We start from the raw sequence: 72,089 nt of genomic DNA on the forward strand, positions 1-72,089 counted from the left end.
TCTGAGATTTGATGGCCCAAACCGGCGTTCCAAGTCAGCATAGAAATTCTGGCGTCAAAACGCCAGAACTGGCACAAAAGCTGGAGTTAAACGCCCAAACTGGCACAAAAGCTGGCGTTTAACTCCAAGAAATGCCTCTACACGAAAATGCTTCAATGCTCAGCCCAAGCACACACCAAGTGGGCCCGGAAGTAGATTTATATGTCATTTACTCATTTCTGTAAACCCTAGGCTACTAGTTTTCTATAAATAGGACCTTATGCTATTTTATTTTCATCTTCGATTAGTCTTATGCTATCTTAGATCTATATGGGCGCTGGCCTCACGGCCATGCCTAGACCTTGTTCTTTTGTATTTTCAACGATGGAGTTTCTACACACCATAGATTAAGGTGTGGAGCTCTGATGTTCTTCATGAATTAATGCAATTACTACTGTTTTTATATTCAATTCATGCCTACTTCTTCTCTAAGATATACACTTGTTCTTCAACTTGATGAATGTGATGATCCGTGACACTCATCATCATTCTCACCTATGAACGCGTGCCTGACAACTACCTCCGTTCTACCTTCGATTGAGTGTGTATCTCTTGGGTTTATAATCTAAGATTGGAACCTTCGTGGTATAGGCTAGAACTATTGGCGGCCATTCTTGAGATCCAAAAAGTCTAAACCTTGTCTGTGGTATTTTGAGTAGGATCTGAGAAGGGATGGCTGTGACGAGCTTCACACTCGCGAGTGTTGGGCGTAGTGACAGACGCAAAAGGATCAATGGATCCTATTCCAGCATGATTGAGAACCGACAGATGATTAGCCGTGCGGTGACAGCGTGCGTTGAACATTTTCACTGAGAGGACGGGAAGTAGCCATTGACAACGGTGATGCCCAACATAAAGCTTGCCATTGAAGGGAGTATGAATGATTGGAAGAAGGCAATGGGAAAGCAGAGGTTCAGGAGGAACAAAGCATCTTCATACGCTTATCTGAAATTCTCACCAATGAATTACATAAGTATTTCTATCTTTATTTTATGTTTTATTCATATTTTAATTATCAATCCTCCATAACCATTTGAATCCGCCTGACTAATATTTACAAGATGGCCATAGCTTGCTTCAAGCCGACAATCTCCGTGGGATCGACCCTTACTCGCGTAAGGTTTATTACTTGGACGACCCAGTGCACTTGCTGGTTAGTTGTGCGGAGTTGTGATAAAGAGTTGAGATTACAATTGTGCGTACCATGTTGATGGCGCCATTGATGATCATGTGAAGTCACAAAAATAATTAAAAAAGCAAAAATAGAATGAAAAATAGAGTGAAAAATAGCACACCCTGGAGGAAAAACTTGCTGGCGTTTAAATGCCAGTAAGGGTAGCAGAATGGGCGTTAAACGCCCAGTCTGGCACCATTCTGGGCATTTAACGCCAGAAATGGGCACCAGACTGGCGTTTAATGCCAGAAAAGGGCAAGAAGCTGGCGTTAAACGCCAGAAAAGGGCAGCAGCCTGGCGTTTAACGCCAAGATTGGCCGCAAGGGGCGTTTTGCACGCAACATGGTGTAGAGATGCAAAATCCTTGTCACCTCAGGATCTGTGGACCCCACAGGATCCCCACCTACCTCATCTCTCTCTCTCTTCTTCACCCATTCACCAATCACCTCAACACCTCTTCCCAAAAAAAAAAAAAAAACCCTCACCTATCAAATCCTACCCTCTTCTCCATAAACCCTTCACCAATCCATAACCCTCCATCATAAATCCCACCTACCTCACCATCCAAATTCAAACCACTTTCCCTCCCAAACCCACCCATACATGACCGAACCTTACCCCTCTCCCCACCCCTATATAAACCCATCTTCACCCTCTCATTTTCACACATCATACACACTACTTCTCCCCCTTGGCCGAATCACTCCCACTTCTCCATCTCCTCCATTTTCTTCTTCTTCTCCGTCCTTCTTTCTTCTTTTGCTCGAGGACGAGCAAAATTTCTAAGTTTGGTGTGGTAAAAGCGTCGCTTTTTGTTTTTCCATAACCATTTATGGCACCTAAGGCCGGAGAAACCTCTAGAAAGAGGAAAGGGAAGGCAAAAGCTTCCACCTCCGAGTCATAGGAGATGGAGAGATTCATCTCAAGGGTGCATCAAGACCACTTCTATGAAGTTGTGGCCAAGAAGAAGGTGATCCCCGAAGTCCCTTTCAAGCTCAAAAAGGGTGAATATCCGGAGATCTGACATGAAATCCGAAGAAGAGGTTGGGAAGTTCTCACCAACCCCATTCAACAAGTCGGAATCTTAATGGTTCAAGAGTTCTATGCCAATGCATGGATCACCAAGAACCATGATCAAAGTGTAAACCCGGACCCAAAGAATTGGCTTACAATGGTTCGGGGGAAATACTTAGATTTTAGTCCGGAAAATGTAAGGTTGGGATTCAACTTGCCTATGATGCAAGGAGATGCACACCCCTACACTAGAAGGGTCAACTTTGATCAAAGGTTAGACCAAGTCCTCATAGACATTTGTGAAGAGGGCGCTCAATGGAAGAGAGATTCAAGAGGGAAGCCGGTTCAACTAAAAAGGCATGACCTCAAGCCCGGGACTAGGGGATGGTTGGAGTTTATCCAACGATCAATCATTCCAACTAGTAACCGGTCTGAAGTTACCATAGACTGGGCTATCATGATCCATAGCATCATGATTGGAGAGGAAGTAGAAGTTCATGAGGTTATATCCCAAGAACTCTACAAGGTGGCGGACAAGTCCTCTACTTTGGCAAGGTTAGCCTTTCCTCATCTCATTTGTCACCTTTGCAATTCAGCTGGAATTGACATAGGGGAAGACATCCTCATTGATGAGGACAAGCCAATCACTAAGAAAAGGATGGAGCAAACAAGAGATCCCACTCATGGACATGAGCATGAGGAAATTCCTCATCATGAAATTCCTGAGATACCTCAAGGGATGCATTTACCTCCACAAAATTATTGGGAGCAAATCAACACCTCCCTAGGAGAATTAAGTTAAAATATGGGACAACTAAGGGTGGATCACCAAGAGCATTCCATCCTCCTCCATGAAATTAGAGAAGACCAAAGAGTCATGAGGGAGGAGCAACAAAGGCAAGGAAGAGACATTGAGGAGCTCAAGCACTCCATAAGATCTTCAAGAGGAAGAACTAGCCGCCATCACTAAGGTGGACCCGTTCTTTAATCTCCTTGTTCTTGTTTTTCTGTTTTTATGCTTTATGTTTTATTTATGTTTTTGTCTTATTATATGATCACTAGTGTCTAAGTGTCTATGCCTTGAAGCTATGAATGTCCTATGAATCCATCACCTTTCTTAAATAAAAAATATTTTAATTACAAAAGAACAAAAAGTACATGATTTCAAATTCATCCCTAAAATTAGTTTAATTATTCTGATGTGGTGGTAAAACTTTTTGTTTTCTGAATGTATGCTTGAACAGTGCATATGTCTTTTGAATTTGTTGTTTATGAATGTTAAAATTGTTGGCTCTTGAAAGAATGATGGAAAAAGGAGAAATGTTATTGAGGATCTGAAAAATCATAAAAATAATTCTTTAAGCAAGAAAAAGCAGTGAATACAAAAAAAAAAGAGAGAGAGAAGGCGAAAAAGAAAAAAAGAGAGAGAAAGAAAAAGCAAGCAGAAAAAGCCAATAGCCCTTTAAACCAAAAGGCAAGGGTAATAAAAAGGATCCAAGGCTTTGAGCATCAGTGGATAGGAGAGCCCACAGGAATAAAATCCTGGCCTAAGCGGCTAAACCAAGCTGTCCCTAACCATGTGCTTGTGGCGTGAAGGTGTCAAGTGAAAACTTGAGACTGAGCGGTTAAAGTCGTGGTCCAAAGTAAAAAGAGTGTGCTTAAGAGCTCTAGACACCTTTGATTGGGGACTCTAGCAAAGCTGAGTCACAATCTGAAAAGGTTCACCCAGTTATGTGTCTGTGGCATTTATGTATCCGGTGGTAATACTGGAAAACAAAATGCTTAGGGTCACGGCCAAGACTCATAAAGTAACTGTGTTCAAGAATCAACATACTATACTAGGAGAATCAATAACACTATCTGAATTATGAGTTCCTATAGATGCCAATCATTCTAAACTTCAAAGGATAAAGTGAGATGCCAAAACTGTTCAGAGGCAAAAAGCTACTAGTCCCGCTCATCTAATTAGAGCTAAGTTTCACTGATAATTTAGAATTTATAGTATATTCTCTTCTTTTTATCCTATTTGATTTTCAGTTGCTTGGGGACAAGCAACAATTTAAGTTTGGTGTTGTGATGAGCGGATAATTTATACGCTTTTTGGCATTGTTTTTAGTATGTTTTAGTATGATTTAGTTAGTTTTTATTATATTTTTATTAGTTTTTAATTAAAAATCATATTTCTGGACTTTACTATGAGTTTGTGTATTTTTCTATGATTTCAGGTATTTTCTGGCTGAAATTGATGTACCTGAGCAAAAATCTTATTCAGAGGCTGAAAAAGGACTGCAGATGCTATTGGATTCTGACCTCTCTGCATTCGAAGTGGATTTTCTGGAGCTACAGAAGCCCAATTGGCACGCTCTCAATTGCGTTGGAAAGTAGACATCCTGGACTTTTCAGCAATATATAATAGTCCATACTTTGCCCGAGATTTGATGGCCCAAACCGGCGTTCCAAATCAGCACAAAAATTCTGGCGTCAAAACGCCAGAACTGGTACAAAAGCTGGAGTTAAACGCCCAAACTAGCACAAAAGCTGGCGTCTAACTCCAAGAGAAGCCTCTACACGAAAATGCTTCAATGCTCAGCACAAGCACACACCAAGTGGGCCCGGAAGTGGATTTATACGTCATTTACTCATTTCTGTAAACCATAGGCTACTAGTTTTCTATAAATAGGACCTTATGCTATTGTATTTTCATCTTCGATTAGTCTTATGCTATCTTAGATCTATATGGGGGCTGGCCTCATGGCCATACCTAGACCTTGTTCTTATGTATTTTCAATGGTGGAGTTTTTACACACCATAGATTAAGGTGTGGAGCTCTGCTGTTCCTCATGAATTAATGTAATTACTACTGTTTTTCTATTCAACTCAAGCGTATTTCTTCTCCAAAATATTCATTCGCACTCAAGAACATGATGAATGTGATGATTATGTGACACTCATCACCATTCTCACCTATGAACGCGTGCCTGAAAACCACCTCCCTTCTACATGCAAACAAGCTTGAATGTGTATCTCTTGGGTTTCTAGTCTAAGATTGGAACCTTCGTGGTATAGGCTAGAATTATTGGCAGCCATTCTTGAGATCCGGAAAGTCTAAACCTTGTCTGTGGTATTCCAAGTAGGATCTGGGAAAGGATGGCTGTGATGAGCTTCAAACTCGCGAGTGTTGGGCGTAGTGACAGACGCAAAAGGATCAATGGATCCTATTCCAGCATGATCGAGAACCGACAAATGATTAGCCGTGCGGTGACAGCGTGCGTTGAACATTTTCACTGAGAGGACGGGAAGTAGCCATTGACAACGGTGATGCCCAACATAAAGCTTGCCATGGAAGGGAGTATGAATGATTGGAAGAAGACAATGGGAAAGCATTTAAGAAAGGTGAAGGATTCATAGGACATTCATAACTTTAAGGCATAGACATTTAGACACTAGTGATCATGTAATAAGACACAAACATAAATAAAACATAAAGCATAATTTTCGAAAAAAAAACAGAAAAATAAGAACAAGGAAGTTAAAGAACGGGTCCACCTTAGTGATGGCGACTTGTTCTTCCTCTTGAAGATCTTATGGAGTGCTTGAGCTCCTCAATGTCTCTTCCTTACCTTTGTTGCCATAAATGGTTATGGAAAAATAAAAAAGCAACGCTTTTATCACACCAAACTTAGAAGGTTTGCTCGTCCTCGAGCAAAAGAAGAAATAAAAGAGGAGGAGAAGAGGAAATAGAGGAGATGGAAGGGGCTTATTGGTTCGGCCAAGGTGGAGAAGTAGTGTGTATGTTGACTGAAAATGAAGGTGTGAAGAGGGGTTTATATGATGGATGGATGTGGATTGGTGAAGAGATTATGGAGAAGCGGGTAGGATTTGATAGGTGAAGGGTATTTGGGGAAGGGTGTTATGGAAAGGTGGGAAGAAGAAAGAGAGAGGTGGGGTAGGAGGGGATCCTATGGGGTCCACAGATCCTGAGGTGTCAAGGATTTCTCATCCCTACACCAATTAGGCGTGCAAAACGCCCCTTGCTGCCAATCCTGGCATTAAACGCCAGGTTGCTACCCTTTTCTGGCGTTTAACGCTAGCTTCTTGCCCTTTTCTGGCATTAAACGCCAGCTCTGTGCCCATTTCTGGCGTTAAACGCCCAGAATGGTGCCAAACTGGGTGTTTAACGCCCATTCTGCTGCCCTTACTGGCATTTAAACGCCAGCAAGTTTCTCCTCCAGGGTGTGCTATTTTTCATTCTGTTTTTGCTTTTTCAGTTGTTTTTGTGACTTCACATGATCATCAACCTACTGAAAACATAAAATAACAATAGAAACTAAATAGATATAATAGAATTGGGTTGCCTCCCAACAAGCGCTTCTTTAATGTCATTAGCTGGACCTTGACTGAGCTTTATTCAAGCCTCAATTTTGAGCATTCTTGCTCAAAATTGCTTTCAAGATAATGTTTGATTCTCTGTCCATTAACAATGAACTTTTTATCAGAGTCAAAGTCCTGAAGCTCAACATATCCATATGGTGATACACTTGTAATCACATATGGTCCCCTCTACCGGGATTTCAATTTCCCGGGAAATAGTCTGAGCCTAGAGTTAAATAGCAGAACCTTCTGTCCTGGTTCAAATACTCTAGATGACAGTTTCTTGTCATGCCACCTTTTTGCTTTCTCCTTGTAAATTTTTGCATTTTCAAAAGCATTGAGTCTGAATTCCTCTAGCTCATTCAGCTGGAGCAATCTTTTCTCTCCAGCTAACTTAGCATCCAGATTTAGGAATCTGGTTGCCCAGTAGGCTTCATGTTCCAGTTCCACGGGCAAATGACAGGCCTTGCCATACACAAGCTGGTATGGAGAGGTTCCTATAGAAGTCTTGAATGCTGTTCTGTATGCCCAGAGAGCATCATCCAAGCTTTTTGCCCAATCCTTTCTACGGGCAATTACAGTCCATTCCAGGATTCTTTTTAGTTCTCTGTTAGAGACTTCAGCCTGCCCATTTGTCTGTGGATGATATGGAGTTGCTACTTTGTGGCTAATTCCATATCGAACCATAGCAGAGTAAAGCTGTTTATTGCATAAATGAGTGCTCCCGTCACTGATTAATACTCTGAGAACTCCAAATCTGCTGAAGATGTGTTTCTGGAGGAACTTTATCACTGTTTTAGTATCATTAATGGGTGTGGCAATTGCTTCTACCCATTTAGATACGTAGTCTACTGCCACCAGAATGTAAGTGTTTGAGTATGATAGTGGGAAAGGACCCATGAAGTCAATACCCCATACATCAAACAACTCAATCTCTAAGATCCCTTGTTGAGGCATGGCATAAACATGGGGCAAGTTGCCAGCTCTTTGGCAGCTGTCATAGTTACGCACAAACTCTCGGGCATCTCTATAGAGAGTAGGCCAATAGAAGCCACATTGGAGGACCTTAGTGGCTGTTCGCTCACCTCCGAAATGTCCCCCATATTGTGATCCATGGCAATGCCATAGGATCTTCTGTGCTTCCTCTCTAGGTACGCATCTGCGGATCATTCCGTCTGCACATCTCTTAAAGAGGTATGGCTCATCCCATAGGTAGTACTTTGCATCAGAAATTAATTTTTTTTCTTTGCACCCTGCTGTACTCATTGGGTATAAACCTCACAGCTTTATAATTTACAATGTCTACAAACCATGGTGCTTCCTGAATGGCAAAAAGTTGCTCATCCAGAAAAGTCTCAGAGATCTCAGTAGGAGGGAGGGACGCCCCTGCTACTGGTTCTATCCGGGACAGGTGATCAGCTACCTGGTTCTCTGTCCCTTTTCTGTCTCTTATTTCTATATCAAACTCTTGCAGAAGCAATAGCCATCTTATGAGCCTAGGTTTTGAATCCTGCTTTGTGAGTAGGTATTTAAGAGCAGCATGGTCAGTATACACAATCACTTTTGAACCTACTAAATAGGATCTAAACTTGTCAATGGCATAAACCACTGCAAGTAACTCTTTTTCTGTGGTTGTGTAATTCTTCTGTGCATCATTTGAAACACGGCTAGCATAATAAATGACGTGCAGAAGCTTGTTATGCCTCTGTCCCAACACTGCACCAATGGCATGGTCACTGGCATCACACATTAGTTCGAATGGTAATGTCCAGTCTGGTACAGAGATGACTGGTGCTGTGACCAGCTTAGCTTTCAGGGTCTCAAACACCTACAGACACTCTGTGTTAAACACAAATGGCGTGTCAGCAGCTAGCAGGTTGCTCAGAGGTTTTGTAATTTTTGAAAAATCCTTTATAAACCTCCTGTAGAATCCTGCATGTCCCAGAAAGCTTCTGATTGCCTTTACATTGGCAGGTGGTGGTAATTTTTCAATTACCTCTACTTTGGCTTGATCCACCTCTATTCCCTTGCTTGAAATTTTGTGCCCAAGGACAATGCCTTCAGTCACCATAAAGTGACATTTTTCCCAGTTTAAGACCAGGTTAGTCTCTTGGCACCTTTTCATGACAAGTGCTAAATGATCAAGACAGGAGCTAAATGAGTCTCCAAATATTAAGAAGTCACCAATGAAGACTTCCAGGAACTTCTCTACCATATTAGAGAAGATAGAGAGCATGCACCTCTGAAAGGTTGCAGGTGCATTGCATAGACCAAAAGGCATTCTTTAGTAGGCAAATACTCCAGATGGACATGTGAATGACGTTTTCTCTTGGTCTTGAGGATCCACTGCAATTTGGTTGTACCCTGAATAGCCATCCAAAAAGTAGTAGTATTCATGACCTGCTAGTCGCTCTAGCATTTGGTCTATGAATGGTAAAGGAAAATGATCCTTCCTGGTGGCTGTATTGAGTCTTCTGTAGTCAATACACATATGCCACCCTGTAACTACTCTTGTAGGAACCAGTTCATTCTTTTTCATTATGAACCACTGTCATGCCTCCCTTCTTGGGGACAACGTGTACAGGGCTCACCTAGGGGCTATCAGAAATAGGATAAATAATCCCAGCCTCTAGTAACTTAGTGACCTCTTTCTGCACCACCTCCTTCATGGCTGTATTTAGCCGCCTCTGTGGCTGAACCACTGGCTTAGCATCATCCTCCAATAGGATCTTGTGCATGCATCTTGCTGGGCTAATGCCTTTAAGATCACTTATGGACCACCCAAGAGCTGTCTTGTGTGTCCTTAGCACTTGGATTAGTGCTTTCTCTTCCTGTGGATTTAAAGCAGAGCTTATGATCACTGAAAAAGTGTCACCTTCTCCCAGAAATGCATATTTCAGGGATGGTGGTAGTGGTTTGAGCTCGGGTTTAGGAGGCTTATCCTCTTCCTGAGAAATTTTCAGAGGTTCTTTTATTTCCTCTGATTCCTCCAGATCAGGCTGAACATCTTTAAAGATGTCCTCTAGCTCTGATTCGAGACTCTCAGTCATATTGATCTCTTCCACCAAAGATTCAATAATATCAGTGCTCATGCAGTCATTTGATGTGTCTGGATGCTGCATAGCTTTGACAGCATTTAACTTGAACTCATCCTCATTGACTCTTAGGGTCACTTCCCCTTTTTGTACATCAATAAGAGTTCGTCCAGTTGCTAGGAAAGGTCTTCCTAGAATGAGAGTTGCACTCTTGTGCTCCTCTATTTCCAGCACTACAAAGTCAGTGGGAAAGGTGAATGGCCCAACCTTGATAATCATGTCCTCAATTATGCCTGATGGATATTTAATGGAGCCATCAGCAAGTTGGAGACATATCCGGGTTGGTTTGACTTCTTCAGTCAAACCAAGCTTTCTAATAGTGGATGCAGGTATTAGGTTGATACTTGCTCCAAGGTCACATAGGGCTGTCTTTGTACAAGCACCCTCTAATGTGCATGGTATCATAAAGCTTCTTGGATCTTGAAGCTTTTCTGGTAAGCTTTTCAGAATGACTGCACTGCATTCTTCAGTGAGAAACACCTTTTCGGTTTCTCTCCAATCCTTCTTATGACTTAAGATCTCTTTCATGAACTTAGCATAAGAGGGTATTTGCTCAAGTGCCTTTGCAAATGGGATCTTTATCTCAAGAGTCCTGAGATAGTCTGCAAAGCGGGCAAATTGTTTATCCTGTTTTGCTTGGCGGAGTTTCTGAGGATAAGGCATCTTGGCTTTATATTCTTCAACCTTAGTTGCTGCAGCTTTATTTCCTACAGAGGTGGTTGGAGCAGCCTGCTTAAGGGGGTTATTATCAGCACTTGCAAGTGTCTGACCCCTCTTTGGCGTTTGAACGCCAGGAATGGGTGCTGGATGGGCGTTTAACGCTAGCTTCCCACCCTTTTCTGGCGTTTGAACGCTAGATTTGGGCATCCACTGGGCGTTTAACGCCAGTTTTTCACCCTCTTCTGGCGTTTGAACGCCAGAACTATTCCTCTCTGGGCTCTTACTTTCCTCAGAGGGATTTTGGACAGTGGTCTGGTCATCCTCTGTCAGTTGTTCCTTTCTTGGTTTTCTGCTACCTTCAACTGAATTATTCAATGTCTTCCCACTCCTTAGTTGATCTGCTTGGCATTCTTCTGTTATCTGTTTAGATAGCTGTTGTTTCATCTGATTCAATTGTGCTTCCATATTTTGGTTGGCATTTTTAGTGTCTTAGAGTATCTCTTTGAATTCTTCAAACTATTTTGTTATGATAAGCAATTGCTGATTGAGTTCAGCAACTTGTTCTTGTGGACTAGGTTCAGAGGATACTGCTTTAGCCTCTTCTTTCATGGAGGACTCACTTCTTAGGTACAGATGCTGATTTCTAGCAACTGTATCAATGAGTTCTTGAGCCTCTTCAATCGTTTTCCTCATGTGTATAGATCCACCAGCTGAGTAGTCTAGAGACATTTGAGCTCTTTCTGTAAGTCCATAGTAGAAGATGTCTAACTATACCCACTCTGAAAACATTTCAGAGGGGCATTTCCTTAGCATCCCTCTGTACCTCTCCCAGGCATTATAAAGGGATTCATGATCCTCTTGTTTAAAGCCTTGGATGTCCAGTCTTAGCTGTGTCATTCTTTTTGGAGGGTAAAATTGATTCAGGAATTTGTCTGATAACTGTCTCCATATTTTTATGCTTGCTGTGGGTTGGTTATTTAACCACCTCTTAGCTTAATCTTTATCACGTACTGTGTCAGCAATTTGTAAGAACTGTGCCAGAAACTCAGTAGGTTCTTCCTGTGGAAGACCGGAATACTGGCAATTTTACTGTATCATGATAATGAGCTGAAGATTTAGCTCAAAACTGCTTGCTTTGATGGGAGGTATACAGATGCTACTCCCATATGCAGCTGTAATGGGGTTAGCATATGACCCCAGAGTCCTTCTGGACTGTTCACTTCCACTTATGTCCATGATGGAGAAAAGGAAATTGATATGAATTTTTTTTATTTAATTAAAATTAACCGAAAAAAATAAAACAAAATAAATGAAAAATAAAATAAAAGTTTCGAAAATTAAGAGAAAAAGTAAAAAGATAACTAAATAATTCGAATGCTAAAATGGCTAATTAATTAAAAAGATTTGAAAAATTCTGGAAATGATTTTCGAAAATTAGAAGAAAATGGAATAAAAGCAAATTGAAAACTAAATTAATTAATTAATTAAAAAGATTTTGGAATTAGCAATTAAAAAGATATGATTGAAAATTATTTTGAAAAAGATATGATTGAGAAGATATGATTGCAATTTATAAAAAAAAGATATGATTGAAGAAATTAAAAAGATTTGATTTTTGAAAAAGATTTGAAAAGATCAATTTTTGAAATTAGAATTTTGACTTGACTAAAAAAGGATATGATTTTGAAAATCTTTGACTAATTTAATGCAAAATTTCGAAATTTATGAGTAAAATAACGAAAAGATATTTTTTTTTGAATTTTAATGAGGAATGAGAAAAACAACAAAATGACACTAAACTTAGAAATTTTAGATCAAAACAAAGAGAACAAACAAGAAAACTTTGAATGTCAAGATGAACACCAAGAACACTTTGAAGATCAAGATGAACACCAAGAACACATTTTTGAAAAATTTTTAAGTAAATAAAAGCACAAAAACACCAAACTTAAAATTTTTAGAAAATCAAACATAAATTTTCGAAAATTTAAAGGAAAACACAAAGAAGACACCAAATTTAGAATTTTTAAAGATCAAGAAAGAACTAAAAACATGCAAATTCGAAAAATTAAAAGAAAATAAAAGCATGCAAAAGACACCAAACTTAAAATATGAAAATAAACACAAATAAAAGACTCTAAACCAACAAAAATAAATTATTCCTAATCTAAGCAACAAGATAAACCGTCAGTTGTCCAAACTCGAACAATCCTCGGCAACGGCGCCAAAAACTTGGTGCACGAAATCACAATCACACTTTTGCAATTCCGCACAACTAACCAGCAAGTGCACTGGATCGTCCAAGTAATACCTTACGTGAGTAAGGGTCGATCCCACAGAGATTGTCGGCTTGAAGCAAGCTATGGTTATCTTGTAACTCTTAGTCAGGATATCAATAATTCTCATATTTAATTGTAAAAAGTAAAAGAACATGAAATAAATACTTGTTTTGCAGTAATGGAGAACAGGTTGAGGTTTTGGAGATGCTATATCTTCTGAATCTCTGCTTTCCCACTGTCTTCTTCTTCATGCACGCAAGGCTCCTTCCATGGCAAGCTTTATGTTGGGTTTCATCGTTGTCAATGGCTACCTCCCATCCTCTCAGTGAAAATGGTCCAAATGCACTGTCACCGCACGGCTAATCAGATGTTGGTTCTCGATCATGCTGGAAGTCACTACGCCCAACACTCGCGAGTTTGAAGCTCGTCACAGCCATCCCTTCCCAGATCCTACTCAGAATACCACAGACAAGGTTTAGACTTTCCGGATCTCAGGAATGGCTGCCAATAGTTCTAGCCTATACCACGAAGGTTCCAATCTTAGATCAGAAACCCAAGAGATACACATTCAAGCTTGATTCATGTAGAACAGAGGTGGTTGTCAGGCACGTTTTCATAGGTGAGAATGATGATGAGTGTCATGGATCATCACATTCATCAGGTTGAAGTGCGAATGAATATCTTAGAATAGAAACAAGCGTGGTTGAATGGAAAACAGTAGTAATTGCATTAATTCATCAAAACACAGCAGAGCTCCTCACCCCCAACCATGGGGTTTAGAGACTCATGCCGTCAAAGATACAATATGAATGTGTAAAGTGTCATGAGATGAAAATACAATAGCAAAAGGTCCTATTTATAATGAACTAGTGACCTAGGGTTTACAGAAATGAGTAAATGATGCAGAAATTCACTTCTGGGGCCCACTTGGTGTGTGCTTGGGCTGAGCATTGAAGCATTTTCGAGTAGAGGCTTTTCTTGGAGTTAAACGCCAGCTTTTGTGCCAGTTTGGGCGTTTAACTCCAGCTTTTATGCCAGTTTTGGCGTTTTGACGCCAGAATTTTTATGCTGACTTGGAATGCCTGTTTGGGCCATCAAATATCAGACAAAGTATAAACTATTATATATTGCTGGAAAGCCCAGGATGTCTACTTTCCAACGCAATTAAGAGCGCGCCAATTAGGCTTCTGTAGCTCCAGAAAATCTACTTCGAGTGCAGGGAGGTCAGAATCCAACAGCATCTACAGTCCTTTTTCAGCCTCTGAATCAGATTTTTGCTCAGGTCCCTCAATTTCAGCCAGAAAATACCTAAAATCACAGAAAAACACACAAACTCATAGTAAAGTCCATTAATGTGATTTTTAATTAAAAACTAATAAAAATATAATAAAAACTAACTAAAACATACTAAAAACATACTAAAAACAATGCCAAAAAGCGTATAAATTATCCGCTCATCAATTGGCTGAAGACACGGCATTGAGACACAAGAAGAGCTATGTCATGACCTACAGGGAAGTGATGTGTCTCAGAGAGGAGTTGGAGTCTGCCCGGGCTGATTATGCCGAGCTCCAGGGTCACCTTGTAGGCAGCGTAAATGCTGCTTATGAAAACCTGAAGGAGCAGGTTCGGGTTCTTGCCCCCGAGCTTGACCTTACTCTCTTCAGCCTGGACAACGTTGTAAAAGACGGCAAGATTGTCCCTGACGACCCGGATGACGATGATGTTGAACCTCCTTCTGTGCCTGCCGCCAAAGCTTCTGTTGTGCCGACTTCTTCAGCTCCTTCATCTGAAGTTGGTCATCCCGAATTAGAACCTGATTGCCAAATCTTGAATTGGGATGATGGGACAGTGGATGCAGTGCCTCTTCAGACTCGCCCTCCTTCGCCCCGTGTTGATGCTGCTGAGAAGTCTTCGGATCCTCAATGATTTTTCTGGATATTTATGTAAATAGCCCAGTTTGTGGGCTTTTGAACTTTTTTATATTTTGTAATTTGGTGGTTCTGACTTTGGATACTCTTTTAGTTGCTTGTTTAGCAACTTCATTTTGTAAAACAAAATAGTTTCCAAGCTCTTGGGGCTAATTTTGGTGGCCTCTTGAGTTTGTTATTATTATAACTTATGTTTTTCATAACATGTCTGTTTGCATCTGTCTTGGTACCTTTTTTAGGTTTTTTGGAGTGTTGGAGCTTTGTTGACCTCTTTGGATTGCCTTTGTATTTCATGTTTATGGCTTGATTCCTTTGAGGTTGTGGATGTTTGGATCCAAATTGTATGTCGACTTTCTTATGTTGGCCTGAAGTTATTTCTAGTAATCCGTTTTGTTTGGACCTTTGTGAGGTCTCTGTTAGGAATTACTTTTATAATGTTAAGGTTTTTGGGAGGCCGACTTCGTCGCCTTAGTTTTACTTCTAGTAATCCTCTTTTTTTGACCTTTGTTAGGTCTCTTTTAGGGATTACTTTTGTAATTTGTTGGTGGGACGCCGACTTCATCATGTCGATCTCTTCTAAGTTATTTCTAGTAATCCTCTTTTTTGGACCTTTGTCAGGTCTCTTTCAGGGATTACTTTTTATAACTTGTTCGTGGGAGGCCGACTTCACCATGTCGGTCTCTTCTAAGTTATTTCTAGTAATCCTCTTTCTTGGACCCTCGTCAGGTCTCTTTCAGGGATTACTTTTTATAACTTGTTGATTTTGGGACCGACTTTTTTGCGTCGGTCCCTTCTAAGTTATTTTTAGTAATCCTCTTTTTTAGGGCTGGCCAGGCCTCTTTCCAGGGATTGACTTTTTATAACTTTGATTATTGTGGTCGACTGGTCCGACTTCTTTACGTCGGCCTGTCTTTTAAGTTATTCTTAGCAACCCATTTTATTAAGACCTCGTCAAGTCCTGTCTATGGATCACTTTCGATAACTTCTTGCATTATTCTGTTCTGTCGCTTTTTCATCTTTGTCGATTTTGTCAAAGTTAGGTTTGATCCTTGTTTGGTCGACCTTTTGATGAATTTGGTTTTCACCTTCTTTGGTCTTTATTGTGGTCGGACAGTGAATTTGATCTTCACTTTCTGCCGATCTCGTAGTTTTGTAATCGGGCGATGAATTTTTAGCGTTTCAGACTTAATGCGTCTTGAGAATTTGTAGAAATCTAAAAAACTTTATTCAAAAGAAAATGCGGATATATACATGTGGGGGTTTTATCCCTCCAAGTCCGGCAATTTATAGATCTTGGCTTGGCACCTCATTAAAAAACCTTTTCAGGAAAAAGAGTGCGCCTTATCCTAATATCTTTATTACCTCTAACTATAGTACCTTCTTAGGTTGCAGGCGTACCATGACCTAGGAAGCTATCGCCCTTCGAGTTCGGACAGTCTGTAGTAGCCCTTCCCAAGTACTTCAATGACTCGGTAGGGTCCTTTCCAATTTGCTGCCAGCTTTCCTTCTCTAGGTCGAGTTGTTCCGATATCATTTCAGATGAGGATGAGGTCGTTCTCGACAAAACTTTGTGGCACTACCTTTTGATTGTATCTTTAAGTCATTTGTCGTTTTAATGCTTCTTCCCTGATCCGAGCTCTTTCCCGGATTTCTGGAAGTAGGTTGAGTTCTTCCCTTTGAAGTTGGGAGTTGGCTTCTTCACTATAGTGGATCACTCTGGGCAACCCTTCTTCGACCTCTACTGGGATCATTGCCTCTGTTCCATAGGCTAGCTGGAAGGGTGATTCTTTTGTGGTGGAATATGGCATTGTTCAATATGCCCATAGGACTTGTGGGAGCTCTTCGGCCCAGGCTCCCTTTGCCTCCTGTAATCTCCGTTTTAACCCGGCCAATATGACTTTGTTAGCAGCTTCTGCTTGTCCGTTGGCCTGGGGGTATTCTACGGATGTAAACTGGTGTTTTATGTTCAGATCAGCCACCAATTTTCTGAAGCCTGTATCTGTAAATTGAGTGCCATTGTCCGTGGTGATGGAGTATGGAACCCCAAACCTTGTGACAATATTTCTATATAGAAATTTTTGACTTCTTTAATCTACTCCTACTATGAGGAATTTGACTTGTCCCGGTCCCTGAGGGAAAGGTCCGAGAAGGTCGAGTCCTCACTTTGCGAATGGCCAAGGTGAGGTTACGCTGATGAGTTTCTCTGGTGGGGCGATGTGAAAGTTGGCATGTTTTTGACATGGTGGACATGTCTTTACGAATTCTATGGCTTCCTTTTGTAGAGTTGGCCAATAAAATCCTGCCCGGAGTACCTTTTTGGTAAGTGCCTGTGCTCCGAGATGATTGCCACAGATGCCGTTGTGTACTTCTTCTAAAACTTTCTTTGTGTTGGAAGTCGGTACACATTTTAATAATGGTATTGAAATCCCTCTTTTGTATAGAGTATTGTTTATGATGGTGTAGTGTTGTGCCTCCCGTTTTAACCTCTTTGCCTCCTTTTTCTCTGTGGGGAGTGTTTCTGTTTTGAGGTAGTTAATTATGGGAGTCATCCATCCTTGATCCTGACCTGTTATGGCTAGGACTTTTTCTTCTTCCGAGATTGACGGGTTCTGCAGCATTTCTTGGATTAACCTAAAAGGCAATATAAATCTTCTCTAATAATTCAAGGAAAACCACTTTAACAACATCAATCAACTAATCCAAATATCCAACTTTCTCAATCGATCAGTTTATCAATCAAACTAATAATCTCATTCAACCAAAACAACTCAATTCAATTCATAAGACTTACAAAATCACAAAAATAATGTATTTTACGCGTTAATATCGATTTATAATAACCTTGTAATGTAAAATAGATTTAAGGAAAAACCCTACCTCGACACGCGAAACCATAACCCAAACGCGTCAATTGAACTCGTTTCTCTCAGCCCAAATTCAGTGGCAACTGAAGCCTCTGCTCCGCTTGCTTTCCCAAAAGCAAAAATAGCCTCAATCACTACATGTAAGCTCGGCTTTTGATCTCTAACACATCAATATCGCAAAGATTTTAATACACGTAACAGGACACTAACGCGGAGGTTTTTCGAAACGTAAATACTTACTACAAAAGAACACAGAGCAGCAGCGATTTCAGCACCGGTTGGGTGGCTCCAATGGTGGCGCAGGACAGAAAAACTTGCAGTGACCATGTGATCATACATCCTGACACAGATAATCTCAGCAACCACCCTCACGGCAAAAACCAACTTAATAGACAAAGAAGCAAAAGCAAGCTTAGCGCTTACCACATAGATACAGACTTCAATGGGGGTTCCAGGCGGTAGCGGTGTTCTCCAGCGACAGAGGCACGGCCAGAAGCTTCGGTGGTTCAATGGCAACCTTAATTTTGACATGAAATCATCGGAACTCAACCCTACAATACCAACAACTCAGAACCTGTGACAACTTATATAAGAATACTGATTTCAAACCTTTAGGAAACAAAAAAAATGCTTACCCAGAAGACAGAACGGCGACGATGCATGGCGGAACAACGTTCTTCACCTCTATCGCGTCCTTCTCTTCCTCGAGCTCTCTTTCTTTCTCTGGCACACAAAGACGATGGCGACCGTGGCTTCAACGGCGGCAGGAACGGCGGCGGTCGAAGTTCAGCGACAATGGAGACCAGGTGTGGCGGATGTAGCTCTTCCCTTTCCCTATCATCGCGTCTCCCTTTTCCCCTAACAACAACGCGGTGGCAAGGTGCGGGCTCGGGATCCATGGATGGGACTGCAACGACAATGACGGCACAGCTTCTCACATGCAGCAGTTCGGTGATTGAGCAGTGGCATGGTGCGAACAGCAAGCGCAGCCGGCAACCAGTGACGCAGTTGGGCGTGGCGTGGCGGTGGCGAGCTACGCGGTGGCGAGCTACGCGGTCTTCCTCTCCCGTCAGTGCTCTCTCTTCTCGGATCTCTTTCTCTCTCAGTGATGTATGTGAACTCAATAAAGAGGGGAAAAGGAAATTGAGTGGCGGTGCTGATGGAACATAGGAGACTGTGGGTGTTTGAAATTAGGGTTAGTGTAGGTTGATTTGGGGATTTAGTATTTTGGTAAAAATTAGGTATAGGGATAGTTTGGTAATTTTAATAAAATTGGAGCATAAAGTATTAATATTTGAAAAATTAATTTAATCTCTAAAATTACTTTAAAATATTATTTGTGGTATAAAAATACTAATTGATTCTCAATAAATTACTCTAATTGAAAATACACGGTAATATGATTAATTTTCTTTATCTTTAACATATAGTATTAAATGATATAAATTAAATTATTTAAAACCAAATCATATAAAATTCTTATTATTTCATAACTACCAATTTTATAATTTAAATATAGAAAATAATTCAATAATTATAAAATTAGGTAAAATTTTAATTAATTATCAAAACCTTATTTAATTTTTTATTTAATTAACTTTAATAAAATAATTTCTAAGAATAAAATTTCTAATGAATAAATGAATTGAAATTAATTCATAATAAATTTTATTTGAAAATTCTGGGTCTTACACTTCTAACTTTCTAAATCTCTGTAAACCCTGTTATGAGTTTAGAGCCGGTGTAATAGAGAGTAGAACTATTAGGAATGAAACCTAATGAGTCAAGATAGCAAATCAAAGAAAGATGGATTATGATATTGAGAGATGATGATGATTGATTTTGATTAAGATATGATGAGGATGATTATGATATTGAGAGATGATGATGATTGATTATAATTATCACTATGAATAAAGTGAAATATGAATGAGAATGAATTTGATAATGAAATTTGAGTCTGATTTGAAATGTGCCTGCCTGGGTAGATGCAGTGGCATTGTTTCACTTGCTCTGGGATGTGGTGAGATGTACCTGCCTAGGTAGATGTAGTAGCGTTGTTCCACTTGCTCTGGGTTAAGGTTTGAGCTTCTGGGATAGATGCAAGGATTGTGGTTTTGTCCCGCTTGCTCCCAGTTGATATTTTGAGCTGCCTGTGTAGACGCAAGGATTGTGGTTTTGTCCCGCTTGCTCCAAGTTGGAATGTTTACCCTCCATCGTAAGATGTGGCCAGACTCTTAGACCTTTCTGGATAATTACTCCAAGAGTTGTGAATTCCTCATGAGAGATGCGCGCACCAAGAGACCGTCCAGGGTTAGCTACCGGACATGTCGGGTTTGGTGGTATAATCTACAGATGAGCTCATTGGCCATAGTGCAGGTATGCATCATTTGCATTTGTTTGGTTTGTTTGGGTTCGCTACTTGTCATGACTTGTTTAATTATTAAGTGATTATGTGTTAATTACTTTACTTGAATTTACTTGTGTATTATTTGTTTGTCTTGCTTGTGTTTGAATATCTGAAAGGTCCCTCATGCTGGTGTCGGTTAACTCTAAGGGCTATTTTATTTGGAGTTTGGAGAGTTGTGAAAACAATGAGAAAGGTGAATTAGATTAGAATTTCCTATGATAGTTGCCTAATCACGGATTAATAAGAACCTAGGATGGAAAGATTGTTGTGTGGGAGCTTAATATTGCTTAGAGAGTTCTTGTTACCTTATATTGTATCTATTTGGAATTTTTACCATACTGAGAACCCATGGAATAGGGGTTCTCATTCCTTATATAGGTTTAATTACTCTGTCGATCCTTATAGTTTTACTAAATTTTCAATTAGGTCCCTAAACTTTTTTTTCTTTTCGCATGAGTCCCTATATCGTATTAGATTTTGTAATTAAGTCCCTGTCGTGACAAAAACGTTAGAATTAACGGAATATTCTATTAAACAAAATGAATATGCCTAACACTTGACTGAATATTCTATATAGTTTAACAGAATATTTCATTAATTATAACGTTTTTGTTACAGTAGGGACTTAGTTACAAAATCTGATATATAGTATAAGGACCTAATTGAAAAGAAAAAAAGTATAGGGACCTAATTGAAATTTTGATAAAACTATAGGGACCGGCAGAGTAATTAAATCCCGTATATATTCCTTGTTTTTCATATGCAAGTCCTGCTGCTCCACGGTGAGCTAGAGTTCGTCTGGAAGACGGCGAAGTTCTTTTGAATCTTGTATTGCATTTTGTTTAGATTTCTCCCCCCTATTTTAGAAAACTTTAATGATGTATAGGTATATATTTCCTTTCGAAATCTTACCTATAGAGGCTTTTATGTATATTTGGGAGAGATAAGAACTGTTATCAACTGTTTTTGTTGTTGTAACCCTAGCCGACCTAAACTTCGCAAGTCGTGACTGGTGGCTGTCATATATATATATATATATATATTCTGTCTTTACTCTATTCCTCCTTTAAGTTTTTATTTTATCCCGCTTTTTCGAACCCGTTATATTTTTGGATACGTGTGTGTTTGTGCTTGCGATTTTTTCTTTAACTCCTTTTCAGGCTTCTCATTTAATAATCTCTTCTAATTATATATATGTATTACAATTCCATCTTGAGTCGTACCACCTTATTATCATTGACTTATGACTCGAGCATAAGAATATGAATGGTAGGGTGTTACAATGGCCTCAACATGGAAGGGCGGAGGCTGCTGGAAAAGAACGACCCTATCCTATATACGCAGTTCTTGTACAGAATTGAGGCCACCTTACACCAAACCACATTGGGATCGACGACCGAAGATGCGGTGCCATTGGTGGCGTCTTTCCCACTTTATTGAGATTTCTAAGTCGCGGTCTCTAGTCTCTGTGTGTAGGACTCCTGTGTAATTAACACAAGTTATTATGATTAGTACGATAGATATACAGTTAATCTATAATAATTTTAGAGCAGAAGATAATCATATGTATGTTTACTCACATAATGGTCCTGAGACCAATGATCAGCAAATCTCACTTTGTTCTCCTTCAGCGTGTGGGTGTACTTGAACGTCTCCGCCGATGTTGCCTCGCGATCCAATGACTTTGACTACACATGTTGCATTGAAACAATATGATTAGGATGCCTAGTAATGATATGCAAAAGAATATAACTAAGTTATTAACAAAATTAAAGTCACTTTACATACCAGCTTAGCCTTTATCTTCATGAAGTTTGCTGAGCCGCTAGTATACCTGGATGACCTGGCCGAGGCCCTTTTAGCTCTGTTGGTGAAATGCCGATGCCAAAACTAGGGGTGTGCAAAAAAACTGGTTTCACTGAACTGAATTGAAACTGAACTAAAACTGTTTAAAATAAACCAGTTTTTTTAAATAAAAAATTGAACTGAAACCATAGTTTTTATGAAAACCAGTTTATTAAAAACCAGTTTTTTATGGTTCAGTTTAGTTTTAAACCAAATTAAAATTGGTTTTAATAAACTTTAAAATTAGTTTCTACATACTCTTTCTCTCTCTCCCTTCACTTTCTCTCTCCCATTCCTCTCTCTCTCTCCTCTTTCTCCCCCTCTCTCCCTTCTCTCTCTTTCCCCTTTCTTCCTTCTCTCCCCTCTCTCTCTCTTTCCCTCCCCTCTCTCTCCCTTCTCTCTCTCTCTCTCTCTCTCTCTCTCTCTCTCTCCTTTCCCTCTCTCTCTCCGTCTCTCTTCCTCTCTCTCCCTCTCTCCCCTTTTCTCTCCTTTCCCTCTCTCTCTCTCCGTCTCTCTTCCTCTCTCTCTCCTCTTTTTCCCTCTCCTCTCTCTCTCTCCTCTCCCTCCTCTCTCTCCCCTCCCATCTCTCTTCGTCTCTCTCTATTCTCTCTCTTTTCCCTCTCTCTCTCTCTCCCTTTCTTTTTCCCTCTCATCTCTCTCTCCTCTCCCTCCTCTCTCCCCCTCCCATCTCTCTTCATCTCTCTCCCCTCCCATCTCTCTTCGTCTCTCTCTCTTTCTCTATCTCTCTCTCTCCCTTCTCTCTCTCTCTCTCCTTCTCCCTTCCCGTCTCTCTCTCTCCTCCTTTTTCTCCCTCTCCTCTCTCTCTTCCTCTCTCTTCCCCTTTCTTTCTCTCTCTCTCTCTCTCTCTCTCTCTCCTCTCCCTCCTCTCTCTCCCCCTCCCATCTCTCTCTCTCTCTCTCTCTCTCTCTCTCTCTCTCTCTCTCTCTCTCTCTCTCTCTCTCTCTCGTCTCCTTCTCTCTCTCCTTCCTTCTCTCTTCTTCTCTCACTCTCTCCTTCTTTTTCCTCGCTCTCCCCTTTTCTTTATCTCTCTCTCCTCTCCCTCCTCTCTCTCTCTCCCCCCTCTTTCTTCCTCTCTCTCTCTCTCTCATTCTTCTCTTTCTTCCCCTCCTCTCTCTCTCTTTTTCCTCTCGCTCTCTCTCCCTCTCTTTCCTTTTTCTTCCCTCTCCCTCGCTCCCCCTCCTTTCCCCCTTCTCTCTCTCTCTTTCTCCCTTCCCCCTTCTCTCTCTCTTTCTCTCCCTCCCTTCCCCCTTCTCTCTCTCTCTCTCTCTCCCTCTTTTCCCTCTCTCTCCCCTTTTGTTTCTCTCTCTCTCCTTTTTTCCTTTTCTCTCTTTCTCTCTCCTATTTCGCTCTCTCCCCCTTCCCTTCTTTCTCTCTCCTCTTCTCTCTCTTTCTTCGCCCTCCTCTCTCTCTTTCTCCTCTTTCTTCCCTTCCTTTCTCTCTTTTCTCTCTTTTCTCTTTCTCTCTCACCTTCTCTCACTCTATATCCATTTTCTCTCTTTCCCCTCTTTTCTCCAAAATAAGAGAGAGAAGGAGAGAAGAGAGAAAAAGGAAAAAATAGGGAGAAGAGAGATAGAAAAAGAGAAAGAGAGGAGAAAGAGAGAGAGAAAGAGAGAGAAGGGAGGAGAAAGAACGCAAGAGAGAGAGGAAGAGAGAGAGAGGGAGAAAGTGAGAGAGACAGAGAGAAAGGGAGAGAGAGGGGGAGGGGGAGGGAAGGAGGAAAGTGAGAGAGAAGAGAGAGGGGGAGAGAGAGAGGGGAGGGGAAGAGGAAGGAGAGAGGGAGAGAGAGATAGAGAGAAAGAGGGATAGGGGAGAGAGAATGAGAGAAAGGGATAGAGGGAGAAAAGGGAGAGAAAAAGAAAGGGGAGGGGGAGAAAGAGGGGCAGGGGAGAGAGAGAGAGAGAGAGGAGGGGAAGAGAGAGGAAGATAAGAAATGAGAGGGGAGAGAGAGAAAAGGAAAGGGGGAGAGAGAGGAAGACAAAGAGAGGAAAAGGGGAGAAAGAGGGGGAGAGAGAGAAGAGGAAGAGTGAGAGGGAAGGAGAGAGAGAAAGGGAGAGAAGGAGAGAGAGGGAAAGAAGAGGAGAAAGAGAGGAAGAGGGAGAGTGAGAGAGAGAGAGAGAGATAAAGGGAGAGAAAGGGAGAGAGAGAGAGAGAGAGAGAGAGAAAGAGAGAGAGGGAGAGAAGGAGAGAGAGAAAGAGAGAGAGAGAGAGGAGGGAGAGAGAAGGAGAGAGAGGGAGGGAGAGAGAGAGAAAAAAAGAGAATGTAAAATCTAATTTTATATATGTTTAGAGAGAGAGAGAGAGAGGAGGGGATAGGAAAGGAGAAGAGGGAGAGAGAGAAAGGAAGAGGGATAGGGGAGAGAGAGAATGAGAGAGAGGGAGAGAGAGAGAGAAAGAGAGGGGAGGGGAGAAAAGGGGAGAGAGAGAGAGAGAGAGAGAGAGAAAGGGAAAAGAGAGAGAAGAGGGAGATAGAGAAAGGAAGGGGAGAGAAGGAGAGAGGGAGAGAAAAAGAGAGAGAGGAAGAGGGGAAGGAGAGAGAGGGAGAGAAGGAGATAGAGAGAGTGGGAGAGAGAGAAAGGAGGGGGAGAGAGGGAGAGAAGAAGAGAGAGAGAGAGAGAGAGAGGGAGAGAGATAGAGGGGGGGAGGGAGAGAGGGAGAGAAGAAGAGAGTGTGGGAGAGAGAAAATATAAAAACTAATTTTATATATGTTAAAAGTTAAAACTAGTTTTAGCCTATAAACCAGTTTAAACTGGTTTTTTCAATTAAAACTGGTTTTATTTTTATGAACTGGTTTAAACTGGTGCACTGTATTGTAAACTGGTTTAAAACCAGTTTCTTATTTGACAAAGTAGTTTAGTTCAGTTTCTAAACCATTTAAAATGGTTTAGTGCAGTTTCAGTTCAGTTTATGAAAAAATTGAACCATGAACACCCCTAGCCAAAACCCCTCATCCGTCTCCCAATGAACAAACAGAGCCTTCTTTATTTTTGGTCGGAGCCAAGTTGTCCGGTGGTCCCACCCTTGACGAACATCATCCAGCATCTGCTAGAACTGCTGACCCATTCTATGCTCAAATATCTTCCTGATGATAAGGTCGTACCCAGTGTCCCACCTAAAGTGCAGCTGCAATAAAGAAACTTTAAAATTAGTTAAGAAAGATAGAAGATAAAAGCTAAGAAGGTTTGAAACTAAAAAAAAAGTAATTACCGCCTATTTTTGAAATCATTGCTCCCTGGTCTCAGCAGAGATCTTCGTGTAGCTGGGCCAGGGATGGTCGTACAAAAACTAGGCAACCAAATCAACGTAAATTCACTAAACAGGAATCAATTTTCCGGAACTTTAAGCAATAACCATAATCACTGAAACAGGAAACACTAACTAGGCAACCAAATCAACCTAAATCTACTAAACAGGAATCAATTTTTAAGAACTTTCAGCAATAAAGTTAGTTATGATCATTGAAACTTAACACAATAACCAAGCAACCAAATCAACCTAAATCCACTAAACATGAATCAATTTTCAAGAACTTTCAGCAACAACCATAATCATTGAAACAGGAAACACTAACCAGGCAACCAAATCAACCTAAATCCACTAGACAGGAATCAATTTTCAGAAACTTCCAGCAATAAAGTTAATCATAATTATTGAAACTTAAAAACACTAACTAGCCAACCAAATCAACATAAATCCATTAAACAGGAATCAATTTTCAAGAACTTTCAGCAACAACCATAATCATTAAAATAGGAAACACTAACCAGGCAACCAAATCAACCTAAATCCACTAGACAAGAATCGATTTTTAGGAACTTTCAGCAATAAAGTTAATCATAATCATTGAAACTGAAAAATACTAAGCAACATTCAAACCTAAATCCACTAAACTAGAATCAATTTTCAGGCACTTTCAGCGATAACCATAAATAGAAAATACATAAGACTGAACGTGATACTTACCCTGTGCCGCCATCAGGCCAAATGGCCAACCGTACGATGGGAGGTGGTGGAGGGGCATTAGTTGCTGCCTCACTTCCATGGATGGACTCTGGGGCCGAGGCATTCATCACTGGAGGCAGCGTCGACGTAGATGTGGGTTGCTGAGCAGTAGGAGGCGGCATTGTCGCCGTAGACAGAGGCACATAGTTAGGGTTAGGGACCATGATGAACGGCTGGTCTGCTAAACCCGCAACCTGTGGCGTCACCGGGGTAGTTGGAGTAGAGAGACAGGATCCAGAACCGGGGGTATCAGAAGAAACCCTCCTTTTACCCTGGCCACAACTATGACCACAACCAACAGCCTGATCTGCAGTACCTCTACCTGTCGTCATGTCTGCAAATATCAAATTATCAAACAATCTCAGCAATAATTTCTCAGAAAAATAGTCATCAACGGAAAAATTAACACAATTAGACAATTCCAAACACTTCAACAATTCAAATCCTAATATATTGAATCTAACCTAAATTAATCAACCTAAATTCACTATGATTAGAAAACTAAACTGAACTAACTTTGAAACTGATTCAAAATTAAAATTGAAATTCTAATCAAACTTAAATTAAATCAAACTAAAATTAAGCAATTATCAAACAATCTCAGCAATAATTTCTCAGCAAAATAGTTATCAACGCATCAATTAACACAATTAGACAATTCCAAATACTTCAACAATTCAAAACCTAATGTATTGAATCTAACTTAACTTAATCAACCTAAATCTAGTAAGATTAGAAAACTAAACTGAACTAACTTTGAAACTGATTCAAAAGTAAAATTAAAATTCTAATCAAACCTAAACTAAATTAAACTAAAATTAAACAATTATCAAATAATTTCAGCAATAATTTCTCAACAAAACAATCATTAACGTAGTAATGAACACAATTAGATAATTCTAAACACTTCAACAACTCAAAACCTAATGTATTGAATCTAACCTAAATTAATCAACCTAAATCCACTAAGAATAGAAAACTAAACTGAACTAACTTTGAAACTGATTCAAAATTAAAATTGAAATTCTATTCGAACCAAAACTAAATTAAACTAAAATTAAAGGAATTGAAAAAGAATTGCTCAAGAACCTGTAATGAAGAACAAAGCAAGAAATAAGGGAAGAGTTGGATGTTGCAGTGGTGGTCACCAAAGTTGCGGTGGCGGCAGATGATGGTGATGACAGATGGTGGTGACGGCGAAGGGGAGAGAGAGGGGAGGGGAAGAAGGAGAAGAAGCAGGGGCCGGCGTAAAAGGTTGACAATGACAAAGATGGGGTGGCAACAGCGGTGGTCTCAGCGGCGGCGGCAGATGGCAAGAGTGACGGTCATAGTTATCAAAATCGATCCGGCAATCGACCCGGTGAAGCTACTGGGTTACAGGGTTAGTGGTTCAACCAATAGGTCAGTGGTCGAACCATTTGACCCGGTAATAATTAAATAAATATATAAAACTACAATACAATATTTATTAAAAAATAAAAATTAGTGTTTAATATTAAATATTATTTAAATTTAAATAAATTATATATAAATTTCATTAGCTCATTGCTTTAATGTGATATATATAATTTATATAAATTATTAGCCTTTAATTTAACAGGTCTAATCTGAAAATAATTTTAAAAAAGTTACATATAGATAAAATTAACAGTAAAAATAATTTGTTGATAAAAAATAAGAAAAATCAAAATTTTAAAAGAGAAATAAACATATATAAGTTGAATTACATGAATAAACATGTGAGGTTAAAATTATTATTCTAATAAAATATGAACTAATGTAAGGTTGTAAGCTTCGAGCATTACTCATGTGAACTTGGTTATTATATATTCTAATATTAGCCTACAATTGAGTAAAGAGTGTGTCTGGCTTAATGGCAAAAGAGCTGCATTTTTTGTGATTCAACATCCCCGTGGAAGCGCGCGGATTATGCGCTTGAACTGCACCGGTTCGCGTCAAACTATCCGGTTTTCAACGGATTTGACCACTGTTGACCGGGTTAATTGCAGAAGCGGTCTAATTGTTAAATTGAACCAGCTAGACTATTGGTTTATCGGTTAAACCGGCTGATCTGGTCTGGTTTTGATAACTATGGTGATGGTGATTGGAAGGAGAGAGAGATGGTTGTGATGGTGGTGAGAGTTCGAATGAGAAGGAAGAGGTTCGTGATTTGAATTTATGCCCCTTTTACAATCGGATACTGTCGGAAAATTCCGACGGAAAACCATTGTGAGTCACCAAAACGTGATAGAAAACCATTGCGAGTCACCAAAATGCATCGTTCACTAATTGGAGTTACCGCTGAATTTTTTCAACGGTAAACCCGACGGTGAAGGATGCACCAATTTAACTTATTTTCCCTCCAAATATTACTGACGGATTTACCATTGAAAAATATAATCCGCCGGTAATTACTTAACCTTACGAATTCGACGTCGTTACCACTGGTAAATCCGACGGTAAATCCGCCACTACTCTGCAACGTTAAATTCAACAATAAATCCGACGGTACTCATCATCTTTCTTGGAGTGAAATAAAGTACCCTCTAATTAATAGGGTAGGTGCTGCCAAAAACTCATCGTAAGGACAGTGCTGGGTGAATTTTCATGTTTGTCCATAAAATCTATAGTTAATTAATCTATGGTTGTTTGGGTAATAAAGAACCAAGATACTTAAGTTCTCATGTGTTTCCTTATAAAGCATAAATCAATTATAAAATTTTCGCAATATAGAAAACAAACCATAAACCAGAATGATACAACTGATTTTGAGCGTCTAGGATTGATTCTTCAACATTCCACTGATATAGTATAAATTAGTATGTAGAATCCAAAAATGGTAAAGAAATGTTACTTTTGCAATTTCCTTATTAATGACTGCTTTCTGTGTAGGAGATGGAAACGACTTACTCTGTTAACGTGGATGATGTAAACTGCGCTTACTTTGATCAAGTTGAGAGACTCGGTGATTTTGGTCGTCGTAACAAGGAAACAATTGCTCAGTTAGTGTAGAAACTTTTCTATTATTGGGCATACTGTCATGATTATGCAAATTTGGTTATATCTGTACGTACAGGAAGCATAATCAAGTAAACGTCTGGATATCTAATTTGTTTGTTATAGACTCATAGTCCCTATCTCAATAGTCCCATTTGTTATCGTTGTCCCTCGTCATTTTGCTAAAAATTGGTTGTTTTCTAAATTTTAAGACAAGTGTTTATGAGTAATGTGTAGTTTTTCTTATGACTCCTGATTTTGATTTCCTCTGCCTGAAGTTGCTCTTTAGCAACAAGATACTAAATTGAAAAAAAAAAGAAAAAAAAAAAACACTGTTTCTTCCTCTTATTTTTCTGACAAGACTTATTGGACGTTGAATTCGAGTTTAAATGACTTAAGTTTTCCACTATCATGCAATCACATATATGCTTGCATTTGTATAAGATTTAAATTAGTTTGTACATTTTTATTGAAGTAGCTATATATGATTGAATATAATCTTAAATGCTTGATGCTTGCTTTTTAGTATGTAGTAAGCGAGAGAAGGATTGGACGAGGAGGATCAGAAATGATTGGCATCTGGTATGCATAGAGGATCCTTTTGAGATATCTCATGATCTGGGCAGAGTGGTGGATAAATGCAGCATCAAGATTCTCAGGAAAGAGTTTGAACGTGCTGCTGATATAATGCAGTATGATCCAAATTCGTGTGTTAAACTTTTTGAGCCCTGTGTTCCTTCTTGATTCGTTGTTTTTTTTTAATATATAGTGATATTAGGTAGATTTATAGCTGGGAACTAGAGTGAGGTAGTAGTGGACACTCAACTTGTAAAGCTTCTGTTTTGTATGTTTTCATATATGACAATGGGTCATGTCATGTTCATATGTGTATTTTTTAAAGTATCTAAATATATATATGTCATCTAAGTGTAAAAAAATTTTGTGCTTTGACCTTACTTAGCTTCCAAGGTATCAATTAGTTATTGGAGATTTGTATAATACTCAGGCATGGTTAGGACTTGGATTAGGATTTGGAAATTTGTAGTTTTTCAAGATATCAATTACTTCTAATAAAATGAGTATAATATAATTAAAAAATGACTTAAGATTTTAATGATAATAACAATGACAACTAAAAGTAAAAAATATCATAATCTTTAAATTATTTTTAGTAGCCATATAAATTATCAAAAAAATGGCCACAAAATATTATAAGTTTTCTATTAGAAAAATTTTTATTGACAATTGTATAATTACCACAAAAAATTATAATTTTTAGTAGTCATTAAAAATTTTTTTACCGATAATTGTATAATTGCCACTAAAATTTTTTAGCGACAAAATATAAGATGACTAATGTCTAATTATCGATAAATATATTAACAGATATTTTTATTATCATTAAAAATAAAATAAATAGCCGTTAAAAATAATTTTTCTTGTAGTGTCAGTAATGGCGGCAATGAGATCTTTTAGGGAGAGGGCATAAACAATACCAGCTAGTGCATCTACAGTACTACGAATTATGAGATATTTTCGAGCAGTAATCCCTTGTTTTTTCATAGATTTCAGTTGAGCTTTGAGCTGGTGAACCTTGATCTTGCTTATCTTTACAATTAAAATATTCAGTGATAAATATAATTTTGAGATAATACCAGCTAGTGCATCTAAGTGGGAATTTTTTTCTCTCTAAAGTTCCGAAATATATAAAGAGAAAAACTTAGGGTTATTCGTAATTTTTATTTATATTGGTTAACCATTTTAGTTAGTACATTACATACACTCCACTAGTGTATTTAGCTTCCCCCCCCCCCCCCCTCTCTAAAAGCAGCTTATAAAAATATGCTCTAGGTTAAAAGTCGGGCAGCAAGAATAAATTGTCCTAGTCTTATAATACTACTGATATATAAAATACCAATTTTATGATATATATTATTTAGTTTGTAATTTAATGAGTTTGGAAAACTCTAAATTAAAAATGTGATGACCAAATATTATTAATATTATTAATTTGATTAATTGCAAAAATATTAATATGTTGATTAAATTAATTTTTGCAATGCAGGTTTTATTTGGGCCGAAACATAAAAGAAATATTGCAAGCCCAAATCAAAACCAACATTCAGCCTAAGTGTATGTTTCTTATAATATGTGGCTGAAGCAATTTGTGATTAATTGGGTCAGAACTCAAACATTGCCATAAGCCCAATCAGTTTGGATGAATCAAAAATTTTATTGGGCCAGATTAAATGTTATTGCTACTAAGCCCAATTTTAATTTTGATGAATGTTCCTTATGCTTGATCCGAAATCAAGTGAAGAAGAAAGCAAAAATTGCTTCCAACGGATCCAAGCATTTTACTATGTGATGGATTCCAAATTTCATTAAATTGTCATTTATTACATGGAAAATATGAGAGAAAAATTTGCAGTTGAGTTGATTGATTGTCATAGTGCTGCACGCTACCAATAGCAAAGAAAGGGAAGTAAATTAATTCACTTTAGTTTATTTGTTCAAAAACACTTGATTGCTTCTCTTTCTACATTTTCTATTCTCTCATCTCTCTCCTCTTTTCGGACAATACCCAGGAAACAATGGAAGCAAAACTTAGCTACCGAATTGAAGGAAGAGCACGCTACAAGACCATCTCAATGATGGCAAGAAAACATAAAAAATGTAGTAGCTAAGATTCTTATCACTTGTAGTAAGATTTTGTGATGAGATCTTAGCTTTTCCATACCAAAAATGGAGAAGGAGATTCGGCCAGCAGGAAAGAAGATCTTGGAGGAGATGGCTTGTCACCACTTTTGAGTTCACTCATCACAGAAGGTAGCTAGGGTGGCTGCGTGAGGAAGGAAGCAAAAGTGGAACAGAAGAAGTCATCATCATCATGAAGCATCAAGGGGCAGAAATCCATCTTGGGGAGCAAGCCAAGGATGGAGAGCTCGGATTGATGAAGAGTGATGACCAAGAAAGGACTAGAGGTAATTGCATGTTGGTTATTGCATGAATTATCTCTTCTCTCTCTCTGGCCGAACCGGTTTTGTAGCTTGGAGAAGAAGAAGTTGGCTTGGTTTTTGGCTTCAAATGTGGAGGCTTCCCTCTTCTATAAAAAGAGAGAACAGCCACTGTTTGGAGCAAGGAGAAAGTTTGAGAGTGTAAGGCACAGTATTTTCAGAGCTACTTGAGCTAACAATTTTCTCTTCTCCTTCAATGTATTATGTTTTGTAATTTTCTGTTTAATTTTGTCATGTCTTGAGTCTCATGAAAAAAGGCAAACAGTGAGATTTGTATGAAAAAGCCATAGAGCGAAAAAAAGCAGAAAGTGCAAAATTAAAAGAAAAAGCCATAGATGTCCTTAGAGTTCCTTTGTTCATCTATGTTGTGTTTCATAATTCTGTGAGAATCCCCTTGTAAGTTGGGTTAGCACTTCACAGATTGTAATAAGGAAGATTATAGTGAAATTCCATCATATTTGTGATGGAGACTGGATGTAGACTGCACTGCACTTAGCAGCTGAATCAGGATATATCTGGGTGTAATTTTCTCTCTTCTCTACTCCATTTCTGTTTCTACTGCACAGGAGCAAAAACCGAAAATATCTCGTGTCAAGTGACAAGACAAAAAGAAAAGTCTCGTGGTTAGGGACGAGATAAAAGAAAAAATCTCGTGGGTAGTCACGAGATAAAAAGACAAAAAGTTTCCAAAGTTGATTTCAAAGGTCAGCAAGTATTATCAAGCAAAAAGGGGGCTAAGATTCAAACCCCCTTCTCTTAGCCACTGATAACCATCATAATTTTTTCTTAACTTATTTTTTATAATAAATTTTAAATATTTAAAATAATTTATTTTTATATTTTATAATAAAATATTAAATTTTATTTTTTATAAATTAGATATCACCTTTTAAATACCATAACAATCATTATATAAAATATCTAAATTATTCTTAAGTATAATTTTAGCTTAGATTTTTTTGACATTTCACACGTACACATCTAACTAATAAATTGTATATTGTACCTAGTGGCGGATTGACAGAAACCTAAGGTGATCATGATCTTCCCCAAATTTTTTGTAAAAAATTAGTAGTAGTAAATAATATTAAGTATTTTTTTATATATAATATTGATTAAAAAAAAGATATATTACAAAATTTTGTAAATTAAAATCTAACTAAAATCTGCAATATGTATTGAACTATTATTTATTGGCTTTTATTAATAAATAGCTCATTCTAATAATTAATAAAAACAATGCTATTATACTAACTCAGTAGCCTATATTATTAATTAAAATAGCCCATCTCCCAACAAAATTTCAATTGATATCTAATGGCTAATTTCTTATTCCATCAAATTCAAATTATGACAGCAACATTGCGAGCGCATACTTTTCTCTCCTAGTGGCTCCCACTTACAACATTATGAACTTGATGAGGTTAAAGCTCCAGATTTAGAATTTGTCTATTCTTGTTAAATTGTGTTGACAGAGACAGAAAAATCAAATATTTATCCTTTAATTAATAGATTAATTCGTCTTATTTTGATTTTCTCTGTGACAACAGCAACAACTGAACGGACTTTCTTTGCTATGAAGATTATTAAAACGAGACTTTAAAATATGATGGAAGATGAATTTTTAGCGGATTATATAATTGTATATATTGAAAAGGAGATTGCTTTAAAATTCACTTCAGAAATAATAATTGATTATTTTAGTTCTATGAAACATCGTCGAACAAATTTAAAAATACCAAAATCTTAAAATATGTAGTTGAATATTAACTTTTATATAATATAATTATTCTTTTGATATATATGCTATGAATCATATTTAATAATTTTTGTTATATTATATTTTAATTTATTTTGTATTTAATTGGTGCCTCTTATGAAATTTCTGATGCGCCACTGATTGTACCAGTACATTGTATTTTTCTTTTTGTAAGGAGGAAGGAAATGGAGATGGGACACAAAGAGTTTCCTATGACAAAAATAGGGTGAGAAAGGAAGAGTTTAAGCTCGAAGACGGGGATCGAGAATCAAAGAGGAATCCCTTGCCCCTGCCCAAGTGACATCCTATAAGGTAAATTGCTCCCAGAGATTGGAGAGAAGTGTTTCACTGAATAATAATACCATCTACTACTGATTAATTAATTAGAAAGGGAGAGACTCTTGAATATAAGAGGAGCTCAAAACAAAAAGAAAGGAGTGACTAAGTTGTTGTTGTAACCGAATAACAACGCTAAAAATAGAAGAATAGATTCGTTACAAATTGGTAATATACCCAGAATATTCTATCTACAAAGCTCACAACAATATACTTACTCTAATAGAGTGGCAAAGATGAATAACTCGGAGGAAACACAGAGATATAGAAAAACTGATTCATTAAACACGACAAATCTGGCAAAAACTTCTAAGAATTTACAATTTTCCTTTCGATAAACAGAAGCATAAGCCATTTGTATTTATGAAGATCACATTTATGTTTATATTTACGTTCTTAGTACTCTGCTATTGATGGGTATAAGGACCTCTCTGTAACTACCTCATGCCAAAAAAAAAAAACATAACAAAAATGCTCTAAGAATTACAGAAGAATTTCTAACCGTGATCACTCTAAAAGGCTGTCAATTGGGAAGATAATTTTGGATGTATATTAATGAATACATGTTCAAATTTGGTGAAGGTACCACACTGATTTGGTAAAGTAAATTGCTCTTAGAGAGAAGAAGGTTTCATTGATTAATACCTCATATTTATTCGTTCAACTAACTACAAATAGAGTCACCTTTAATATAAGAGGTGCTCAAAACAGAAAGAGGGGATCGAGTAACTAGAACAATTGTTGTAACAAAAAAATTACAAGTCTAAAATGAGAACAACAAGCAATTATGCTTCGTTACTTTCTACTACTACAACAAGTACTCCGTTGTTCTGGAGATTGGAATCTCCTTCAAAGATTGTTGTCAAATGTTCTTCTCTCGTTGCATGTTCTGAAATTGGCTCTATTTCATGATCATGCTCTGATATTTGCTCCATCTCAATTTCCTTATCCTCTTCGGGAACCTCTGGCCCTTGGTTAGTTGCCGAATTTTGCTCAACGCCATTTGCTTCTTCAAAGTCTGATTCTAGACCATCATCAACCAATATTTGCTCCATTCTTCTTCTTCTTTTTCTCCTTCTCCTTCTTCTTCTTCTTCTTCTTTCTTCGTCCTCTGGAAATTCATTATCGCGCACAAACATGTAATAATAAAATGAAAAACCGATAAGAGACACAATATTGAGTATTGCTAACATGAGAAAATATTTGTCCAAATGGCGGCCGGCGGTGTTGTTTGATTCATAAAGCCACCTGTCGAAAATCAAGAACCATGGTATGCTCAAGAGTTTTCCTAAACCAATCACCAGATTACTGAATGGCTCAGCAAAGTTCCTCACAGATTCTGATGCGTAGTTCTCGAATAACCTGGATAGACCGTCTTGGCCTTCAACAAGCCCTTCCGCCATTCCCAACAACAGAAATTGTGGAATCAAGGCCTTTGTACTCATAATTCCTGTCGAATACAGTATATGATTTTCCACACTCCATGCGAAGACACAACAAATCGCAGCAAGAAACATTCCAATACCAATGTTTACGGTCGTTGAATCTATTATTTTTCTATTGGCTCCAAATTTGATGATGATCTTGCTGATCTTCTTAGCCACATTAGGTTCTTCCAGTATCAGGAAAAGCATTGGTATTACCATGCCAGTCATGGTGGTCTTGAGGAGGAAGAGATAGGAAATGTCAATAAGCATGAAAATTTTCAAACTGCTCGCTTGTGAAACAAAAAAAGTGTTCCCAGAAGCCGCAACAAAACTGTAAGGGAATAAGCAAAACCCCCAACAGAGCAACAAAACAATGCTCTTGGCTTCTCTAACTTGCTTAACTGTGCAAAGCTCCCCTTTCGTCTCTTGCATATGGGGACTAACATCATCATTTTCAGTTTGTTTCTTGTCAATTATAGCTGCTTTTTCCAACCATCCAAACCCCCGAGGTACTCGCGGTAACAACCTTACAACCCGGTCTTGGCCATGGTTAGCCTCATAGAGATGTCCCTGCTTATAATTCTTCCAGTAATATCCATCTTCTATGGTTAAATATGCCAAAATCCTTTTCCTATAAGCTGCTTTGCACACTCTACAAAACTTGCCAACATTGCTTTCAGGAAGCAAATCTTCATGGTTGTACCATGCATATCCAAAGTAGAACAACATATAGCTCCCTACCATGAATGGTGACACAAATCTAATGCCGTGCCACGGATTATCACCAGCAACTACAGAGCAAATAAAGACTGCGCCAAACGAACAAAAAAATAGAGAGATCGTCCACGCAAAAGAGATACCGTATAGCCTTGCATTGTTGTTTGTGCATTGTTGTCCTAACTCTTCTTTTTTAGCTCTCGCTGTCTCCTCCAAATGAGAGTCGAAAAAATCTTGGGACAAACATTTACCGGCGATGTTTCCCATTGTAAGAAGAGCAATTGCTACAGTGACCATATAATATTCGAAGTACTCGCGATCTGACATTGAAGATATCCAGAACAACATTGAACCCTGCAAAAACAATGTAGATAATACATACTTATCTTTAGGGGAAAAAAAAAACTTGAATTCTACCATATTTGACAAATAACAATGTTATTGTTAAAAAAAAAAAAAAAACATTAATGCACACGCATAACTAATTAAAATATTTTCCTTCGTTCCTTGTGTAAATATCTAAGTGATTTAATCGGTTCATTTAAAGATAATTAAAATCTAAGAGATATCTCCTATAAATCTTTTGTTTTAGAAACTATAAAGTAACCTTCAAAAAACAGTTCTTATTCAGTTATTTCAATTATATAAAAGGAATAAGTTATAAATTACATTTTCAGAATCTGAGGAGGAAAAAAACAGACACTATCTTAATACAACTTATCATATGATATGATCACCAGTTTTGTACAATTATTATATGAAAATTTAATTACTGTTTACATAGTCTAACTTTAAATTAATTTCAATATCCTTAGCTTCTTTAATTTATTTGAGTAATAATTTAAAGAGCTAATTCATAAGGAAAACTCACTAAAAATTAAAGGATATTAAACTATTATATATTTATTTATTTTATAATATACCGTATTTAGTTTGATATACATGGGGAACTAAATTAGCAAATAATGCTAGTATTTTTACTCGTAATAACATTATAGGAATATAAATCTTTTAAAATTATGTCGGTTTTGTCATGACATTATAAATTATGGCACAAAAGATTTATAGAATCAAATTATTTTTACAAAATTGTCGTAGGGGACAAAAGTCCCCGTCAGCTAAGAAGATCAGACTCTCCATAGATAAAAAAATTAAATAATATGATTTTTAGTTATTATTTTCATGTGAAAGAGTTTATCTTTTTACTAATAATTAATTTTAATATTCATTATCTAAAATTTAAAATAATTTAATATGTATACTTTGACATTTGATTAGGTATTAATTCTGTTGTACAAATAAAAATAATTAATTTTTATGCTTGTTATTTAAAAAAATATTTTTTCTCTATGTATATAAAAATATAATTAGATATTAGCATAAAAAAATTATATTGATAGTTATAAATTAACACAAAATTAATTTTTTTTAAATAATTGAATCTTGATTCTAACTTTTAATCACAACATAAGTATTTTCTCTAAATTATATGTAATAAATATTTGAAAGAAGAGAAGTAAAAATATAAATTAGAAACATGAGCAGTAAAAATTTAAAACTAAATAAAAAATATGCATATAATAATATTTTTAATTTAAATTATATTATTTTGTTAATTTTACTTTTTGTAGAACAGAAAGATAGAGAAAAATAGAGAATGAGAGAAAAGAGAGAGAAAGATAAATCAGAAAAATGAGAGAGGGAGTTTGTTAATTTTAAAAAGAAAAATTTATTTTAATTATAATAAAAAAATATCTAGTGACATATTTTGGTTTGTAAAAAATATAAAATATAAATTACAAATTATATTTAGAGTGAAAAGAATAGAGAGAAATAGAAAAAGGAGAGAGGTAGATAAGAGAATGTAAAAAAGGAGTTTATTAATTTTGGAGAAAAATATTTTCTTTTAATTTTAATAAGAGAGTGTCATTTGATATATTTTAGTTATTAAATTAGTTAGTAATATATAATATGTAATATAGTTATATTTTAATTTTAATATTTTAATTTTAATTTTGATTTTATTTAAATACAATTAGAGAATATCATATTACATATTTTTATAGTCAAATTTATAATTAGTCATTGATAATGATATATAAGAAATATATATTAGGTGAAGGAATAAGAGAGATAGAGAGAGAAGGAGAAGAAAGAACTCTTTAATTTTAAAAAGAAAGAGATTTGATTTTAGTTGTAACTAAAAAATAACATATAACACATTTTGGTTGTAAAATTAGTAATATATAAGAAATAATAAATATAAATAATCAATTTATCTTTGTAATAAAAAATTCTAAAAAATTTTTTATTTTTTTTATTTTTAGCTTAAACTTCTAACTTTAATTATTTCTTAAAAAATAAACAATCTTTTTTACACAGAAGGATTTTACGATGTTTCAATGCTCTACAAAATTACTGCTACGACAAACAGGAGCTTCATAATAATAACTAATTAAGTTTATATATTTTTCACAAAATAAATATTTGAGGAATTTGAAATTTTTGGTTTTTTAATATAAATTTTCAGTGTTTAATGTGTTAACTTGTGTTTTCACTTGTTAGCTAAATCTTTAACCAAAAATATTTACGAATTAATATTTTTTATTAATATTTATCAACATTTTAAATTAATACTTTATTTTTATATTATTTAAAATTTACGGTTTAAAATTTAATATAAAAATGTTTTTATTAATTAAATATTGGTTAAAAATATAAATTTTGTTCATCATGTCATATTTAATTAAAAATTAATATTAAAGAGTCAATATTTTTCGGTCAACATCGATTAACTTAGAATTTTTTACTTCAAACAATAAATTCTTTAACTTTAGAATTCTAAATTATAAACCTTAAAAATAATGACTAATATTCGTTTAACTATCAGTTTAGTTGGCCCTATTTTGTCTTAATTGAAATAGTAATACGAATGTAATAGTAATTAACTACCATGGTGGAGGCACTTGCACAAAAACTTATTGCAGTGAAACTGCCGGTGTAGGCTTCTGACATTAGATAAGCAATCACGACAAACAGACATGACAAGCCATCTTGCATATTTCTAACCATAGCACTACCCCTTTCACTATTCAGTGACTCTGTGAGATAGTCCATCATCGTAGAATTTAGCCAATTGTCCATGGAGTTGTAGCTTATCAGCAAACCTGAAACGTAAAATTACCCAATTGATGGGGAGAGAGACAGAGAACAATGAAGTAATTAGATATTTTAAATAAAATTTTAGGAATAAAATCCACTTATATGAGTAATATTTCGAAGATTAATTAAAGACTTATTTAAAAGAAAGTAGAGATGTTAAAAAGAATACCTAACATGAAAAATGGAGCTGGTTGTAGCTTCAGTAACTTGTGAAACTTCATCATCACCGAATCTAAGATGCCGAGTTTCAATTCATGCAATATTAAGAAATTATATAGAGAGATGAAGTGGTGAACCGTGTCGGAATTAATTGCTCCGATATTATATGAAGATTCTCGGTAGCTCTCGCATTCTTACTGGTTACTTTTCCTTCTCAAATACCAATAGAAAAAGATGAATTAATGTGCTCAATAATTCTCATGTTGTTAGGTGGTTTCAGACTTTACAATTTATCACTAGAGTACCTAGGCATTTTCCCCTTATTAGTAATAACTTCCAGGTCGTCCTTTTGACCACAACGAGCAGGGGCATGTGAAATGTGCTATTTTATATTCAAAACATACTAAATGTATACTAAAATCAACGCTAAAATTAACTATTAATATAAAATATATTGATGGTAATCAGTGACTAAGAGAAAGGGTTGAATCTTAGTCCCTTTTTGTTGAGTGTTACTTTCTATCCTTTGAAATAGTTTCAGGAGATTTTTCTTCTGTCCTTTGAAATAGTTTCAGGAGATTTTTCTTCTTTTTGTCTCGTAACTAGTTAAGAGACATTTTCTTTTTGTCTCGTAACCCGTCAAGAGATATTTTTCAATTTTGTCTCCTACATAACAGATCGAAACAGAAATGGAGTAGAAGAGAAAGAGAGAATCACGCCAAAAAGTATCCTGATTTAGCTGATAAGTGCAATACAACCTACATCCAGTCTCCATCACAACAGTGACGGAATTTCACTATAATCATCTGATTATATACACCAATTCTTCCTAGGAACTACCCTTCCTATCCGGGACAAGTCTAGAATCTATCCCCAAAACTGAACTTGACTTGGTCACCTACCAAGCTTTCAACTGCTAAGTGCTAACCCAACTTGCAAGGGGATTTCCACAGAATCATGATACACAACAGATAGATGTACAAAGGACCTCTAAGACATCTATGGTTTTTTCTTTAATTTTGTACACTCTACCTTTTTTCTCTCACTGGCTTTTTCTTACAAACATCACTCTATTTGCCTTTTTCACCATGAGACTCAAACATACAAAACTAAAGAAAAGAAGACAAAATGAAACCCATTGAAGGAGAAGAACTCTGTAAGCTTAGGGTAGCTATGAGAACTCTGTGCTTTCTCTCCTTATCTTAAGTTTTGGCCGTGCACCCTTATTATAGAAGGGGAAGCTTCCAAGGTTGAAACAGTTTAACCGAGCCAACTTCTTCTTCTTCAACACCAAAATCGGTTCGGGCAGAGAGAAGAGAGAGGAAAAACCGAAAGCAAATCAACATGCAATTACCTCTCTCTCGTCCCTTCTCATCAAGTTTCATCAATCTGAGCCTTCTATCTTGACTTTGTCCCCAAGAAAGAATTCTGACCCTTGATGAACTCTTGATCCTTGATAACTCCATCTGTTCTATTTTTGCTTCTTCCTCCATGTAGCTGCAGTAGCTACCTTCTGTGATAGATGAACAAAAAGTAGAAACAAGCTTCACCTCAGAGATCTTCTTTTCTGACCGAAATGGATTACTACTACTTTAGGCATGGAGATCTTGAAGCTTCTTCTCTACATCTTGCCTTTAGTGGAAAAAATTCTAGCCACACCATACTGTAGATCTTCTTTTTGCAAGGGTCATCATCACCTTGGCCCTTGCTTCTTCCTAGCTTCTGCTTTCTTCCTTTGATTACTTGCTTCTACCATCTTCTTCTCTGACACTGAAATGACCGAAATGAAGAGAGAGAAGAGAGAGAATGGAAAAAAGCTTTCAATGGAAGTAAAGAAAGAAATTAAAATGAGTTAAGTTTCAACTTTCCATTCTCCTATGCATAGTAACGTGTGAACTCTTAATTGCCATCAAATCAATTTCAACTTTCTCTTTCCTGTTACCAATGCAATTAATCAAGTTAACTAAATTTGAATTTCATCAAAGAGAGAAGTGGATATCCATGAAAAGCATGCACCCCTTGCTTTCTTTCTTCTTCCAATTTTCGGACCCATGATGATATTGGGTCAAGACAATTATATCTTGGGCTTTGTATCCGTTTTCATAGCCCAATCAACACAAAAAATAATTCAACCATAATGCTTGAATATTGTTTTACCACATGCTGAATATTTTTCTAACCTATTGGGCTTTTTGTTGCTTATGCCCAATGACCATAATTCTGCACACAAAACAGAAATTATTAAACAAATAATTTGAAGCTTAAAACTAAATTAATAATTTTTAATTAATATTTTTAATAATGTTTGATCATCACAATAATTTGAAGTTTTCCAAACTCAACATATATGTTGTAGTATAAAATATATATTAAAGTTAAATTAAATAATATATATATTTATATACAAATTGTTACGGACCCAACACTTCTGGATCCCACAGCCAGAGCGGCCTCCAACCCGGTAACCTGGGTTCAGCCCGCTTTTTCCTTCTGGAAGGCCCAAATCGACCCACTAGACTTTCTAACCGACATTCAAGTACAAATACCTCTCTTATTTTGGCCAAACAAGATAAGATAATATAGCTACCATCACCTATACAAAGGGAGTCCGAGGCCCCTCAGGTACGTCACCCATTCCACTCACCTCATACCTCTTAGATCCATTCTGACTTGAGCGTCGGAGTGTCTTTGCAGGTACCACCCCCCGTTGCTCCAGCTAGACGTTCCGGCGATCGCCTCGACTTGTAAGTCTCTGATCCATCTCACAACCTGCACCAGAGACATGTTGTACACTGGCATCGTCTATGGGGACTTGCAACGTCGCAACGGAATGGCAGATAACCCCGAGGAGTAACCCCCAAGCCCTCACAACTCACGCACACAAACCCCAAATCCCGAACGTCGGGAGGTCACTCCACCCAACCACCGCAGAGTAACAAGCGTCGTTCGCCAACCGACCCCGCCACAACAGCGATCAAAAGAAGACAACTGCCGACAGCATGAATCCCGAGCCCCCAACGGCTTAGGGGAAAAGGCGGTCTAGATTATCCAAGGCCGCTGCCTCCGAATGCAGGATCTCGAAGGCCGAGTCGCAACAAAAGAACGGTATCACCGGAGCACGGAAGCCACACGACTTCCAAAAATCGATCCCATCGCGATACCAGACACAACAGGTCGCCCGAACGGCGACACAGAAAAAGGCACGAACGCAGCATTTTCTGAGACTCAGAACGCCGACACGAAAAAGACGACCGACGGCACCACCGGGAAGCCAAAGATACGAAAAGTGAACACGTAATAATGGGAGCCACCCCTTTCACCGACAAAATCCTGAGAGCCAAGCTTCCAAAGGGTTTTGACAAGCCTACGAACATAAAATACAACGGAACCAAAGATCCCCAGGAACACCTAACAGCCTTCGAGGCCAGGATGAACTTGGAAGGGGCCGCCGACGCAGTCCGATGCAGGGCCTTCCCGGTAACCTTAGCCGGACCCGCGATCAAGTGGTTCAACGCCTTCCCAAACGGGTCTATAGCCAGCTTCCATGATATCTCGAGGAAGTTTATGGTCTAGTTCACCACCAGAATCACCAAAGCCAAACACCACATCAGCCTGTTGGGAGTCACCCTAAGACAAGACGAATCCATGAGAAAGTACCTAGATAGATTTAACAATGAGTTCCTAACCGTCGACGGGCTTACGGACTCAAATCGCAAACCTTTGTCTGACTAATGGACTCATGAATGAAGACTTCCGGAAGCACCTCACACCTAAGCCGGTCTGGACCATACACGAGATTCAAAGGGTCGCCAGAGAATACATAAACGATGAAGAGGTAAGCCAAGTCGTAGCTGCCAACAAACGGCAAAACTGCAACGCAGCACCTCGTCACAATCCTCCACCAAAAGAAACCAAAAGGAACACCCCAGACCAACGAATACGAACTGAACCCCCAGAGTAAGAAAATTCTCTAATTACACTCCCTTGCTAGCTCCCATCACCGAGATCTACCACCAAAGAGCAGAACGGGGCATCCTCCCAAAGGCCCGACAACTTAAAGAGAGAACAGGCAGAAATAAAAGCCTATACTGCGACTACCACCGAGCATATAGGCACAGAACACAAGACTACTTTGACTTAAAAGACGTGCTCGAGAAAGCCATCTGAGACGGCAAGCTCCCCGAATTCACCAAAATCATCAGAGAACCAAAACGCGTAGAAAGGGATAGGTCACTAGAGCGTGAAGGACGCAACCCAATGACACAACGACAAACCCCCCGGGAAAGCCCAGAAACGGACCCCACCATAGTTGTAAACGTCATTACAAGGAAAGATACAGCAGGAAAGTCAAAATCAGCGTTGAGAAAGGACCTCAAAATTATGGCGGTCTGAAATCGAGCCCCAACCCTCACTACCACAGAAGCGATAACGTTCTCCCTCGATGACTGCCAACACGGCACTTCGGCAGAGAACGCCCCATTTGTCATCTTCGCAAGGATAGGAACAGGACTAGTTAGAAGAATACTAGTCGACGCCAGAGCAGACTCCAACATCCTTTTCAGAGGGCTTTCGACAAGCTCGAACTTTGGAATGAAAACCTATAGGCCCACCGCAACGGGGTGACCGAACTCGGAGACAACTTCCTCAAATCAGATAGCTCCATAGTCCTCCCACTCACCATCGGAACCAGAAGCCAAAGGAACACGATCCTATTCGAGTTTGTAGTCCTCAAAGACTCCACGACCTATAACGTCATCCTCGGAAGGAAAACAATCAATGACCTCTCCGCAGTAATCTTCACTAAATTCCTGCTCATGAAATTCATAGCCGACGATGGCACCATTGAAACAATTCACAGAGACCAAGAAACCACAGTAGAATACAACAATACCAGCCTAGCCCTCCGAAAAAGATCCCGTGATGTGGCCGACATCTTTCTCACCGACCTTGACGCCCGACAAGACGGGCAGCCTATACCAGAACCGGAGGTTGACACGAAAAAACTACAGATAGGGCAAACCAAGGAAGAACATACGTTCATCAACAGTAACCTCCCATATATGACCTCAAGGAAGAACTTGTGAGCCTCTTGAAATGGAACAAAGACTTATTCGTGTTCATCCCGGCTGACATGCTGGGCATAGACCCTAATCTAATGTCCCACCGACTAGCCGTGGACCCCAAATCCAAGCCTGTGGCACAAAGGAGACGAAAAAAGTCCCCAGACCAAGCAACCGAGGTCAAGAAACAGGTCAAAGCCCTTTTCGAAGCAGGCTTTATCCGATAGTTAAATTACACGACCTGGTTGGCCAGCGTCGTGTTAGTAAAAAAGTGAACGGAAAATGGCGAATGTGCGTCGATTACACGGATTTGAATAAAGCCTGTCCAAAAGACGCCTTTCCCCTTCCAAATATCGACGGACTCGTCGACGCCACGTCTGGCCACCAATACTTCAGCTTCATGGACGCCTACTCCGAGTATAACCAAATACCCATGCACCGACCGACGAAGATAAAAACGGCTTTTTATCACTTCCGATGGCACGTACTGCTACACAGTCATGCCCTTTGGATTAAAAAAACGCAAAAATCACTTATCTGAGTCTCGTTAACAAAATATTCCAGGACCTATCCGAAACCAAGCTAAAAGTTTACATAGATGACATGCTTGCTAAAACTCAATCGGGTGAACAACTCATCGGCGGCTTATTTTTAATTTTAAATAACAAATCGAACTTTTAAATTTAAAAAATCAGAGGGTCATATTTTCATAGTGCACAAATCGGAGAGTTCGATTAGTATGCTTAAAAAAATTTTCAGTACTACAATACAAATCTTACCATCAGATTTGTATTTTTTTTCAAAAAAAAAAAATAAAACTCAAATTTATGATATAAAAAAAAATTAAAAATCACAAATTTGATTTGATTCTCATATTTGTGATATCCATACAAGTAAAAATTTATTAAATTTTTACATTATTAAAAAACACCGCTACAACTTTAATATTAAAAATAAATAACTCAGTAGGGCTAAAATAAAGTTGACACCAACATGCCAAAAGAATTAACAAAAATGCTCTAAAAGAATTCGAGGAGAATTCCTTACGTGGCTCTAAAAAGTTTTCAATTGGGCAAATAATTTTGATATTTATTAATGAAAATGCATGCTACTGAAAATAGCAAAATTCATGCTATTTAAAAGACTAGATAGCGAGGTGAAGCGCGTCGGTTAATTCACCGCTACAACCTAACTAACTTTACATGAAATTTCTTGGTACTTCTCACGATCTTACTGATTAGTTTCCCTTCCCAAATGCCAATAGAAAGATGAAAATGATAAGCTTATTATTATGATAAGCTTATTATTAATAATAAGCTCGTGGTAGTAGACCATTTTGACTAGCTATGAGGTTCAACCCCCAGCTACTAAAACGATAGGTGCATGCAAATCTCATTAATAAGAAAATATAGAGTTGAACTTCCAAACGAGGTAGAACCGTGTTCATTAAATGACTGTGGGACAAATACTGCGACAAAGAGATTGTGATTGTTAGATTTTCATTATGATAGTGTTCGTACCTTATGTGGAGGTTACAAGCTGAGAAGATTCGGAGTCCTAACTTGAACGATGTTGGAATTAGGCTGAGAACTATCTATAAGACATTCGAAATCTAAATTAGTAATGTTTTAAGTAATAGAAAGAATAGAATGTTACTTGTTTAACGCCAAAAAATCCATGAAAATTTTTCAGTTTCCTTCGAACAGTTGCTTCTCTCTATTTTCGAATGGTCAAAAAAGTAAAAAGTCAAATATATTTAATGATAACTTATCTTTTCTATTTTCGACTTTATTACTTCTTTACTTGTTCTTTTTTTGTTTTCAACTTAATGACTTTCTCACCTTTTTTTTTTTAATTATTCTGTTGGTCTCTATAGTTTCGTAAAATTTTTAATAATTAGATTTTTATATTTTTTTTTTCTTTTAATTGAGTCCTTGTACCAATTTTTGTTTTTAATTTGATCCCTATACTTTATTTTCCTTTTAATTGATCCTTGCACTAATTTTTTTTTTGTTTTAATTAGGTTTCTATACAATTAAACCAATTACTGTCAAGAGGGACCTAATTGAAAAAAAATTGGTACAGCGATACAGGGACCCAATTAAAAGAAAAAAAAGTATAAAAACTTAATTAAAATTTTCACAAAATTATAGGATTAACAGAATAATTAAACCTTTTTTTATATGACATTTGACATGATTAAGGACTTGAAATTCATGATCCATAGAGAGAACTTCTTACTAATTCACTGTAGAAGATGAAGCCAAAAAACAAAAGAAAACACCACATTGAACCATCTGAAGTCGTTCTCCCGACCTCCTTTGGTTACATCCTGGAAAAAGACTTTCACTCTCCTGAGTTCGTAGACTCATATCTTATGACTAAGACCACCAAATGGGACTAGTCAAGATACTCTTTGAAGACACCTTATCCCACTACAAAAAAAGAGGTTTAAAATGGCATTTTTATTACGGCGGTTTTGAAAAACCGTCGTAATATCCGGGCATTAAGGCATTTTTTAATGCCGCCATAATTGATTTATATTTGGTGGCGGTTCTATTAATTATGGCGGTTTTGAACCGCCATTAACACATATGTATAAAATGCAAACATTTGCAATCCCTAGTTTTAGAACATGTAACATTATGCATATGGCGGCCTCTTCCTTCTCTCTTTCGTCCTCCTCTCCGTCGAATCCAATTTTAATCATTTCAGAACCCATTTTTGTCTATGTTGCTTTGTCCACTACACTTTTACCCTCCATCGCTGCTGCATCTTCAACAGAATCGAAGGTTCCAAGCTACACACGCGCCTTCTTCCTCACGCTATAGAACCGCATTTCGCGAACGTTGTTTCCCTATTGTCGATGCTCCTAGCCTGTGCGACGATTTCCGATCCTCTTGCTCTCTAACGACACTCTTCTCCAGTAACATCTCCTATGATGATGTCTCCTCTAACTTCCTCTCCTTGCCGTCCTAGCTCTGTGTCTTTTCCGCCATCAGCACCTCCCTTTCGTTCTGAATATGGAAGGTCAGCTTGCTACTTTTTTACATTTTAGGATTCAAAAGTACAAATTATTTCTCTGCTTTTTGCTTATGTGAAATTGGATATGCTGATAAGGTATTGAAATTGGAATTAATTAATTCCTATCATAGGTAAATTTTTAATTAGTTACGTCTTTCAATTTTTCTATATCCAGATATTTTAGAATTAAAGATATCTATAGCAGAAAATAAAGACATGTATGTAAGGATACTGAATGAACATTTTCTAAATTTAGGAAATTCAATGAAATTAAGAAGAAAGAAAAAATGAATTATAGCATGAGAGTAAGTAATGGAACGAAGAAGTTGCATCTTCTCGTGTAGTAGTGCTGCTCTCTTTTGCTCTCTAGAAACCATGGGAAGGTGTGTTATTTTTGTTTCTTCTGTTTTGCTATATATATATATATATATCAACTTCTGTAGATCTCTATCTGAAGCTATTTATATATAATTAGAGAGATAGAAAATTCCTATAAGGAAGACCTCTCATCAAACAACACTATTTACTATTTATTTATTATTGTTGTGTTTTTTTTTCTCAAAAACTATCAAAGTTTCTGCTGTGGTCTGAGGGATCGCCATTCTCAACCTCAATGCTGTCCAAGGAGGGTAGAATATGCTATCCAAGTTGGTGCCACAAGAAGAACAAGTCAGAGGCTAGTGTGTTAGTTCAGCATGTAGCAATTGTCTGGTTTTCATGTTGAGAATAGACTCAAGGAAGAGGTATAAAGCATCTGCTGAAATTTGACACGTTTTTGTTCTTAGATTTAGTCATAGTTTGTACACATAATGGCAGTATAGAAGCAAAATAGTTTTGTTCCTTTGTGCTATTTGTTGAAATATTTTTAGTATTTAGGGAACCAGATTTTATATTCCAGATGTTTTGCTTATGTGATAGGCTTAAATATTTGTTTAGAAATCAACCTTAACTTGAGTAGTTAATAATTGTGCATTCAATCTAAGTTATAAATCCACAACTACTTTATTCTTATAAATTGTAATTTGAGAATAATATATTTTCTTTATTTATAAATCCTGTGGTTTGCTTCATTATCCTGTGACCAATTTTTGTGGTTGCCAATTTGATGACAGGTTCTGAAGTGGGAAGATGCAGAAATCGGAGAGCTAAAAGAAGGCGAGGTGCGCACGAGGAACAAAGCCATTGGCCTTAATTTTATCGATGTCTACTTTCAGAAAGTTTATAAAGCCCTCTCATTGCCTTTCACACCAGGTTTTTGGAGTTTATTTACCTCTTATCAATTGATCTGTCATAAAACACTTATGCCAATGCCAAAAAAAAAGAAAATAAAAAGAAGAGGTAGAGAAAAATTGTTTCGGTTCTATAATGCCATTAATGAGCAGTGACCTGAAGACTTGTCTGTTCTAGTGTTCAATTACTCCATGCAGCAATTCAAATTGTGGATTATTTAGCTTGGTTTAGTGCTTAGTCGATACTTGTTAGTTTGACTAGTTTCAACATAGAAGGGGATGAGGTTTTCAATTATTCACTTGCAATTGGTTCCTTTACTGGGATTAGGTAGAATTAATATTTTGCTAAAATATTTTATTAGTTATAAGTTATAACAAAAATTGTACATTGTATTCTTGGCATTTTACATACTGGAAAATTAGATTTTCTCCTACTTATTACCGCAGAGAACACTAGAAAATGATTGGGTGTCAACGAAGTTATATTCTAAATTTTGTTGATGGCTATGATCCATGGATTCTTTAAAATTAAGGATGTATTGTATTGCACTCTTATCTTTCAAAGAGTATTTGAGTCAGTTATGAAGACTTGCCTCACCATCTATTATCCATAGAATCTGTGGATAATTGACCGCTGGTTTTCAATTACGGTTGTAGTGATCCTATTTCTGTGGTTAGAGCCAAGGGAATTGGAGTTCTTGGGCTTGATCGATAGTGAGCAGAATGCCATGAATGGGGTAAGTTTAGATGGTTTAAATACGTTATTAGATATTAACATAGTTTAGAAAATTGGATGGTAGATTTGATTGATTAGTGTTTATTGCAATGCTTGTATTTTAGTAAGTTTAGCAAGACAAGGTTTTGTATAGGAGTTATTACTTTTGATTTTCAATAATAAAAAATTATATATTATATTAATATTTTGTTTATGAGTTATACAATATTTTATTTATGGATTATGATTTTTTGTTATTGGAAATTTTAATCACAAAATTATTTATTTAACGCGATAAAAATGACGGTAAAAATTATTTTTTTAAACGATAAAAAATGTCACTATCAGGGTAAAACGGCGGTTCAAAAATGCCATTTTAACCAACCAAAATGCTACTGTCAGGGTAAAAATAGCGGTTCAAAAATGCCATTTTAACCAACCAAAATGCTACTCTGTCAAGGTAATAATGGCGGTTCAAACTGCCGTTTTAACCTATCCGAAAACCGCCATTTTAACCCTGGAAATAATGGCAGTTTGAACCACCATTTTAACCAACCAAAATGCCACTCTGTCAGGGTAATAATGGTGGTTCAAACCGCCATTTTAACCTATCCAAGAACCGCCATTTTAACCCTGAAAATAACAGCGGTTTGAACCGCCGTTTTAACCTATTCAAAAACTGCCGTTTTAACCCAGGGAATTGTGGCGGTTTTTAGAAAATCGCCGTAATAACCAGAATGGCGCCCAGAATTACGTCGCTTTACGAAACCGCCATTATTAGTAATAATGGCGGTTCAAACCGCCGTAAATACCAAAAAACCGTCGTTTTTACCAGAATTTTTTGTAGTGTCCTGAGTTTAGAGGATACTTTTTTTAAGCTACTTTTGTTAGCGATACCAAGGTATAAATTTTAAATTTTCGTTTTGAATTTATGACAAAGGATAAAAAAATTAACAATGCCAACACTCAAATTTAGAATTTAAACGCATCTTTGACTTCTCTTTAAGAGGAAACACTACAAGAAATGTGTTGAATACCGCCGGATTTAGCGTCGCACATTAGCATTGATTTTGCCAATGGATTTATCGATGATTTTTGTGTGGAATTCGTCAAATTAAATCATTACTGGAGGATTTTCATTTTTGACGGTAAATTCGCAAGTAATAACTGGAGGAAAAATAGACACGAAATGTAGCGTAGGATTTACCGGCAAATTTTGCCACCAGCAAACCCAATTATTAGTGGAACGCTGCATTTTGGTGACTCGCAATGCGTTATCGTCGGATTTATCCGCCGATAAATCTAACGGTAACGAGCCCTAAAATTCAAAGTGCGAACCCTCTCCCCCTTTATTTTGAAATCTCCTCTATATATATATCTCTCTCTCTCTAACCTCTCTTATCTCACACTCTCTCTAACCCTCTCCTCTCCCTGCCGCTCTGTCAGCCTCGCCGACGCCTCCTATCGCCACCTCCTCTCCCCCTCACTGAAACCAGCCCGTTCCTCCTCTTCCCTCCGTCAATCGCAATTCTCTCTCTCTCTCTCTCTCTCTCTCTCTCTCTCTCTCTCTCTCTCTCTCTCTCTCTCTCTCTCTCTCTCTCTATTTGTGTCTCGCTTTCGTCGTCCAGCACCGCCGTGTGCTCTACCAACAGCCATTGCATCTCCCTCTCCTAAGTTCTTCTTTCTATGTTCGACACTCAGGTTTCATGGTCACTCTTTTTCTTTGTTTAATTTAATTTAGGATTTAGTTATATGTTAATTTAGCATTTAGAATTTTGTTATCATATGCTAATTTAGGATTTAGGATTAAGTTGATTTAGGATTTAAGATTTAGTTATATGTTAATTTAGGATTTAGGATTTGGTTATCATATGCTAATTGCATGCTTTAGAAGAATAGAATGTTAATGAGGGTGGAGACTTAATGTTTAGTGTTGGGTGGGTTTAGGCCATTGAAGATAAATTCTCTTGTTAAAGCCTAAATAATTAATAATTAATATTTTTTATGTGACTATATCAAATATTATTTCAGTTATTAAATTTAATTTACTTGCCTATGATATTTGAAGATATAAAATTAATACTATATAAGTTGTATTAATTATACATTGTATATTTGTACCTAAATCATTATATATTGTCTGTGCTAGTATCTGTTTCTTGAAATTTATGAAATATAATAACTTCTATGAATTAATGAGAATGTAAAAGATTAGTTCTAGTTGAGTATTCATCATGTGAATCTATATGAATGCATAGAAATTATGAAATTATTATAAATAAATATGAAGTAATATATTATGAAGTCATTATTGCAAAATAAATTTCATGATGATTGAATGAACATGTATAACAATTATTTGCTGAAATTTTTAAGCATAATTGAAACAAAAAATGTTGCCTTTTCAATGTATAAATAAGTTAATATATTCTGCTAGAAATATTGTGAATTTACTTGAGTTTTGACCGATATAGTGGATTGAGGTTGGTTGAATTTGAAAGAACTGTAAAAGTGGATATATGTCCAATTTTAGGGGAGGTTATCTCAAACTCTTTTTATGATAATATAAATGTTGAAGGATTTGTGTTGTATATATGTTGATTAGTGTTAATAATATATTCTCTTTGCAGACATGACGACAGGTAGTAGAGGTAGAGCGACTAGGTCTTGTGGTCGTGGTAGAATGAGGGTTTCCACGGATCCCCGGACTGCTCAGTCATTGCTTTTTACTCCGATTACCCCGTCGACTCCTTTGACATCACAGGTGGGTCCAGTGGACCAACAGTTCATCTTGGCCCCGAACCCCCGAACTACGTGGTTCTTTCTGTTACACCTCCTCTGCTCCCTACAGCTCCAGCGACAGAGCTCACATTGGGTGATTCCTCTAATGCATCCCAACCAGATGCTCCTCCACCACCGTCTGCATACGGATGAGGATTTGGCTTTATGGCATTCAGAAGTAAGTACATACAATTTTAATGTCTTTTATCCGTAATCTATTTTGAATTTGTTAAGTTTTATGTGTTTTTATGTGTTTGTCTAATCTTAAGTTTTCATTGATAGGTTTACACCAAACAATAATACATGTACACATGATATCTCTAATGTGATTAAGTTCATGTACGATAACCCATGGCCGAACTACATGAAGATTCCTGTTGAGACCAAAAAGCGATGATTTTAAAAGTGGATAGTAAGAATTCAATGTTGTTGAATTAACTCTATTTTAACTGTATTTTATTTAGACTAACTAATGTTGCTGAAAAAAAAAAATCAAATAGGTTTCATTTTTTCTTGGCAGAGATTTCATTTTTTCTATGAATGAGTAAAAAATGTGATTTACATATTAACTTATATTGCTAATTTTTTTTTGGAATGGGGATATTGCTAATTTTTAGAAGCATATCAAATTCAATAATAAGCATATCAACTTTTAGACCGAGGATATTTTTGTATGAAAATAGGTTTATTTTGTAAAGAAAAAATTTTTAAAAATATTATTTTATCTTACTGACAAAATTATAGGTGGATTTTCTGTCTATATTTAGAGTTGGAAATGCTTTCTTAGGTTTTAATTACCGACGAAAAATTTGTCGAAAAATCTGTCGCTAGTTACCGATGAAAAATTTGTTGAAAAATTGGACGGTTTAAGCAAAATTAAAGTGACGATTACGAAGAAAAATCTGTCGATAACGAAAAAAAAATTTTTGGTAAATTACCGACAAATTTTCTGTCGAAAAATCTGACGATTTTTTAGTGAAAGGGGGGACCATTACTGAGAGAAATTCTATCGGTAGCGGAAAAAAAATCTGTTAATAAATTATCGACGAACAAAATCTGTCAGTAAATAATTTTCGACAAAACTTTTATAGAGGGACAAAATTTGTCGGTAATTTTGTTGGTAATAAAAAATCCATTAGTAATGAAGACCAAATCTGTTTGTAAATTCATCTATAATAGGCAATTTTTTAGTTCTGTTCGAAAAAAAATTATTTTTTATTAAGACACAGTTAAACACATACTACCACGTATATTTCAATTTTTTAAATTTAAACTTCTCATTTCTTAAAGTAGTACGTTTATTTAACTTGATTAATTAAAATTACTTATTTTAATATTTGTTCTGCAACCTTAATTTTCAATATTTTTAAAATTAAAAATTATGAAATTTAAAAAAATTAAAATCTAAAATTATCTATTTTCAAATTCTAAAATTCATTCTGCTACATTTGTTTATTTAAATTTTATAATTTTCTACTAATAATACTAAATAAATAACCCTTAAACTTTAGGAATATGTTTATTTAATTAAAATTACTTATTTTAAAATTTATTCTGCAATATTAATTATCAATAATTTTAAATTTAAAAATTACAAGTTTTAAATTTTTTATTTTTAAAATTTTTAATAATTTTAAATTTTAAATTTATTTTGCCACCTTTGTTTATTTCAAATTTTATAATTTTACACTAATAATAGTATTAGGTTTATATTTTAGTTTAAAAAATTACAAACTAAGATCAACTTTAAAAATACTAAATCAACATCAGTTGAATAAAAGTTGTGAGATCTTTAATTAACTAAACACAAGTATTTTTAAATTACAATATCAATTTTTTTAGAATATTTATTTTGAAATCATTTAATTTATACTATTTTTTTGTCAATTTTAAATTCACTAATTTAAAATTTATAAACTAATTTTTTTAAAAAACCAAATACACATCACTAAACTCTAAATCTTAAACCTTTAAACATAAACTCTAAATCCTAAATCACAAACTCTAGATCTTAAACCCCAACACATAACTTCTCAACCCTAAACCCTCAAGAACATATCCTAAACCCTAACCACAAATTCAAAATGCCTCAATCATAACCTAAACTATAAATCCTAAACTACAAACTCTAAACAATTACTACTAAATAAAAAAATATTAAACAAATAACTCTTAAACACTAAACCCAAAACCTCTTAACTCGCTTATAAATCTTAATCCATAATTCTAAACCTTAAATCCTTAATCCTTCAAATCTAAACCAGAAACTATAAATCATCACTAATAATAATAATAATAATAATAATAATAATAATAATAATAAGAATAAGAATAATAATAATAATAATAATAACTTTTTTTGGTTTAGAAATGGAAATCTTCATTAATTAGTTTTACAATTACCTAAATTTTTACAAATAGAGCATTATCTTAACCCTGTTCACTTTAATTTTATTTTATTTTTAACTCATCTTCTAAAAAAAGACCCTTATAACACTCCAGCCACACATGACACGTGCTCATCATCTTCATAGTTTTGCAAACCAAAAAAAACAGGTCCATGTACACACAAGAAAGTCCAATACCTTAATGATAGTAATTATATCCACATTAGTCCCACTAAATCAATTTACTTTCTACCGACAAATTCTGCCTTCACTGTGTCCCAGTGTCAGTCAACCTGCAATGGTTCTGGCGTGTGTTCTATGTCTATTCTTCATTTACAGAAGCAAAACCCCTTCAGCACCGTAGCATTCGGTATTCGCCAATGAGTCAAAAGAATAATGTTTTAACTTTGAAGTGCTGTGAGCATTTCCCGTGGCCACTTTCGTGTTTGGGCATTATTGCACATTTGCACTTATAGAGTAGGTCCAATGGATGTTAAAAAAAAAAAAAGAGGTTCCAATTCAAATATTGGATTGAACATGTTTTTCATGACCAAAAAAAAAATTATTTTATTTTTTTTTTCATTTTTATTTTCCAAGTGGAATGCATTGGAATCTTTCATATTGTTATACAAAATTTCCATTATGGCTCCGGGTAACCAATTTTGTCGATATCTGCCATGATATGTGCAATATAAAGAAGAGAGGCGAACCTGAGCCAAGACAATGAAAACAATCTCATGCATGGCAAGAGTAGTTTTCGTTGAAGTTTACAACACCTTCTTCCCAAGTAGTTTAAAGTAATTTTAGACAATTAAATAATCATAACTTACAAAGACTACAAATTCTAATGGGATTGTTATAAGAATTTATTTTGAATTTTGATGTACTGTCAGTGTCAGTGTAAAGTATTTTTATACGTGCATTTAATTACGCAATGCTACATCAATAAAAAAATTATTTTTTACGACTGCAATTTACACTATCAGTGTATTAAAATTAAACTTTTGTTATAAATGTAATAAGTAGGGTTTTTCGTGCTAATATGATATTTATATAGCAGAATCGGTCTCGTTTGAAAAAAAATAAAATTCAGTCAACAAATGAAAATTTTACAAATACAAAAATTAGAGAGTTATATATTTAAAATAATAAAATTACAAATTCAGAATCTATAGGTATTAATTGTTGACTATTTTTCATATAATCTCTATGTATTTGTCCTAATACTTAAATCATTCTTACTACTTTCCCTTTTCCTACAACCCATGATCTATGCTTCGTTGTAAACTTAGAAGCGCATCACCTTAAAAGATCTTAGAAAAAAAAAAGAATCATTTCAATAGTTTAATTTAATTATTATCGCTTTCCTTTTTCTCGTCACTTTTTCAACAAAGGTTGACTGAATATGAACCAAAGAACCACCGCTAATAACTTATTAGAAGAAGGTTATGTACTCTGTACTCGACCATTTTGAAGGTAAAATTTCTTTTTTCTCGTCACTTTTTCAATGCAAAAGAGAAGGGGGAAAACCGTGTCATGCTTAGACAGTTAGATTCTATTCATCAATCATCAGTTTTAATTGTTTACTAGTTTAGTTATAGTTTCAGTTTGTTGAATAATATTCTTCTTAGTTTAACAGTTATGTCATTTATGAATCCAAAAGCACTTTTGTTCCGGAAGTGACTTTAGAATTACGTCTTATAATTGTGGAATATAGATTTGTAGGATTGAGACACAAATTTGCGGGGCATCTTTCCAGTCCAGGTTAGCATTTTTATTATAATAGAGATGTATCTGCAAAAGACTTCGTTGATCAAATTAGCTCTAATAGATATAATGATTAGAATTATTGGATCGCATATCTTAAGTGTGTGTTAAACTTTTATTTAAAATGTTTTGAGAGGGATCTTAATAGAGAAAATAATTCGAATAGACTTATATGAAATTTATCCAAAATTCTATGCGAATATATTTAAACAGTGCAATTAAATATCTTTTAAATAGTTTCTTTTATTCAGTCTCTAGAATTAATACGTAAAAGTATGTATTAAAATTAATTAAATAATAATAAATTCTTTAAAAAGTTGACTAAAGACTAAAATTTAAAAATTAAAGAACAACATTTCTCATATCTAAAAAAGGTCCAATCTAAGAATTGAACCATAATTTTGATTCTATATACTTACACATTTAAAATCATTCATTCTTGTCATGATAATTATTAAAGTTCTTACCATTAATTTTTATATTTGCTTACCACTTATTAGCATATTAAATAGTGTTGGTGGATTTCTAACTCAAATAAAGTCCACAAATTAAATAAAAATAAATAAATAAAAAAGTAAGAAAGAAGTGATTAAAAGCTAAAAAAAAGTAGGAGACAAAGATTGCATTCCAAACAAGAATAAGAAAAGAAACAGAGAGGTAGAGGAGAAGAACATCGACAAAGAGAAGAAAAATGGAAAAGAAAATAGTGCTATTTTGATCATATTAAATTGGTATATTTATTTTATTTTTTATGAGATTTTAGTATGTTAATTTTAGTATAGAGATGAATATTAAAATATAATTTGTTAGTTATATTATTTTTTTATTATTTTTTGTCTAACTTAAAATATTTATTTTGTATAGAACACTACAACATTTTTGATCTATGGCAACATATATTCGAAACAATACTTAAAAAGTGTTGTCTAAAATAATAAAAAGCAACTCTTAATATTTGTTGCAAAAAAATAAGACTATTGCAACTCTTTTAAATCAACATGTTATAAATGTTATTTTTTAGTTAATTAAAAAACATAACAAAAATGTTGCTTTAATAAATTAAATAGACAACATTTATTGTATTCATATATTACATTTTATAAAAATTGCTTTAAAATTTTTAATAAACATCAACTTATAAATGTTGTCTAAAATAAATTAATATTTTTTCTTAAAATTATAAGCTTCTCTCCAAATATTTTAACAAAATATTTTTTCCCACTTTAACTAAAAAAAAAGAAAAACAAAATCCCTTTCCTCCACGGGCCTTCAATTCATCATCTTCTTCTCCTTTTACTGAAAGAAAGTCTGAGACAAAACCCAACCCTAACAAGCACAAAATCATCTTCATCTTCCTCTCTTCGATGATGGCAATAGAGGAGACATTGACGTGTGCTCTTCTTTGCTAATTCATCCTCATCTTCATCTTCCTCAGACATTGACGTGCTACTAAATCATCTTCTTCTTCGTCTTCTTCTCTTCGAGGATGGCAATGGAGGTCTTGACACGCGTTTGAGCTTTGATTCTCTCTGCTTGTAGTTCGAGATTCAATCTTCTCTGCTCGCAATCGAGATTCAATCCACTTTGTTCGCGTTTGACCTTCGATCATCTCCGCTAGCAGTTTGAGCTTCCATCATTTCTGCTCACTTGTTCATCACCGGGTACCTATGATTCTGCCTATTCCTTTTTCTTTTTCATTTTGAATCCTAATTTTAATAATGTTGATGTTGCTATTATAGGGTTTTTAGTAATAATGTTGCTGTTTCGAGCTTGCCGTTCATATTTGTGTATATTTGTGTATTTTGTAACCAGATCTATAAAGTCTTTAGGTTTTGCTTACCGTTCATCTATGATCTCTTCCAATTTGCCAGCGTTCTTCTGCTAGGGTTCATTACCGCTGATCATTGTTTTACAGGTACTCATAATTTTATCTCTGTTTTTTTTTTTATTTTTGTGTTTTGAATCCTAATTTTTGGTTATATGAAATTTGTTGCTGTATGTGTGCATTAGTGTTGAAGCAACTCTACTGTCAATGTGTGCGTTTAATGAAACTGCATGTGTATTTTAAATCTTCTGGTTGAACTTAAACTTGTTTTTACATACATAGCTTTGTGCAGTACCATTTTATTTTGATTTTTTTATTATGATTTTAAATTTTAGCTTATATATATTACAAAATACCTGTTGTTTTATTATTATAATGGGGATGAAATGGTTTCAGAGATGGGTTATGGTAGAAGCAGTTGTTGAAGTGATTAGTATAATTATTATGATGAGTTGGTGTGTGGAAGGAGTTGGAGTGAATTGGGTAACACAAGCTACACATGATTTTTACACTATGATGGTTATCGATTCCCCCTTTGAGCATGGAAATCAGGAAGTGGAACCCGCAAACCAGTAACAGTGTAAGTCTATTTTGGGCAGTGTCTGCTGCCTCCATTGCCTTCAAGAAAACAGATCCCGCTTATTCATCAACCCTATTAACCCACTCTAAATCAGTAATAACCAACAATTCATTATCTCTTATTATATATGAATCTTTCGTGTTGAAGAATTAGCTAGCTCTATATATATGACACACTATATATGACACACTACGTTCTTTAATTTGTCCATGCATGTTCATTGCAGCTGTTTGATTTTGCTGACAAGTATAGAGGATCGTACTCGCTTTCTTGCCCATTCTACTGCTCCTACTCAGGTTACCAGGTATAATCTGCCTTGGGTAACGATGAGCTTAGAAAAACTCTTCAAACCATTAATTTTTAGTATTTTTCATTTTTTTTGTTATTATTTCATCTTTATAAATACTAAATTATTTTTAACATTGGATTTCCAAGTCATGGTTAATTTGTTAGCGCCCTGAGGCTTGCTCTGTAGTCGGTTCCATTGAATGTTCAATAAATATACTTTTAGAAATTTAATTTTTATGTTCACAATGTATTTTTTTTCTGGTAATGCTAATTTGACTACCTCAACATCTCCAAATTGATCTTTTAGAGACGGTTCTTGTATTTATATTAACATGATGTGTATTTGCACAATTGCTAAAAAATATACATAGTTGTTGGTAATTGAAAATTTTGTGGTTATCAAATTAGTATCATTTCCCTTATATAACACAATTCATTTTCACTCATACTCTTTCTCATCTCTTCTGGTCTCTCCTTCTTATAAGTAAAACTCTAAGGCTCAAAACCATAGCTTAAAAGAGAGTGAACATATTCCTTCTTTGATGCTTTTCCTGGGGAATGAAATGGAATTAGTGAATTACCACTTTTAAGCATAAACATATATAAGGAGGACCAATTATGAGGACTGGGTCATTAGGTGGGGCAGCTAGCTACTGTGGTTGTTTCTAGAAATTACATTATTGAAATTGACATCCTAATCATAATGATTAGTATAGTAGTGATGACAAATTGAGAATAGATTAATAGTGATTAGTTCATTTATGTAGAGTAGTCCACTAAACTAATATTCTTAGTCCTGTTATATTTGCGCATAATAAAATCCAACTAACTAGGCTTCTTTGGATGGCTTCTTTCAACGCCACATATAACTCATTATTTTACAGGTCTGGTCAAGAAAGAAACTAAAAAAGAAAAAAAGAATTGTGGTCTGTGTTCTTTATTAAAAATAATTAGAAAATATTTATTTTTTAAGTTTCTTTTTTTCTCATTTCATCTTATTTTTTATTTGATCTCCTTAATGCATCTAGATGTTAGTACTGATCATATTTGGAGACAGTTTTCATTAAATAATACTGCACTTAAAATAGACATCCATTAATCTTGACTTGAGTTATAGTTTTAGTTCCAACTTGACAATTCACTATGTGGTCTGCAGATACTTAATAAGAACTGGATCTGTTCTTTTTTAAATTTTCTAAATAGAATCCTATGTGAATGAAAATACCTCATTTATGCTGATCCTGTTTTGAATGTTGGAAAACATAAAGTTTTTAGTCTTGTTCTATTTCAGGTTCTTTTGTCAATTTGCTCATTATTGACGGATCCCAACCCTGCTAAGTATGAAGCTACTGCACGCAGCTGAACACTAAGTGCAAATTATTGCGGCATGACCTCGTAAGATATTTCTATCTTATACTTATTTGCTTTTATATGTTTATGTTATTCTTTTGCACTTTTTAATATATTTTATATTAAGCAACTGTGCATATATATAGCAAGTTTCAGATTCCATTTTGATAAATAAAAATCGTTTTTAGTTTAATAGTAATATCACTATGAACAATTAGGTTTTTCCAGGACTCATCCAAGAACTGGATGAGTTTATCAAGACATAGCCAAGAGTTTAGAGATTCCATTATTGCTATGCTTCTTCTTGAACCGAGGAAATATCCATGACATAACACCTTTACTTTTAAGCTGTTTTGGAAAGAAGCATGAGAATCAGTGAGTGGAACAAGCTAAAATTGTTATGTTTTCTTTTAATAGGATAAACTTAAGAGCCACCAGGAAGCTGGAGACACTCCCGAGAAAGCATTTACTGCAGTATTTGGCAAAGAACAACCAGAAAGAGTTCGATGTTATGGGAGGACAATCACAAAAACATCTCTGCAGAAAGAACGGGAGATTGCTAAAATTAAGCAACAACATGCAGAGCCTATAAGTTCAATGAAAACTGAACTTCATGAGACAAAAGATAGAGTCCAAAGTTTGGAGGATCTTGTGAAGCTTCTCTTGCAACAGAGTTCTCTTGGCACAAATATTGATGAAGCACTATCTTTATTACGAGCCAAGGAATCAACACATGATATAAATAGTAAGCAATGTTCGAATGGCAACGATCGTCCTTCCTCATCAACTCGTGATCCAAAGTAATGACCAGGTATAACAAAAAAATTTGCAGTAATTTTTGTGATTTATCATTTATTGGAAATGGACTATAAACATTTTTTGCCTTTGCTTTCTCTGTCTTCTGCCATCTTACTTCATGGTGGCTTCTGCAATACACTCTTGCTATTTTTAATCAATCATCTTTTTTTTCCTTTTTAATTACTTATTTTTGTAGCGTTGTGCTACTGTGAGGAAGAAAATTTTTTCCTCATTGCTGAAATAACATGGCTATGTTGGGGAGTGATGCGTGTTGTCACTGCAACAGACTCTAGTAACTGCTATTTCATTCGCAAGAATGACAGAAATTGTCAAGGGAGTTGTTTCATATCTTTATCTTTTCATTTTTTTCCCCTTCAAATTTATGTTTCAGTCATTTATTTCTCTGTTGCTTTCTCTCAAACATAAATTAATTAATTTTATACGATAGTGATAATAAAAGAATAATCGTTAAAAAATAAAAGAGAAAAATCTAATATAGCAGCAACATTATTTCCTTCCACACCAAACAGTTATGTGAGTGAAGTCTCATCCTGTGAGCTTGTTCCTTCTGATTCTATGATTCTAAATAAGAACTACTAAGCTAATACCTTTTTAGAGCAATCATCGTTATCTGAATTGCATTTCTCTTTCTCAGTTTATTCAGGTACTTCATCAAACACATACCATGCATCATTTTCCGTTATTGCACCTTTTATGTTTCAATTTTTTTTTAAATGCAACTTTAACTAAACCCCAATTCATTTAAATGCAGCAGTTATTGGACTCAGTGGAGGCAAGAGGATTTTGAATTCATCATACCATTACTCTGATGTTACCGAAAAGTTTTCATTTGGCACTGATTTTGAATCCACACACTATCAGATTGTTCCAACAAAGTCAAGCATAGATATAAAATATGCAAATAGATTGACATTATTTTGATAAATATTAATTACTATTTTGTTATGACAATTATTGTTAGACAAGAATTTTATTATTTTGTTGAGAATTATTGATGAACATGTATTAAAAATACTAATTGAACTTTTTAATATCTATTTTAATTAGAATTTTATTTTTAGTTATTTTGTCTCTTTTGTAATTATTTTTTATTGTGCACAAATTTATTTATTAATTAAAATAATTACACATGTATGAACAAAAAATTTTATTGTAAATTTTATTTTTTTATATTTTTATTACAAAAATAATTTTTATTTTTATCAAAAAGGCAACCCTTTTATTAGTTGCATATTTTGAATATTAGACAACACTTATATGGTTGCATATCCAAAAGAAAAAGCAACACTTGTATAGGTTGCATATCCAAAAGAAAAGGCAATATTTTAAAGGGTTGCATATTCAAAACTAATAGGCAACACTTCAAAGGATTGCAAATTCCAACTTATAAGCAACACGTAAAAGAGTTGCATTTTATTGCAAATAGGCAACACTTTTTAGTAGTGACCAAAATACGAGAGAAGAGACAACACTGCAAAAGTGTTGTCTCAAACACACCTTTGAAGTGTTGTTGTTTTTCAACCAAAGGCAACACTTACCAAGTGTTGCTCTCAAAAGCGTTGCTTTTGAAACAAAAAAGTGTTGCCTTGATCTAAGGCAACGGCTACATATGCAACGCCGACCAAAAACGTTGCCTTAGGCTCAAAAGTGTTGCCATTGATCAAAAGCAACTTTTTGTCAGCCTTTAGGCAACACTTTTTAAATGTTGCCTCAACTTAAAAATGTTGTAGTGGAATTTATGTCAATTTCATTAATTTTGATGATATATTTTGTTGATTGTTGAAATTTTTAATGTTATTAAAAAGACTGATTATATATATCCATTATTTTGATAATAAAAAAATTTATTATCAAATAGAGATGTTATATATTATCAATTTGTTTTTCTTTTGAAAATTTTTTTCATGATAAAAATTTAAGTATCTAATATTTTAATTTTTATTATCATATTTGCTATTTATATTTTAGAGTCTTTTTATTGGCTATTCAATTACACAAATTATAAAAAAAAATCCATTTGGTATTTTTATGTCAGATAGATTTTTATCTGAACTTCAGATTTTTCCAACAATTAGATATCCCTCGTCAATCCAAAGATATTTCCACAAGCTTTCAAATAATTTCATTGAAACTTTGTTGTGCGAAACTAATAATTAATTTGGTGAGCATAATTGTGCTATAAGTCTATAACAATCACGGAAGACAGTTCAGTTTCATCATCACAGCAATATTATTTCGCCCATAAAAGTCAAAAACTTGATGTGATTATTATATATAAACACTGCAATAATTAAGATACAAGTGTATAATTCGTAACAAGTGACATTTAATTTCTTTAAAAGTTATAGCAAACAAGCGATGACATCTATATATAGTTAAACATTTTTTTCCCTTTCAAATCAACTAGTCGAGAGAGATCATATATATCCGATTGCCACCATCATCATTAGCTAGAACTGCTTCATGATATTATCTTTAATTACTACATTATTACAATGCAAAAAGACGGAAAAGGAAAATTTCCTGTTAAAAAAATCTTTAATTACTTATTTCAATTCTTGTATTTTTCACTGTTGGACATAAGGATGTGGGTAAAAAATCATTATAAGTCAATGCCATTTAGAATTGACGTATATAAGCCAAACTAAAAATCGTTTCAATAATGCGCCAGATGCTATATTTATATAATTCGAACCAGTGTGGTTCGAACTGCATATAGTTCGAATTACCAGTTGATTGTTCTTCATAAATCGAACCAGGTTGGTTCGAACTAAGAATGCACCTAATTCGAACAAGGTTAGTTCGAATTACACACAGTACGCGTTTCCAAGTAATTCAAATTTGACTATTAAAAAATTAATAATTTATTAAAAAAATTTTATTAAAAAATTTATTAAAAAAATTAAAAATATATATATTTTATTTCATACATTAAAAAAAAAGCTAACAAAATATTTATTTACGAGACTTCTTTAAAATATTTGTGATCTATCAATTCGAATTCCAGACGATACTCTTTTGTCCATTTTTAATAGCTCATGAATATTTTTTAATAAATTTTTTAATAAATTTATTTAAATTATACTACAAAAAATATTTTATCCTATGCAAAATAATTTAAAAAGAATGGCTTAAAAATGTTAGGAGTACTATAAAAATTTGTAATGTTCTAATAACTTAGGTAAATACATGCATGTACTCAAATTTTAAATAAAATACTCTACATAATCAATAATAATTTAGAAATGAAAGAAAATATTTTATTCCATACAAAAAAATAAAAAATATATTTTGTGAGAATAAAATATATTTCATAACATATTTTAAGCCATCTTTTTAAAAGATGTTATAAAAATGGCTTAAAAGATATATTTTATTCTAATACAAAATATTTCATAACATCTTTTAAGCCATTTTTTTAAAAAAAATGGCTTAAAAGATATATTTTATTATAATACAAAATATTTCATAACATCTTTTAAGCCATTTTAAGCCATTTTAAAAAAAATGGCTTAAAAGATGTTATGAAATATATTTTATTCTCACAAAATATATTTTTTAATTGTTTTATATGGAATAAAATATTTTCTTTTATTTCTAAATTATTATTAATTATGTAGAGTATTTTATTTAAAATTTGAGTACATGCATGTATTTATCTAAGTTATTTTATTTAAATATTTTTTGTAGTATAATTTAAATGAATTTATTAAAAAATTTATTAAAAAATATTCATGAGCTATTAAAAATGGACAAAAGAGTATTGTCTGAAATTCGAATTGATAGATCACAAATATTTTAAAGAAGTCTCGTAATTAAATATTTTGTTAGCTTTTTTTTAATGTATGAAATAAAATATATATTTTTTAATTTTTTAATTATTAATTTTTTTAATAAATTTTTTAATAAAATTTTTTAATAAATTATTAATTTTTTAATAGTCAAATTTGAATTATTTGGAAACGCGTGCTGTGTGTAATTCGAACTAACCTTGTTCGAATTATGTGTATTCTTAGTTCGAACCAACCTAGTTCGATTTATGAAGAACAATCAACTGGTAATTCGAACTGCCCAGGTTCGAATTACTATCATATGCAGTTCGAACCATACTGGTTCGAATTATATAAATATAGCATCTGACACATTACTGAAACGATTTTCAGTTTAGCTTATATACGTCAATTCTAGATGGCATTGGCTTATAATGGTTTTTTACCCTAAAGATGTTATGTTAGTATGTTGGGTGGAATTTTTTTGTCCTACTAAACCTATTCATTTAATTGGTAGCTAGGTTGGATTGGGTGACTTTTGCAATTTCTTTCTTTCAACCCTAATCAATCCAACCCATTTAAAGTGAGTTGGTTTGGGTGGAGTTCACTATTTAGTATCTTAAATGTTACTATTCATCTATCCTTTTTAAAATAAATGTCTTTTACTTTTTAGATTTATTAATAATTAATGCATTTAGATAGAAGAATTGTTTAAATACCTTAATTTTTGAATGACCCTTAAAAAGAGACACTTATTTGAGAAAAAGAGAAAATATTTTTTACATACATTTAAAAAATTCTTTATTAAATATAAAATGATATAATTAAATCTTTATAATTTAATTAATAAATTAATTTTGATATACTGACAATTCAAACTATTTTATACTATCATTCAATCACACACATCTATTTAAATAACCATTCATGTATTAATTATTGATAATAGTTATTTTTATTGACATAAATTTACGTAAATTAAATATACATATAAAACTAAAACTCTTTTACACCACCAGAATAATAAAATTAAATTCATATTGTTAATTAGAGAATTATCTATCTTCTTCTTCTTCTTCTTCTTCTTCTTCTTCTTCTTCTTCTTCTTCTTCTTCTTCTTCTTCTTCTTCTTCTAATAATAATAATAATAATAATAATAATAATAATAACACATCTATTTAAATAACCATTCATGTATTAATTATTGATAATAGTTATTTTTATTGACATAAATTTACGTAAATTAAATATACATATAAAACTAAAACTCTTTTACACCACCAGAATAATAAAATTAAATTCATATTGTTAATTAGAGAATTATCTATTATCTTCTTCTTCTTCTTCTTCTTCTTCTTCTTCTTCTTCTTCTAATAATAATAATAATAATAATAATAATAATAATAATTTCATGAAACTAGTCATAAATCCCAAAGACAAGAAGTCCTAATAGCTTTTCGAAAATCATACCTAAGTTTCAAAAGAAACAACAACAAAATTGCACAAGCCAATTGAAATTAGTGTCATCATATTAAAAGTATTTTTAATATAAATATTTTTTTTCTTTAAGAATAAATTATTTTAGCGTGTTATTGCATGGGTTAAAAAATAATTTCAATAAAAATAATGGCTAATATTAGCTGAAAAATTTAATTCTTTAGTTAAACTCAAAATTAAATAAATTCAAATGAGTTTAATTAATTAGTTAGAGAGTCTAATTTTTTTCAATTAATATCAATTAATTTTTTAGAATTATATATTTTTATCTTAAATTTTAAATTTTAGACCTTAAATCCTAAATTTAAAACCCTAAATTCTAAAGTCTAAATCCCAAACTCTCAAAAAGAAATTTAAGATAATTAATTATGAATAAAATTTAACTAATATTAACTAATTAAAAATTAATATTCTCTCACAACGTAAAAATCATCGAGAGAGGTTCTACACTTGATATTATTTTCCTTCCTTTTACGATCATTAATATGAAACATACTAACATCCAATACTATACACTGCCAACTTTTGCACCCAATTCTGGATCTATAGAGATAGTATAATTTTTTCCTGGAAGATCCTAAACTTGCACCAAAACAGGCACATACATGAATGATGGCGTATGACTCTAAGGCAGCATATGCTACAGTAGTCTCCCTGGTTGCAATGCAGCATATTCCGTTTGATTAATGTGCAGTGAATTTTTATTATTGTAATTGGAGGTATATTTGGCAGTAACATGCTATTTCCAAACAGTAATGAGATAATTAATTTTTTTCATTTATTTTTTAAAATTATTTTATTAATTTTAATCTATATCTTAAATTATAAATTCTTAATTAACTCCTAAATTTTAAATTATAAAAGAAATTTTAAAATGGACTAATATTAGCTTGATTCTCTGTCTCATTTCCATGACTTTATTTGCAATAATTGTGTGAGATAGAGGTGGAGCTTAGTTGAGATAATGGGGCTATGATCTCCAAATTTTTGTTAAAAAAATTAGTAATATTTTTTCAAAAAATAAAAAATAGTTCAGTTGTCTCAAATATTTTATTATGACTTAAAATACCAAAATTCAATCTTTATCTCTTGTTTTTATTGCACAATAATTTTTAGTTCAATAACCAACACTCTCTCCTTTGAGTTCAAATATAAAAAATTAGATCTTTTTTATTTATGTAATTTAATATTATTTTATATTTTTCTGTTTATTTAATTTAATTTTTTATATGATAAAAAATATTAGAATATTCAATAAGTATTGGTATTATTGTATTTGTATAAATTGATAAAAAAAATTTTAATAAATATTATAAATTTTAATATTTGTCTTTCTAACTTTTTTTTTATATATTTTACAGGATATATATTCAAATTTTTATATAAAATAATCATGAAAAATAAAAAAATTGATGCATTTTTTAAGAGGAAGACTAATATTCAAGAAAGAGAACATATAACTTTTACAATATCAACACCTGTAGATAGTTCTTCTACTTTAATGAATCACGAAAAAAGTGAGATACAGCCTTCAAAAGTTCAAAGAGTTGCATCTAATGAATTTGACCTTAATTCTTTGAAACGAGATCCTAAAAAAGGGCTTCAAATTTGGCAATATCACCCAAATCAGAAAGACGATGTTAGACGAACTTATTTTAAATGGGGTCATATCAAAAGTATCTTGACAATTATTTTCTATCTGACCCCCAAAATTTTGTTTCACGCTTCGCCACTGTCGAGAGGAGTTATATATCAAACTCTCAAAGCAAAGGTTTCAAGAAAAAAAATTAACAAGAAGTTTTTAGTATAAACCAATTCAGATTTATTGAATAATTAATTCACTCATTTACTTAAATAAATATCAAATTTTTAAATCTGATCTTGTATTTACAACAATTTATTAACTAATGACAAATATTCTCCTAATGGTAAGACTACAAAATATCCCATAAAGAGCATAATGACACCCCCATAGTGGACAATTACTGACTCCACAAAAAACAATCTTTGAAAGACATGGAATTGATGGAAAGTTGCATCCCCTAAAATTTTGTAACCAGAGAGATTCGGCTTTCTATCTTATGGAGATATTGAAACTTTGGAAATAATGAAAAATGAGATGGATCTTAAGTTATTTTGTAAGTTCATGTAATATAGAGCAAGTAAGATCCACTTGTTGAGAGACGAGAAGACAATTAAGAATTAACTTCCATCTCTTATGGTACATACGGTGGTTAGTTTGTTATGTTAAATAACAACGTAACAGGTTAAAATATTTACATAACAATATAACATGTTATTTCCCTCGTTATTGAAATAAATTAATAGAAAAATGATTTTATGTTAGTTACTAATTTTTTTATATGAATTGAACTGAGAACTCAATTTTTTTAATTAATATTAGCTAATTATTTTAAATTATCTTTTTACTCTAAATTCTAATTTTAAATTTTAATTTTTAAATTTAAATTCTAAATCTTATATCTTCTAAAAAGTAAAAAAATTAAAAAAATAAATTTTATATTAAAAATTAATTCTTGAATAATTATTCAAATCAATCCTTAAAATTTTTAATATCAGATATTTTATTAGTTTCTTAAGTTTTAAAATATACAAAATAGTTCCTAAAATTTACTCTGATAAATAATACAATTCTCCTCAAATTTTATCCATTTAATCAAAATGAATGTTTTGACATTTTTAAAATATTTCAATGATTATTTGAAATTTTTTAAATTCTGTAAAAATTGTTTTGTACTTCACTTTTTAGATCAAATTAGAAAAAGATTGTATTATCTAACTAAGATAAATATTAAAGATTATTTTGTATGTATATTTTAAAATTTTAAAATTAAAATACCTTATTTTAAAGATTTTAGAAACTTATTTGGATAATTATTTTTTATTCTTTATACTTGTTGTTTTATATTACTTATCCTAAAATAGACGATTTTTTCCAGTTGGTGTAATGCATAATTATGATGCAACTGTGTGTTTTATTGTGATATTAAAGGTTGATAGTAATTGCTTCCCGCAATTTATAGGCAACAGCAAGAAGGCAAAAAAAATAGCATAAAAGAATAAAATGGAAGGGACGACGAGAAGTACAGTGGAGACGATTTGATGCATGGTAGGGGTGATTTATGAGGGAGATAAAAAAATTTTGAGCCTTAGCGGCTATAAGTCTTAAATTTTGTTATCTCCCTCAATAATCGTTCCAACCATGTATCAAATCATCTCTATCATACTTTTATTTTCTTCTTTTTTTCTTTTCTTTTTTTCGTCTTTTTGCTGATGTTTATAAATCGCGAAAAGCGATTTTTGCTAGCCTCTAATATTACAATAAAACACATAACTACATCCAGGAACGAATCTAAAGGGGGCGAATAGTGGTCTCGACCCTTTAAAATTTTAAGAAATTATACTTATATATAAGACATGTGTTTAAAAAAATAAAAGATATTGTGTAATTTAATAATTTTATATGTATTATTTTCACTATGTGATAAATTTATATCTCAATTATTTAGCTTACCAATATTTTTTTATTCAATCAATTTAATACCATACCCTCAAATTTTTGTATCTTTTAATTTTGTTTTTATATAATCATCTTTATATCTATTTCTAAAAAAATTCATTTGTTTTTTAATATTAACATATTTAACATTTATATTATTATATAAAATATAAATAATAACTTACATAGTTATATTTTAGCAATCATATTATATACTTTAGATGTTTTATTTATAAAATACTATTTTTTTTTATAAATTTAATTGTTAAAAAAATTTATAAAAATATTCTGTGAGGACATTCTGTCTTTCACATAATTAATATATAGTTTATAATTTATTTTTAAATTTTTTCAAATTTAAAAAAAATAATTTTAACTAATAAAATATGTATTAATTTTTTAACTAAATATACTAATAAATTATTATATTTTATAATATATTATTGATATTATAATATTTTTTTATATAACTGTTATGTTAAAAATAAAATTATGAAAAAAATTTATAATTTTTAATATATATATATTAATAAATTTTTTAAAAAACTAACTTAATAATTATAAATTATGTTTAAATTGATTTTATAAAATAAAAAATGTAATAAAATAATAAAAAATTCTCTTAAAATTTGACTCCATCGTGTTAAAATTGTTAGATTTGTCTCTGACTGCATCATAATCACGCCTTATACTAAGATTTAGTTTGGGTAAATAGCTTAATTAAACTTTTTTGAAAAAATAGTTTAAACAATAAATGGTTATATTAAAAGTAGTTTATAAATATGTTATTTTGTGTTTGGATTTTTAGTTCTAAAAGTGTTTATTTTATAAAAATGTGATAAAAAGTAATAGTATTATGAGAGAAGTCATTTTATTTAACTTTCTGTAAACTCTTAAATAGCTTCTTAAAAAACTATAATTTGATTTTAAAAATTGCACCAAACATTAATACTATTATTTTACATAAGTCAAAAGTTCAAAAAAATTTATTTTTAAAATTTTTTAAACGTATCTTAAATATAATATCATATTAAAAAAAATTAGCCTCCTAAAATACTTAGAAAATGGCAAAATGCTGTTTTTTCCTTTAACACGCCTTATCCAACAACATATTGATTGATTTGGGTTAGGAATAGGATGAGGTTCCCGGCCCAATGAAAAGAAGGTCCTACCAAGGTTGAATTTGACAATTTCTTTTGGAAAAAGCACTGAACTGAATGAAAATAAGTACAAGGACACGTGGGGGTGGTGAATGAGGCTGAGACCTTGCATGAAGGGTAGATTAGAGGAGTGGTTTGTTGGGCAGCTGTCTATTGCTCTTAGGATTGGGGGCACGTGATGGGCACATGGGGTCCCCCACGAATGTCTGTCTTCGATCCATCCAAACCCTACTCTTAGCTTACATCCCACACCTATTACCATCGCTTAGTCACTTTGCTCCCATTAATGCCTCTAACGATTTGTCTATTCACTATAATTTCTACTCACTACCTATTCTCACCATTTCTTCCATTTTTCTCTATTATTCTATCAAATTTCAAATATCTATAATTAGAAGACTTAATTTATCTTAATATTGAATTAAATAAAAATTTATTTTAAAATATTATATACACATAAAAATCAATTATCAAATCAGTTATTATATATTTGTATATAAATATATATTTTTAATTCATTTTCAATGTATATTTCATACTAATAATTAATTTAGTGATTAATATTTATTAGGATACACATAATATAATTGAGTTTAATTATATATGTTATTTTTAAAAAATATAAAAAAGATAAAAAAATAATTAAAAAATAAGCTAGACCTATTCAATTTTCGTCTATATATATTATAAGAAAATTTTCAAATATTTTAAAAATATATATATATCAATAATGTTCTAATAATTTTAGTAGTTAATTATAATTAATTAATATGTATATATATATATTTTATAATTAAGATCAACTACTAAAATACAATACTTGACAAATGCTTTGGCTTTTCTAAATTAAGTGTGGTGTATGTATCAATCCACAATTAATCTCATCCGTCAAATGTGAAGGTGCATGGTGCACCTTGAGATCCAAGGTGCATTTTAGCTAGACTTCCCCAAATACACATACACAGCTAGATGAAAATAAATACCGATGACAATTATGCAATTATGTTTTGTACTATGCGATTCTTTGGTAATTTAATTCAA

The 72,089-nt window shown here is 34.2% G+C and overlaps 1 protein-coding gene and 2 long non-coding RNA genes across 6 annotated transcripts; 2 read left to right on the forward strand and 1 right to left on the reverse strand.

Annotated features, from left to right (window-relative positions):
* Positions 1–34,425: 34,425 nt before the first annotated feature.
* On the reverse strand, positions 34,426–39,598 carry LOC112727965 (protein NRT1/ PTR FAMILY 5.4). The gene is made up of 3 exons (XM_025777924.3): positions 39,287–39,598; positions 38,908–39,122; positions 34,426–36,309 (listed from the first exon to the last, which is right to left on the reverse strand). The coding sequence occupies exons 1-3, from the start codon at positions 39,339–39,341 to the stop codon at positions 34,597–34,599; spliced, it is 1,983 nt and encodes a 660-aa protein (XP_025633709.1). The 5' UTR covers positions 39,342–39,598; the 3' UTR covers positions 34,426–34,596.
* Positions 39,599–46,966: 7,368 nt separating this feature from the next.
* Positions 46,967–52,636, forward strand: LOC112727966 (uncharacterized). Of its 4 annotated transcripts, XR_011868823.1 has the most exons (6): positions 46,967–47,366; positions 47,617–47,743; positions 47,935–48,103; positions 48,473–48,611; positions 51,935–52,263; positions 52,368–52,636. It is a non-coding gene; the product is annotated as an uncharacterized lncRNA (long non-coding RNA). The 4 variants fall into 4 exon arrangements; XR_003166078.3 differs by lacking the exon at positions 47,617–47,743 and having other exon boundaries at positions 52,368–52,631; XR_003166080.3 differs by lacking the exons at positions 51,935–52,263; positions 52,368–52,636 and having other exon boundaries at positions 48,473–49,096.
* Positions 52,637–58,046: 5,410 nt separating this feature from the next.
* LOC140177356 (uncharacterized) lies at positions 58,047–62,052 on the forward strand. Its single transcript, XR_011869196.1, has 4 exons — positions 58,047–58,154; positions 58,871–58,948; positions 60,224–60,327; positions 61,853–62,052. It is a non-coding gene; the product is annotated as an uncharacterized lncRNA (long non-coding RNA).
* The last annotated feature ends 10,037 nt before the right edge of the window (positions 62,053–72,089 follow it).

The sequence above is a fragment of the Arachis hypogaea genome, chromosome 12 (genome assembly GCF_003086295.3).
Source record: "Arachis hypogaea cultivar Tifrunner chromosome 12, arahy.Tifrunner.gnm2.J5K5, whole genome shotgun sequence".
Classification (NCBI taxonomy): domain Eukaryota; kingdom Viridiplantae; phylum Streptophyta; class Magnoliopsida; order Fabales; family Fabaceae; genus Arachis; species Arachis hypogaea.

Bases quoted from the DNA above. Each gene is read 5' to 3' on its own strand.
- LOC112727965 (XM_025777924.3), bottom strand. From the start codon at position 39,341: ATGATGAAGTTTCACAAGTTACTGAAGCTACAACCAGCTCCATTTTTC. The intron at 39,123-39,286 runs GTATTCTTTTTA...TTTACGTTTCAG, and splicing joins AGCTCCATTTTTCATGTTAG to GTTTGCTGATAAGCTACAAC. The intron at 36,310-38,907 runs GTAGTTAATTAC...TTGTTTTTGCAG, and splicing joins GTGCAAGTGCCTCCACCATG to GGTTCAATGTTGTTCTGGAT.